At 42.1% G+C, this 65,459-nt stretch overlaps 2 protein-coding genes across 4 annotated transcripts; one reads left to right on the top strand and one right to left on the bottom strand.

Annotated features, from left to right (window-relative positions):
- Positions 1–6,313: 6,313 nt before the first annotated feature.
- LOC138198138 (ral guanine nucleotide dissociation stimulator-like 1) lies at positions 6,314–21,827 on the top strand. The gene is made up of 17 exons (XM_069149351.1): positions 6,314–6,664; positions 9,329–9,618; positions 10,867–10,911; positions 11,015–11,214; positions 11,335–11,492; positions 11,576–11,818; positions 11,927–12,030; positions 12,412–12,496; positions 14,391–14,462; positions 15,056–15,142; positions 15,663–15,695; positions 16,090–16,211; positions 17,241–17,330; positions 17,618–17,747; positions 18,196–18,516; positions 19,812–19,926; positions 20,022–21,827. Exons 1-17 carry the CDS (start codon positions 6,641–6,643, stop codon positions 20,159–20,161), a joined length of 2,259 nt encoding a protein of 752 aa, XP_069005452.1. The 5' UTR covers positions 6,314–6,640; the 3' UTR covers positions 20,162–21,827.
- Positions 21,828–45,014: 23,187 nt separating this feature from the next.
- On the bottom strand, positions 45,015–56,495 carry nfil3-2 (nuclear factor, interleukin 3 regulated, member 2). 3 transcript variants are annotated; one of them, XM_069149350.1, is made up of 3 exons: positions 56,112–56,494; positions 49,351–49,520; positions 45,015–48,904 (listed from the first exon to the last, which is right to left on the bottom strand). In XM_069149350.1, exon 3 carries the CDS (start codon positions 48,858–48,860, stop codon positions 47,124–47,126), a length of 1,737 nt encoding a protein of 578 aa, XP_069005451.1. In that variant the 5' UTR covers positions 48,861–48,904; positions 49,351–49,520; positions 56,112–56,494; the 3' UTR covers positions 45,015–47,123. The 3 variants fall into 3 exon arrangements, with proteins under 3 accessions (XP_069005451.1, XP_069005449.1, XP_069005450.1); XM_069149348.1 differs by having other exon boundaries at positions 45,015–49,520; positions 56,112–56,495; XM_069149349.1 differs by lacking the exon at positions 56,112–56,494 and adding an exon at positions 54,977–55,169 and having other exon boundaries at positions 45,015–49,520.
- Positions 56,496–65,459: the final 8,964 nt, after the last annotated feature.

The following is a 65,459-nucleotide window of genomic DNA, read 5'->3' as shown; positions in this document are numbered from 1 at the left end:
GTCCTCTCACGACTGCAGTAAAGCTGTCCTAGTTAGATTCCAATCGATTTTCTCATATCAGCAGCTCATCAACAAGCTGCGCATCATTTGTGATGGTCCGTGGTGGAAATATTTTTGAGGTAGTACTTCACCGCAGTTCAGAACGTTTTACTACAGTACAAGTATTTGATGCTGTAGTTACCCTACAAACACAAAATATTTGCATATAAAACAGAAACAAATTGTGGATTAATCAGCCAGTTGACAGGAAAAAGTTGATTTTCTTGATTATGCATAACTTTGACTTACTTTGAGTATCATTTTCAGTGCAGGACTTTTACCTACACAAAGTATTTCTATGGTGTCATGTACTTTTACCTACATAACAACCACATAAGTAAGGTGTTGTTTCCTTCTCTATTCAGTAAGATTATTTAGTACGTTTCACTTGTCTGTGACTTTAACTACACCTGAAATTCCTGCAATCAAACGTCTCATTTTAAAGAGGTCTTACAATTTTAATAGAAACTAGCAACAGTGTCACATATCTTTATAAATGGAATCACAAAGAACCGTGTTGGTAATCTACATATTTTAGAGCAGTTTAAAAAAAAAAAAGTGTCTTAATTATAGTTATTTATTAAAAGCTGTTTCAACTCAGAAACACACCAATTAATACGAGGTGTTTAAAGATGTGTAAATGTGGCCTGAGGGGTTGAATCCTTATGACATTAGGTGACAGCATTACACAGTATCTGCCTGGGAAAAGTGGCACCTAATTGGTGTGCTGTTCTACTCTGGTGCACGGCACCAGCAGTGGTTTCTGCCAGTAAGGATTGTTATATGTGTGGAGAGTTATCTGTGCCAAATAGCAGACCCTAAAGAGAACAACTGATGATTGACACTAAAAACAGGAGTGGCGTGCCGACAGTTAATGCCGGGGGACAGCGGTGTGTCCCTTGAAAGGGGAATGACGAGCCGTTTGTTCGTCGCACAAAGAGCAGTGGATCATATTTGGCAGAGGCAAATGTCAGTAAGAGTATGTGCTGCTGTGAAGTGAAACACGAGTACCGTTTGTTCCAGATGTAAACCCACCAAAAAAAACAGCTGTGTCACACCGCTCAGAACTGACATATGCCACAAGATCAAAACTGGAATACCATCTGCCACCTCGCCATCAGCTCTCCCGGTCAAATCACAGAGATGACACGACATGGTTTTTACCACATTTCGAAGTGCAACTCTCCCGAGAGCTTATGGTTGACCGAGCGCTCACTTGTGTAACATTACCCACAGTGCCTGTGGCCTGGATTCAATCTCTTTGTGGGTTAGGCAGCTTCAAAAGGAGCAAGTTGATTTTTGCTTTTTATCACAGTATGCCACACCTCTCTCAAAGGGTGTGTTCATTCATGCACAATTTACTCAATAAACTCCTTGAATGCAGGAATATTCACAACAGGCTTGCAATGTCACTCATCAGCATCTCCAGTGAATATGACCTCTTTTCATTATGTTTGCGGTCAAACACTGAGTAGTAATTCAGGCCCACAATCACAAAGGATGCTGTTTTCTTAGCAGTTTTACGTCAGATGTCCTGAGTGGTCAACAAGGCTTGTTGGCCTGTGAGGTTTTCTGTCATTCCAGTCTCCGTGGAGAACACCTGAACAGCCTGAGAGCTTGAGTCATTCGCAGGAGTGGTGGAGTCCTTGAGACTCATGGTATGCACACAGTACGCGCCAATGTGACTCCAACCCTAAACAATGTAAAATGACTATTTGGTAATAGCTCAGTATTTTTTTAATTTCAGGCGTTGTTCTTTATGAGGATGTTTCTGATATTTTGACCTCTTTCTGGGACTGCATGTGGGATGCAAATTTATACACTGCAGGATATACAGTAGATATGTGTACTAAATGTGGAATTAGTTTATGACTGTGTAAAATCATTTTAAAGCAACGATGTAATAACCAGACTGGTTTAGAAATGAGGATTTTTCATTAAATTCACATGGACTTTGGATCATGATGCGTTTTCTCACCCAAGACATACTGTGTATTGACCATTAAAAGAAAACAACAACTTCCATGTCGGGTTTATTTATGTGTGTGTTGGATAACCGACACACACACTGACACAGTTGTTATATTCTCCATTTCTGGACTCCGACGTGCGACCAAAAGTGTCTTTTCTCTGGATTGGTTGTGTTCCTCCACTTGAAGGCTGTACGTTAAACTGAAATCACAAATTTGATGTATTATCACCTCGTTACGTCAATAAGGGGAAGGAGTTAGGTAACATGCAAGCACCATTAGCATTATTCTTAGAGCTTTTTTTTTTTACTGAGAACCGCTGCACTCAATGAGAAAAGAGTTGTGCTCTAAAACCAAAACAACAAGCAAAAAGAAACTAAAATACCCCATACCGCTAAAGGGGCACTGCAGTTGGTTGATCATTTTCTGTGGCTTCATCACTGTGACAAACACCTTTTACATTAGATCAGCTTAAAAAATAATGATCTTGTGTGTTTTGCCAACTGTTAAATATTTGAAACACGACAGCAGATTTAGAGAAAATGTGCTTAAGTGATGAACATACTGTCATATCGTCAACGTACTATCAATTCACACTAGCACCAGTCATGAGGCTCACGAATGTCAAGACTTTAAAAGGTGTTTGTCTCTTGCGTTATGTTGATAAAGAACCGTCGGTCTGCATTCCTACCTCGGCACCCTTTGTGCGTCAAACCGCCTCTGAAGTCTTCGAATTCCTGAATCCAGAGACCAAATGCCTAAACTCTAAAAGCTGCCTTTGAATGTTAGTTTATGTTTTTTTACTGACCATAGGAGGGACTCACAGCACCATTGTTGTTCTGTAATGTGGTATCTTTAGTCAAGTAATAACTGCTCCCTCTTGGGAGTATCACTGCGAGCATCAGAAGAAGAGATTGTAATCTCTGACAGGTGGATGCGTGACAGACGTCACACAGTTTGAAGAGCTCTCGGTAGACGCTGCTGAGAGCGTTCAACAGTGAAACACCTGAAGATTGTGTTGTACTTTTGACATGGGTCCAAGAAATCACTCAGTCGGACAATTTGGTCCAGGGTGAAATATCTCAGTGACTAATGGATGACATTTTCACACCCATTGTCCCCAAAGGTTGAATCCTACTTACATGACATTGGTGATTTCCCGATTTTCAAAAAGCACCACCATTCATTTGTAGGAGTTGGGTTGAATAATCAAATATTCATAGAGAAAATGTTTGATGTAATCTTTTTTTAGTTGCAGGATGATTTTGCAATACAACCTCTGTCTAATTTGTTGTCTTTAAATCACTTACTTATATGTAATGCTACAAAAAAACTGCAATATAAATAAGCTTTCAGTAATTCTACGTCAACACTGAATGTGCTTTAGCTGGGATCCAGATATAAATCCTGACTCTGCAGGTGTTCAAGCAGAAAGGCAAACATAGCAAAATTAAAGGAGCTGTTTGAAAAGCTAAAAGCTAAAAAGAAGAAGTAATCCTGGAACAGTTTTGAGGGGCCATGTTAGTACTTTTATTAGGAACCCACTAAAAAAAATATTTGGTCGGAGTTTAACAAAGAAGTCGTTCAGGGAAACCAACGATTAGTGAGGAACGAGTAAAAAGGTGTCCGAAACCTGCGAGAGGCGAATTTATATTATCACGTTTTCTTTTGACGGTTCGTCTTATATGTTTTTCTCAAATGTCTTTAACATCACGAGAATATCTTGCATATTAAAAAAAAGTTGACCAATGTTGATTGCAGCTGTAAATATATGAACAGTTATTGGTTGAACTGCCACAACGTTTGGTGCAAACACTCATGTCCAACAAACCACAAATTGTAAGAACTTTAGTGAGCTGTTAACATTTTCTCTCACACCAGATCGTGTTTTTGTTGCAAAACTAATGACACTCCCGTCAGCCTCAGCTGTGCTTCGTGTTAAGTGCTGATTAGCAAATGTTAGCATGCTAGCACACTACACTAAGTTGGTGAACAGCCTGTTGGCGTGCTCGTATCAACAGTAGCCTCAAAGCAACACTGTGCAACGGCACAGAGCCGCAGGCTCTTCGTCTTGATCGTACGATGTTACGTTTTTGACCGCTCAGCAGAAAAACGTTCAAACTCGCATTTGAAATTCTTGAAATACAAAAGGCTTCATATAAATTACAATCAAAATAGGTTATGTCCGCTCAAACCTTCACAAACATCCTTTATTGAACTTACGTAAGATCCTAAAAGAGATGACATGTTTATAGCAGGTGTAGGTGGGTTTTACTGTCTGCCATCACATTTGTGTTTACAGCCTGGGTTTAACGTGTGACGCCATGACTAACAACAATAAAACGGATTTGGTGGACGAACCACACCCAAAGGCGTCAGACGGTTCAAGTGGTGGCGTAACAGCTCTGTCTGGAAAATAGAAACGAGATTTTAGAAAAAAGAGTTCACTTGTGTCAGTTGTTTCACTCATTCTTTAACCAAAAAAAGGTTTCAATATGACCAGTGTAAGATGTTACTCACGAGTGCGTGTAATCTAAAATATTTGGTGTTAGTTAGACTTGCAAACATTATGTGGCTGAGTATTGTTCACTGGGCGAGACAAGCATGTCTTGACTAGGTAAAGAGCACATGATGTTTTGGTTGTCTGGTCTGTTAAGAAGGGAGGATGATGCTGAGCAAGATACCAAACACAGTAAAGCGAAGAGATCTTTCAAAGAAAAGTGAAGCTAGTTTTCACTTTCTTGGAAAAGCCAGCAGTGTGTAGGTCACATCAGGAGGTTGTTGAAACATAAACACTGATTCACTTGTGCTGTAGGCGACCTGGGTCAGGGCCTTATTACTTTAGGATTTTTATAGTTTTGGAGAGCAAATCAAAATCCAAACAAGGACGACCAGTCATCTTAAACTGAGAAACAGCTCTGTAGTGGGACAGACTGAGTTGACAGGCAGAGGAGGAACTTCTGAGCACCAACTCATCTGTGGAATCTATGAGTGAGAGATAGAAATCTGCAGTTACCATGATCTCACTAATTACACCGTAGGGCACGATCAGATTATCCTGCAACGCTGTCCTACGTTGAACCTTCGGTAACTTGTTTTCTTGTGTTTTAAGAAGCGCCTCTGGGCCGAATAGGTGCAAGTCCCACATTGTTGGAGCTTCACAGTCGAAGACTGCGTTCACCCGTGGTGGAAAGTTAAGTGTATTTACTCAAGTACTGTTTTCAAGTAGAATTTTGAGGTACTTTTACGGATTTGATTTGATTAATTTTATTATTGTGTCAAGTGTAAAAAATATGCCCAGCCTATACTGGCTTACAAAACACCATTAACATTTTTTACCTATAATTAAAAACAAAAATTTCCAAACATTCAAGTGATACCAAACAAATAGACCCTCGTTATTTAATTTTCAAGTTTTAACACCACAGGTACCCGACTTATAAATGTTGAATCTAAATAACCATTCAATTCTGTCATCATCAGTGCACCAGCACATTTCTGGATTTTGAATATACGTTTCATTTAACACAGATATTCTCAGCTCATCGTAAGAAATCACATAATTTACATAGCCTGTCGTCTGTCGTGTACTTTACTTAAATAATTTCATTTGATGGTACTATATACTTCCACTCCACTACATTTCAGAGGGAAATATTATACTCCACTAAAATTATTGGACAGCTTTAGTATCTTTTCAGATGAAAATTTGACACAATAGATTATAGAACAAGCTTCTAAAATACAACACCAGTGGTTTTCAACCTGTTTGTCATCTGAGGTCTTTCAAAAACCAGTGTGTAGTCACGGTCACATTTCAGATACATAAAAGTTGTTAACAGCTCCAACAAATACAGATTTTTCCCTCTAAACTTCTCACGAGTTCAAAAACTGAAAACAGATTTGTGGATCAGAATTTATATATAAAGTTGTTCAAAGTGGCTCCACCTGCAGCAGCTACACCAGTTACATCAAAAAATAATCCATTCCAAGTAAAAGTCCTGCATGGAAACTCCTACTTGTGTGAAGGTAAGTAGAGCTGTGGAAGAGGCCTCACTGACATGAACAGACTCAAATCTATCTGATGGACATGAATTGACCCTAACCTGTGCAGGTCCTTCAACTTACCAACAAACTGTTTTGTTTCGCCTTTTTCGCAAAGGGTTAAAAAGAAGACACACACACACACACACACACACACACACACACACACACACTAAGGCACACCTCCTCTCTCGACACGCCTCACAAAGTCACCTCCCACTATATATCCCAGCGAGTTTCACTCAGCGGGTGTCGTTGGATCCACATCACCTCTCTGAACTGACAGAAAACAAGCCGGAACACCTTCACATCTCCTCGGCGTTGATTCCGATTCACTCCGCCGCATGGGAGCAGATCAACGCCTTTCTATGCAGGCTTAAAATGTAGTGAAGACTCTGCGCTCAAAGTCATCTTTGTCATTGTAATACAGGCGGATAAATGTAGCTCCAGACAAGAAACTGAAACTTTTTTTTTTTTTAAAGTTAAATCAAGATGCAGCCCTAAACTTTCTACTGGGAGAAGTTGGAAGTTTATTTTCATTCCGGTTCCTGTCAAGATGAAAAGCGACGCTCCTTAGACGAGACGAGATGGGAAAATGGGAGTTAACTATGGTAAGTTTGACACACTGATTGATAGATAAAGTCACAGCAAATATGTCGGTCTGTGTTGAAGTTTTTCTGACAAATATTCTGTTTTAAAAGCCTTTTTGAAACCACTTCATGCGCAGCCCTCAACTATCTGGATGAATATTTCTCCAGATATTTATGACATTCTTTAGGTGCCTCTAACAAAACTACTCACCTGCTATTTTATAGCTCGGAAGTGAGGCCAGTATAATAGCAAAAATTGTATTTTAGGATCATGCCCAATTTAAGCAAGGACTAACAGGATGTTAGCTGCCATCTTTGGTTTGGGAGAAAGAGGTGCAACGTGAGGATTGCTAAATAATCTTTATGTTTCAGACCGTTGCATGCTTATGTGACTCAAAAACAATGTTGATTTATTAGAGACACAAGCTCAGGCTGCAGAAGGTCAGTGTGTTTGCTTCCCTGTGTTTAAGTTGCTTCGAACAGATGATGCCCCGTGGTTTTTGACTCCTGTAGAGGGTTCTGATCACCTTACACAATCAAATCATCCATGAATGAAATGTTCTTACTGTGATTTACATTTGGCTGTTTGCAGTGCTTAGTACCACCAGCACATCACCGACACTGAGGGCAACACAATGCCCACTTTTCTGTTTGACTCCATGACTGTTGCTTCTATATGGAGGACAATGGGGTTTGTGTGATACTGGTGAACTTGAGCAGACACAGAGGCTGAACTTTTTGCCTAAACACATTGAAATATGAATAATTGTTTACGTAGGAGCATGAGAGTCCTCCCACTCTGGGTAGCTGATTTGAATTGATTGCTGTGGGGCTGTTTAACAGGCTGTTTCTGTTATGATCCTTGCAGCATTTAGACAGTAATATTGCCCATATTGTCCGGACATGACTTTAACTATAGAACTATATGTCCATAGACACTGTTTTATCAGAAGGTGTGTATTGTTATGGACTCATTCAGATCTGAAAGCTCAGACAGCTCAGAAAAAAAACAACATATTGAATGTTCTTGCTTTTGTTGGAGGGCAGCTGTATAGATCTGTGAGCTATAACCAGGATGGATTAGACAGAAGAGATGTTATTGACGCCTGAGGCTGTTATGTAATTGCACGATGTATTTAAAGGTCCAGTCCACAGAGTTTACACGTCAAGTTTAGTTTACTCAGAACCTGAAAACAAACATCTTCTCTTACTCTGCAAGAGGTTTATCAAGTTGGAAAACATTACCCCGTTGATGTCATGGTGATGTCATGGTGACGTCATCGGGGTTGTTTTGGATTGTGCTTGTGGAGTTTAAAAAGAAAAATGTAACGGAAAGTCTGCATTTTAAAATGGGACACGGTGTTTGAATGTAATGCACAGGAAAATTACATGAAAGAAATGGGAAATGTAGGATCCAAGCTAAAAGTCAGAATACCTCAGCCTGCAGCTGCATCGGTTTTGACCAATTATTTTTGAAATGCATTGAGAAGCTTTGTGGGAGTGTGATATGAAATCACTTGAGTAGCCCCTTAATGGAGTATAATGGGAGCAGCTACGGCTGTCTTTATGCATTTATTCTGTGGATAAAACGACTAATTATGAGATTGAATCTTTTGCATTCACATTGGATTAACTGCACAGGTAGATCCGCACTTAAATTTGATTTTGATCGTAAAAACGAAAACTAGAAAAACTAAAATGGACAAGAAACTGATAGATTTTTGTCACTTGTGATGTATCCTCATATTGCACACACTATAGTCTTAATTGAAACAGAATTAGCATATTATTTACTAGCTCCCTTCGACCAGCCTTTTGAAATTATGCGACACAGCTGCTGTCTTGTTATAGTACAGATAATCTGAAAGCCTGAACAAGGCTCTCCGTATTACCATTCGATAAACCCGGTTCCGCTGTGGACGATGCCTTAAGTGCTCTTGAACTCTCTGGAGGAGCTGTTGCTAACGCTGTGATCAAACAAGGTCTGACCTCTTGTCTGAATCTGTAACAAACCAGGATGTTTCAGTAAAATCATGACTCCCGCTGCTGAACCAATCACCCACGCTCCTCCGCCGCGCTTCTTTTTCATTGGTCACTGGAGCTCGTTGACATTTTGCATTTGTCTTGGTTTGCTGTTGCTTTGATGTAAAATTGGATGTACTAACCTTTTTGAAATCCTATAATTGTCTGTAAACATTCACGTGTGCCGACAAAATTCTGGGAAATTGTAGGTTGCTGTGTTGCAGTTGTATAAATAGAAAAATCAAACATAACAATTTCCGTGGGGATCAATAAAATATATCTATCTGAATATCTAGATATGTATAGCTTCAGCATATTAAGTGGTAGGGCATCTGACAATGATAGAGATGAACCTGTATGTAACTGTGGACTTATGGAATTATGATTATACGCTTAATCAAATATTACGTAGTTGTTGTGGTTGGTATGAGGTCAGCTGAATCTCTGTGGGGTGTTGTGTCACTTGTTTTTTTTTGTAGTAGCTTCACCTGGCTGTTTTGCCACGATTGCTGCTATTTTTACCTCTTCAGTGGCTAATGGTGTGACCAGTGACACTGATTGAATTACATTTGTGTATGCCACCTTTACCTGCATATATTTGAGATACATGCAGGACATTTGTCTTCACCTCAAACCTTTGTTTCCCGCCTCCTCCATTCCCAGAACCCAGTGCAGGAGTGGGGTGAGGAGATCGAGGACGGTGCGGTCTATGGGGTCACTCTTCGTCGCGAGCCCGTCCTCTCCTCCCCCAACCCCGGTGAGACGAGTCCGTGCTCGGCTTTCGTCCAGTACCGAACCTGCAAGATGCGTCGCTTGAAGGCCGCCACCCTGGACCTGCTCGTGAGTCACCTCCTGGTCGGACGCTGCCAGGAGCAGGACTACAGCAGGATCCTCCTCTCCACGTACAGAACCTTCACCAGCACCACACAGCTCATCGAGCTGCTCTTCCAGAGGTACAGTCTCTTAATGGAAGGCATGCTGGGAAAATCATTTACATTGCAGAGTGAAATGAGGAGATTGATACCACTTTCATGTCTTTAAAGTAAATATGAAGCTACTGCCAGCAGCCAGTAGGCTTAGTTTAGCATAAAAACTGAAAACAGGGGGAAACAGTTAGCTTAGTGCTGTCTGAAGGTAACAAAATCTTCTTGTCAGCAACTTTAAAACTCAGTAATTAACACGTCTATGGTCTTTTTTTTTTAATTTTTTTTAATTTTTTTTAATCTTTAGCAAGTACTGAAGACGATAAGGGGGAGGGTAGTATGTTACCTGGGTCCTTCACAAGGTCTCATGTTCCCCATTTTAACCATAAACCTAGTCTGACTCCATCTTGGCTCCTTTTCTGCTATCTGTGTGCTAACGTTTTCAAAATCCCCTTTGCAACAAGAAACCACAACAACAGTTTCCAAGCAGCGACTTGTATGCTGAAATTGGCAAGTTTTGACAAAGATTTGGCTCCTGCAATAAAGCGGGCCCGCTTGGTTCTTTTCAGTCTTTTGCAGGGAATTAGCCATTTGAATGCCAGGGCTCATCTCCCGTGTGAATGGTCCACCAAAAACTAGTCAACCCGCCGACGCTACTTGACTCGGGCACTGTCTGTGCATCCAGGGCTCAGAACCACACAAGACGATCGTGATTGGTTCAAAGAAGCCAGAGCATTTTTTTTTTTTTTTTTCACTTTCTGCAGAATGACATATGGATGCGCTATGTGAGACCTCCCGAATCCTAAACCATAACAGCCCATGTCATCTTAAGCAAATACAGAACTGGGTTCATGTTTCCACTAGTTGCTCGATAGATATATCATTTACCTTATTTCTCTGCTTATTTTTTGCCTGATAAGAAAGTCCATGAAGCAGAGCCACAGGTGATGAGTCATCTCTTTTCTGCTCGATCCTTGGAAAACAACTTTGTTGGTTGCACATGGCAAGTCACCATGTTGTGTAAGGAGTTTTTCATACAATGTTTCCCTGACAAAGCAACAATCTCCTGCCAGCTTCAATGTAATAATAAGTACCTGGTAGGTGCTCATTATCTGCAGCCTTTCAACAACAGCAATTATGCCCAAGGAGGTTTTGGACTGTGGTTAGGAGGATTTGCGGTCAGGGATGGGATAGCTGCTGGGCAGGGGCAAATGACTCTTTAAAATATACATACAAAAAAAACACGTGTGATTTTTATTCTTATTTTTATGTGTACAGAGACAGTGCCTCCTATGATCTGGACAACAGTGAATGCTGCAGGAGGTAGGTGGATATATTTACATTTTTGGATCCTTTTTGGTGTCACTCTGGTTTAAAGTCTCACTTAATTTGTTAAAATGTAATGACTCCTCCTCTGACTCCCCAGCTCTTTGTTGGCCTTTGTCCAGACATGGTTGGATGAGTACAGTGAGGACTTCAGGGACCCTCCCCCGCATCCGGCGCTCAGGCTGCTGCTGGATCACCTGAGTATCAGCTCCGCGGTGCACGACAACATGCGCAGCCAACCCAACTTCTCCTCTCTGGCTGGGCAAGCTGAGGCGCTGCTCAAGAGGTTCCAGAAAGAAGGTGACGCTCCACCACATAACACCGTCCCACAGCAATAAGGCCTTCAACCACATGCCATGTTAAAATCCTGTGTTTCTTTCAAGCTCACGTTTTCATGATTGCTGCTGTGTGTTTCTTCAGAAGTGACATCAAATGCCGGTTGTGCCGTGGCCGATGTTGAGCAAGATGAGGAGGGATGTGTTGATGAGGATTCAGGATGTGAAAACTCTCTGGATCAAGGAGGCGTCATGGATTTCTCTGCTGCAACCATTGCTCAACAGCTCACTCGAATGGACTCTGTATGTTACAGGATACATTTAGTATCACGCTATTTCATTTTCATACTGTATTACACTGATGATTTGTTCTCTTGACATTTCAGGCTCTGTTTGTCAAAGTGGTACCTTACCAGTGTCTGGGTTGCGTGTGGTCGCAAAGGGACAAGAAGGAAAACATGTCTCCCACCATCCGAGCCACCATCGGGCAATTCAATGCCGTCACCAACCAGGTCATCATGTCGCTGCTCTGTCAGCCTTCAGACTCTAGTCCCACTTCCTCCCGCCTGCCTCCCACCTCGCCAGCGCAAAGGGCTCGCATCATAGAGAAGTGGATCAAAGTAGCACAGGTCGGTCAGGAGGTTTTTAATGTCTGATACTGTTGAAGTGAAACATGTCTGTTTTGGTTGCATTTTTGAAGACTTGAATCCACTGAGTGGAAGTCGTTTCTTCTGCAGGATTGTCGTCGGTTGAAGAACTTCTCCTCTCTCAGGGCGATCCTGTCAGCCCTTCAGTCGAATGCAGTTTACAGGCTAAGGAAGACCTGGGCTGCAGTCAGCAGGTACGATTTGGATTACGACCGTTTCAAGGACCACATTTTATCTGTTCGTCTCTATGGTCGTGCTTTAATGAGGCCATTGAACCCTCATCAAGTGCAATTCAGTGACAGTGACGGAGCAAGTCAGCGAATGTCTCCCTTTTAGGTTAACCTTTATTCTGAGCTAGGTTTTGAACATTGCAGTGAGTTATCATAAGTTCAAGGATAAGTGAAGCATAACTTCACCTTGTTCTCTTTCTGTTGTGAACATCCTGCAAGCAGTTCAAGGAAGCAGCGATATGTCAAATTTTAACACCAGTCACTGTGTGTAATCATTAATTATTAAGATATCTGGTACTGGATTAAATATTCATATTGTCTTTGTTTTCTTTGTTCTCTTTGTAGGGATAGCATGACCACGTTTGATAACCTCTGGGAGACCTTCCCTGATGAGAACTGTGTTCTAACCAACAGAGAGCTGCTGGTGGAGGTGAGGAAGAAGCTGCCTACGTTTACTTCAGTGTTTTACAGCCTGAACCCTCACATGCACCAGTAATTTGAACATAAGTTTTCTCCAAGTCGTGGAGTTCGACCTGAAAAGTTGTATGTGGGTTTGTTTTGAGTGCATGCGTAAAACAAAAACAAATTTTGAGAAACTGTTTCCCATGGTGCAGCGTGCATTTGGTAGCTGTTTGCTGCCAGCGTTGTCATGACATTAACGACCGAAACATTGAAATGTTGTCATATTAATAGTTTCCTCTGGTTGGAGTTTTTGTAAACAGGTTTAGGATTAGACAAGTCGAGATAAGTCTGCTTTTTTTTTTTCTTATTTCATAAAGTTTAATTTGGATTCTAGAAACTCGATGAGCATCGCTAGTTTAAACTTGTTTGAAAAGCATATATACCTGTAGAGCAAGTCTGACTTTTTATGTCATATGGGTTTTAGCCTTGGTTCCACTTGTGTTGCACTTTCATTTGTTGATGTTAAATGATAAATGGTCTGCACTTTAGCATTTTATCACCTTAGCAATCTCAAAGCACTTTTTTCTGGCTGAAATCAGGGACAAACCTGCTTCACAACTGCAATGAATCTTGACATGTACATTATTGAGAGAAGATAAAGTCAGCCTCGCATACATTTAGAATGACAAATGACAGGAGCAGTTTTTAGCACAGCAGCTGAATATGGAAATTACAACATGAAGTTTTGATTAGGGACTTAGTACAAAGATTGTTTCACACACTGCAAATGTTTTGTAAATGATTGTCTTCACGTGCATGCATTTTTCTCTTTTAATTATTAAAAAAATTCATTTTTGAGTGAATATTTACAGAAATATTTAACACTGTTAATGGGAAACGAGAGGCCTCAAGCACATTGTGTTCCCATTTTTTTTTCTTTCTTTCTTCCCATGTAATAATAACTTCATTTACATAGCACCTTTAAAAACATAGTTTACAAAGTGCTCTACAGAGAAGCAAAGCATAGTCATACATAACGTCAATACCGGTAAACATTTAAGAAAACAGGAGGCAAAAAAGACCATACCATAAAGGTAATGAATACAACAAAACCAAACAAATAACCAAAATGAGCAAATGCAATAGAAAACAAACAAATACATTAATTAATAAAGTAAACAAACAAAAACGGGGGAACAAAAGAACTGCATAAAAGGACATAAAAGGACGACATCACTTAAAAGCAATTCCATAAAAATGTGTTTTAGGAAGTGATTTAAAAGAAGTCAATGATTCTGCAAGCCTTATCTCCTCAGGGAGGTCGTTCCAAAGTCGATGGGCCCTAATGGAAAAAGCCCGGTCACCCTTTGATTTAACGTAGTCTCCTTCAGTCAGCTGCGTTGGAGGCGTCTTGTGTTCTCTGAAGTCAAGAGATCACCAGCATTTTTTCTGTACACGGCAACCAAGCAGTTGACATGAGAAGCTTCAATGAGACTCTTCCCTCCTTTACACTTTTCAGTGTTTTGTGTTCAGGTGTTTTGATGAAGGATTGTATCTGTGTAAACACAATCGGTCATACATGTATAGTACCCGAGCCTGTTTGCCAATATTTTACACAAATATTTAATACTAACACTTAAGAGGGTGGCCTCCCTTCCTTTGAAAAGATTAAACAGGAAATCCAAGTTAATGTGTACTAAAAGTTCCAGAAAAGAGTGGAGTTTGTATTTTGTGTCATAAGCCAGTTTACAGTATGCACATGCTCATTCAAAGCCACCTTGTACAAGCTGGTGTGCAGACATATGCTGCACATAAATGAGCATACAGATGAGATAATTATGCTAGTTTTATTTATATAATGACCCAGTGTATGTGCTTATAGCCGTCAACTGAATATAACTCCGTCTGCCTGCCTTTGACAGGATGGAGGCCAAGCGACTGTGGATAACATTTCTCCAAAGATATCCAAGCGGTGTCCTCTCCCCAGACAGATGGTAAGCCATACCTCAGGTTGAGCAGAGGGTGAGACGTTTTGAGGACATAAGTTGAAGCCCATGCCTTATATCACAGAGTTCAACCTAAGCACATCATGTGATAGTGCCTCGGAGTCATTTTCATCAGAGACCTGACAGGTTGAGTTTCAGCTTTTCGAAAAAAAAAAAAGACGGTTGCGAAATCCGTCTCATATTATACAACTTAAAAAAACCCACAAGAGAGCTGATTTCCCTCAGTGTGTGTGTGTGTGGGGGGGGGGGGGGGGGGGGGAGTATCTCTGGCATGGTAGAGACCCAAACCTATCTTTAGCCTCGCTCAGTGCTGGACAAGTTTCAAATGGCCTCAGATCACCAGGATTATAGGACAGTAATAATAGACCAGACCCAGGTCTTTTATGAGTCCTATGCACATTCTCCTGGGCTGTAATATGAACCCACAGTGCTGCTAACTGGGTTCTGCCTTGTGTTTTCAATCTCCGCAGTATAAAAAAAGAAGGTAATGACTGGATTCAAAGAAGATGAATAGATACAGTTGCACGGGAAAGTTGCTGTAACTCTTAACAGGTGTGTATTTACCTGTTGTCTGTTTGCAGAGTACGTCCAGTGGAGTGGTTCCATACCTGGGCACCTACCTGACCGTTCTCACCATGCTGGACACTGCTCTGCCAGACACCGTGGAGGTCAATATTTCACAGTGTTGACTTTTAGGGGTTAAGATACAACAGAAATATCTTCTATCGTGTATTATTGTATTTTACTACAGTATAATTTAACTCTTATTATTATTCACAAGCTGTGTATTTTATGAACTTTTAGGACTTATTATTTTACAGAAAAACCCAAAACAAAACAAAAAAACACACAAAACATAAAAAGTAAAGTCCAGATACGGCACTCTGCCTTTGTCTGTAGTCTTTATAGAATGCAAAGGGAAAACATTGTTTGCAAAAATGTCTTTGAATGTTCTTGTTCAATAACATAATATCCAGTAATATTGATATTAAAACCAATATAATAATTTATTTAACATCCATATATCACTCCACTGGCGCAAAAAAGCAGTGAAGGAGGGTACACATTAAAATTTCATCACCTTTGCAACAATTACATTTGAGTTTTTTTGTCACTTGTTTATTTCTATTATTTTATCCACTTAATCATTGGTATAGTAAATTAAAGTACAGTCTTCTGTTTTGACAGGGTGGACTAATAAACTTTGAGAAGAGGAGGAGGGTAAGTGGTTCCTCTACTGTCATCTTTTATGCATTTCCCTTTATTTGTCCTTCTTTCACAGCAGTCAAAAACAGCAGTGAAAAGTGTCCACATAACACTGTCAGCACTACACTGTTTGGGTGTGGCGAATATATATGCATTGTCAAAGTAAACAGAGGGTAGGACATTTTCTGGCATATTCCGTCATACATGTTGTACTGTAAGTGAGCTCATACATATATTTTTTTTTAAACATATATTCACGGAGCTGTACAACTTTGAAATAAGTGTCTTTGTGTTGTTCCACCTTGTTAGAAAATTATGCAACCACACAAATGACAGGACTCGGGACATCTTAGAGTGTCTGTCACTCTGGTTTACTCGTTTATACATCAGCATTTCTCTGTCTCTACAGGAATTTGATGTTCTGTCACAGATCCGTGTGCTGCAGGTGTCCTGCTCCCAGTACAACCTCCCCCATCACCCCGGAATCGTCGCCTGGCTGCGGGGACACAAGCTGCTCACTGATCAGGAGAGGTAAGCTGAACAAAGTGTTGGTTTATTTCCCCCACTACCTTTAACGTACCATGGGACAAGATCACAACTAGAGCAGGGCCTGCCGAGAGCATAATAAAAGTTTAGAAGTAGTTACATAATTGGAAATCTGCATTGTAAAAACTTTTCTTCCATCATAGACGAGTTAAGACTCCATGGGAACGAATAAAAATGTGTTGCTTTAACATGGCTGAAGTATGAACTGTAATTCATGTCAGTATGCACTTCAACTGAGAATTGGCCTCTGATCAGTTAATCATTTCTTGCATATAATCCTGTCACAGTCAAACTCGTCATAAAGGATTTGTGTTTTTTATATTTACAGTACAATAATTTGTGACATATTCATACGAACAAACTCTGGTTATAATGCAGAATATTTTCTGCATAGTTCTAAATATTTTACAGTTTAATCTATTTATGTTTTAAACAGTGAATGATTTAAAGATGGAAAATAAGTAATTTGTTAATGATAAAGTAAATTTAAAAAAAGTAAAATGTTAACGTAATCTAATAATTTAGGAATTAATTTATGTAAAATGCAAGAAATGATTAAAACCCGGTTTATAATTATGCAATGTGTTTTTATCGTATATAATAATATATATATAATATATATATATATAAAACCATTATTTTATACTCTCGGTTGTCTTAACAGTTGTGACCATCTGACTTTTCAGCCAATCACATGCCTCCTGCTTCCACATGTGGCCAGTCAGCTCCCGTTAGCCTGAACAGAGCTTCCCAAAATTTTCAGACCATGTACCCCTATTTAGCAAATCAACCTGCAGATACCAACAACCTTTTTCATAAAATAAAATTCCCAGATTTAACCACGCCATTGTTTCAGGCTAAATAACAACATGGAAGTTTTAAAAATATAACAAACATGTGCATTAACTCCTTTAGCGCCTCTATTCTGACAAATCAATAACAGGAACAAAGACTTTCTCGGTACTTGAGAAGCTGTCCTCGAGGTTTGCAGCACTAATGTGTGCTTTGTTCCAGCTATGAGCTGTCGAGACTGCTGGAGCCTCCGATGGATCTGTGTTCCCCTTCAGCCTGGAGCCACCGCACTCTCACAAAGAAACTCTCCTTGTGAGTATCATCCTCTCGTCCAGTTCGCTTCTTCAATACACACATTTTACTATGCAAACAGATGATTTACACACGGAAGTCCCAGCTGGAACAAACTTCTTATTTCCCTATTTTTATGCCTCAGTGTGAAAGGAATCAGATGTCTAACACATGGCTGGCTTTGTGCAGTGATATGAAATACATTCTAGAATCGTGTATGATTCTATATAAAACTTTCTTATTCCTATAATGAAATGAAGTTGGTGTAATGTCTTTGAAACAAGCTCAAGTCAAACCTCTTTCCTCAGTCTCATGACAGTGAGCGATGGATCTAAGAAGCTCCCCGCTGACCAGATCAGCGTTTCCTCTTCCGGATCCAGTGGATCCGAGATGGACGATCTCTCCTCTCTAAACTCAGTCTGCTCCATCAGACTGCAGGTAAACGTCACATATCTGCTTCCTGGCCGTCCTTTGTCGTCAGCTCTACTAACAGTGGTGTTTTTGTTTCAAATGTTTTGTCATGCTGTGCTTTCGTCAAAATGAGTTCTGAATGACGTTCGCTGTTTCCAGCGGCCAAGCAATCCCCTAAAGCATTTCTAATGAGAAGTAAAATACACAACTTGCAAATTCTCCCTTCACGAAAGATCCTCTTTAAAGGGCTATCCAAACTAGCGTCAGCTCTCCACAAGTGGAATTTCAACAGAGGAGCTCAGCTGGAGGAGGGTTTAATGGTACATAGTTCTCACTGCTTCACAATAACTCATCAGCCTCTTGGTTTCCTGCAGACCAGTCAGTTCTGAAACACTCATTATGACCTTACTCCCAGTGGCACTCAGCTGTATTTTTTTTTTCTCTTGTTTCCGTTTCCCTCTCATCTCCACTGCAGTCCTTCCACAGCTCTTGCAACAACGTGTCCGAAGCCTTCTCGTCCTCCTTGTCCTCATCGTCTCCCTGCTCCTCAGCATCATCCTCTCCGGACTCCCCGACTCTGTCCAACTCCTCCTCCTCTGACTGCCGGACGGACGTGTGCTCTGCGGCGCCACCCTGCTGCGGTGCGCGGCCGAAGCTTTCTCTGGCCTCCCACCACAAGCGCTCCGTGTCCATGACCTCGCTGCCCGTGTACAACCGGCAGGTGGCCGACTCGTGCATCGTCAGGGTGAGCGTGGATCTGGGCCAGAACAACGGCAACATGTACAAAAGCATCCTGGTGAGTTTATCCTCACGCAGTTATTTAAGATTTTGTGTTGTCGTTCATAGTTAAAGATTTTTCATACGTACCGGCTGTTTATATAAATATTAGGTAAAAGGGTTATTGAGTGAATTATTTGTTTGTTGTAAATACATCATTGGTGACAAATGTTATAATATAGGAACTACATTTACTCAACTGCAGTATTTTTTGACTTTTTATTCATGTTACTGTATTTCAGTGTTTCCATTTCATGCCTCTTTTTTTTTTTACTGCACTAAAAATCGGAGGGAAATTCTTTTCTTTTTACTCGACTTCATTTGTTTGACTGTTTTAGTTACCAGTTCCATGCAAAAAATGACCTCCACCTCAACCAACTATAAAAGTTAAAATGTAGTTAAATATAAATGCATAAGGTATGCTGCATTCTGCATAGAATACCTTTACTTTTAACACTTTTTGTACTTTCTTTGTTTTTTGTTTTTTTTTGGCTACATTTTGATAATAATATGGGGATCAAAAAGTTGCGAGACTGTTCCTGCTGCGTGCAAACAGTGCAGAGCACTGTGATGAGCATGGAGCAGGAGGAAGCAAACATTTCAAAGTTTCGTATCTTAAACAACATCAGCAGCTCCTGAGTTACAACGTTTTTGTGTGCACATTTGCAGCACCGTAGTGTGCTCCGTGTGCCCTTAATGCACAACTGGAGCACTCTCAGAACTTATTGATCCAACTGTGTACAAATGTACATTTTCAATATAGAATTTATACTTGAAAAGGGAGTTATTTTTAAAGTGCAGAGCTGCTGCTATCATTCAAAGATCACCTGCAGAAATTTTAAGACATAAAATACTCTGCTTTGAATAGTACATTTATGCCAGATGTTGTTCTTTTTTCCACCGACAAACTCAACAAGCTAGTTTTAAACTTTTTAAAACATCCACTCCTCTCCAAAAATCTAAAATGCATGTTTGTGCAAATACTTTACTTATTTTAGGGACACAAGAGAAACTTTACTTCATCAGTGGTTGCATGTAGGAACAAGCTTCTAGTTTCAAACCGTGCACGCATCACTGTGTAGTACAGGTCATTACCAAAGAAGGACATTTTTTTTTTTTTTTTTTTTTTAAAGGGATAGGACTTTCAGATAAGGATCTCAATACTTCCTTCACCCTTAAGCCACACTTTAAATGTGTAAAATGGACCAAACGGTTAATCCACCTTTGGTAAATATAATGTTCCAACTGTCTTTCTGAAGCAAAAATGTAATTAAGGTGTGTTTAACAGCACTTATAATTCTTTGTCTTTCAAAGCTGACCAGCCAGGACAAAACTGCTCGGGTGATTCAGAGGGCATTGGAGAAGCATCACCTTGAGCACATGAACTGGCAGGACTTCACCCTGACGCAGGTCATCTCCCAGGAAAGAGGTGAGATCAGAACAACTCCAAAGAATTGATCAAATAGTGCCAAAAGAAAAAAGAACCCCCCTCTTCGACAATTCATCCTGTTTTTCTGTTTTCAGAGCTGCTCATACCAGACAAAGCAAACGTCTTCTATGCCATGTCCACGATGGCCAACTTTGACTTTGTTCTGCGTCAGTACCAAAAAGGCCAGAAGAAACCACTGAGAGCAACTTCTAGTCTGGGACGATTCTCCAAGTAGCTCCACAAATCTGTAAATTCTGTGCCTTCATGATGAACTGAGCTCAGGGGACGCTCCTGGAAAATGGCATTTATTTGTAAAAGTTGTTTTCTAACAAAATGAGTTTTTCTGAAATGGTCCGTCCTTTTTTTGGATACCAAAATGGGATGTTATGGAAACTGACAAGATGCTGCAAACGCACTTTATGAAGACGAATGCTCATCTCAACAGAAACTAATGGAGCTTAAAAAAACACCTGGATCGGCTATATTTCCCGTTGGAATAAACCATCAACGCTTGACTGTTCACCACAGGTGTGTTGGTAAATATTGATTGACGAGAGTACTGTCAGTTGCCACTTCCAATGAATCTGTGGGCATGAAGACACGCATAGAATCACTCTCTTTCTTCCCTGAAGCAACACGTGCTGACATCGGTGACCTATTTAAACACGAACATTGAAAAATGACTGGCCATTTCCCAACGCAGCCGGGTGCCGTCAATAACCCGTGTTTAAAAAGGGAATCGGTGCGAGCTGCTGTGTGAAGGACGTACAGTCGGCAATGAACTCCTGGGGCCCCGCAGCAGGCTGTCCGCCATTTGAGATGGGTGTTTATGTGCTGCTGCGCCTGGTGCCATCTGAGAAATGGGCGGGGACGTTCTCACCAGGGACCGCTGCTTACCCAGCGAGATTCAGAGCTGCCCCTCTGGCGTTGCAGTGATACTCGCCGTGCGCGGCTGGCAGGCGCGACTGGAAGGATGGCATTCCTGAGGCTGCGTAACCACGGCAGCAGCAGCAGCAGTTCAGACTTTGATGTACTGGGGGGGATGTACATGTGGCTGCTGTATGTCAAAAGAGACGATAAATAACTTTTGTTAGGGCTCTGCGTTTGACTTTTAGAGTCCAGGTTTTGTAATGTTTTGTATTTATTTTCACTCTATTGTGATTCACTGTGACGGCACCTACATTTGATAAACACAGTTTAATGATGTTATTTCTTGACTAGTAGTGAATATTTTTAAAAAGTCAAATTACACTGTAGTTGGAGGACATCTACCGTTGGCGTGGCTGTAAATATTTTAGGAACGTCTTATTTTCTAATCGAAATGAGAATATTTAAAATGTTAACAGTGAATTTTTTTTTCTTTTTTTAAATTGTATTAGAAATTTAGTTCAGACTCGTGAAGCCTGAATGTAATTGGTACTTAAATGGCTTGATTTGAAGGCCAATGAGGAGTTGGTGTAGGTTTAATCATTTCAATGACGTCAGCTAACACAAAGACTCTAGTGAGTGAGTTGATCATGATCGTACTTTCTCAACAGTTCAAGCTCCAGGGAAGTATTTGCAAAGAAGAAATGTCACACGATGTTACACTCGGTAAATCGTAAGTTTTATTCCCTGGAAGTCCCCGATGAGAGTCTATTTCTCGAGGGTACAGATGGCTGTTGAGGAATTCTACCTCCACTGTCCCTCTGAACTCCTCCGAGAGAGCTTACTCCCCCTGACACTGCAATATTCCCTCCTTTTAAGAAATGACTAAATAGTATTTCCTGGCTTTGTTCACTCTTGTAATTACAGAAAATAATGTCAGTTGCAAAACAAAAAGGAATAAACTGTGTTTTAATCTGGGATTTGATGTGCGTTACCACATTGTATCAACATCTTAATAAACACTTTTTCCATCCTGTTTGTCTGATAGTTTTCTACGAGCCTAAGGGGGAGGTGTTGCTTACTTTTCAGTTTAAAAAAATATAACTTTATAGTCAAATCAACACTGAGTTTAGCTTTAGTATTTTTTTTGAGCAAATTTTTTTTTCTCCTCATCCCCTTTTATGTGCAGTCCTAATCAAATAAATTCAGTATTTTATTAGGAACACAAGAACTAAAGATACTTTATCTTCCAAATGGATAACATAAATTGCAGCAGGCCTGAAAATGGCCTTACAAAAAACAATTCATTCTTTTATAATGCAACAGAAAATGCACAGTGCACTAATTTAGTAAATGTAGTCTGTCTTACTCAATTTATTGCACTTATTTAATACAGTATAAGTAATACAAATCCTAGGATGAATTAGTAAGAATAAAAATAAAAATGTAGAGAGTGTACAGAGTTGAATTTTTATATACAGATGCAATTATCAAAGTATTAAAAATGAATACTTCTGACTCAATTGCATTGTAATCTAAGGTTCACTTTCCAACTTTGGACCATCCCACTGCCTTCCTGCGCCTCGTTGTTTTTGAAGGATTTATCGCTCAACGTCTATTTTATGAATGAACGACAGTAAAAGTGTTTTTGCTTATGAATTTAAACAGGCTAATACTATGGAAATATTAACGGACATCTTTCTGAAGTAATGTTTCACAAAAGCCCTCATCTCTATTCCAGTAACTTTAAAACAACAACAACAACAACAACAAAATGTATTAACTGAGCAAACACTTCATGCTGCGGCCAGAATGACCATTTGCTGCATGTAACCCCCCTGCTCTCTTTCCGCATTTTCCTGTTTGTACCTTATTGTGTCTATCCAATAAAGGCAAAAAAACAAAACAAAAAAAACAACATAAAATCTTAACAAAACAACAACTGACCAGTTCCACCAGTAGATGTTTCAACCAAAGCCAGAGCATTTTTGGGAAAGCAGCTTTGTTTAAAACAATTTTCTTTAACAAACATATAACATTTAAAGACAGAGGTAAACAACGAGACAAGGGGGAGAAACAAGGCATACCTTTCAAATTAAAAGAGGCTAAAAAGCTAAATACAAATAAATACCAATAAAATAACAACAGGGCTTTCGCACCTTCGGTGCTCGGGCCCTAATATAAATTGTGTGACGTCACTGAAACCTCTACGTCAGCGTGTACGTCAGACGCTTGTTTGTGCGTGCACATTTTTTTTTCTTTTTCTTTTACGAGTTTAAACACGACAGAAAAGTGTATTTAATGCAGGTTAATGAACGTTACCGCAGAGTGAATGTTTCTACAACGTGTTGTCCCTCCAAGCAGCGACCTAATGGCAGGCCTCGAGCCGCACGTGGAGGAGAAAGCTGCTCACGTCAGGTAAGAGGAAGTACAGCCATTTCCAACAAGCAAACTTAAAGTTAAAAGAAAGGCGCAACGGTTGGGATAATTCACCTACAAAATCCTCAACAGTCAAAAGTTGATTTAAAAAAAAAAATTAAAAATAATAAAAAAAAAAATAAAAAAAAAATAATAAAATAAAATTAAAAAAAAAATGTGGCCACTAGATGGCGCCAGATAGCTACTTCGCCGCCGCTGAGCTAATTGAGCAGTAAGCTGCAGTGACACGGAGACGCCACGCGGCTGCGGTCGCGTCTTTGGTGGCCTCCGTTGAACCCGTGCGCATTTGGTTTCTTAACATATTAACATCACGTTTAACCACCACAGAGGTAAAAAAAAACAAAAAAACAAAAACAAAAACATCTGTACGTGCATATTTTGATAGCGGACGACGTCGCGTGGTTGGTGCACACTTTCAACCCCATCGGGGCATCATTTCAGTCCCCCCCCCTCCTAAACGTGGAAAAATGCTTTTATCGTCTCATAAATAGCTCACCTGATCAGCGTGCAAAGAGCGTGTCTGTCCTCTGGCCCTATCTACCCACTCAAAGCACTTGGCTGCAGTGGCTGCACACTCAGCAAAGGGATATGGGCTTGGACTCATTAGATGGGGACTTACCTCACTATGAGTGGAGGAGGGTGGAGGGTGGAGGGGGGGCGGAGAGGGGGGGGGGGGGTTGATGCACAGGTCAGCAGTTCTGGAGGAGAAACAGGACACTGCCCCTCATCTCATACTTCCCTTATGTATTATGTATGCCCGTGATGTCCGAGCTGTTGTGCCCTCCGGTACAGAGAGAGATCAGAAACGGTCTTCATCTGCCTTCGGTGTCGCGCTCCGCAGGCCAGACGACACATTCAAGGTCTTATCTGGGTTTGTCCAGGAAATCGGTAAAGCGGGTCTCTCTCATGAGGATTGATGAGACAATGGAGTTTAGTTGTCAATACAAATCGATGACCTCACCTCCTATTGACCCAAGAGCGTTTGCGGAAGTTGGAGGCGTTTCAGTTCACGTCTGCTCGCGCTCCTAAAGGTGAACTAGTAATATTAGAGGTCATTTTCACAGTTTGGCCATTTTCTATTTAGATCCACATAATGTCGGGGAAATGTTGACATCAGTCCTTTTTTTTATATATATATATAGCTTTTAAACTCCTCTTTAACATTCAGAGCTTCTGTATTGTTAACACAAGGTTTGATGACATCACATCCTGTGTACGGTGTTAGAAGGAAGTGTGTCATATTTTGTTACAGGTGTTAAAACAAAGCTACAAGAGGACTCGTGACTTGCAGCAGTAGTCTTATTAAACGTTTTTGATCCTTAATTTTGACCGGCATCAGGATGAAGTTGAGCATGTGCGAGCTTTAGACTGGCCCATTACCTTTTTTTTTTGAAAACGCGCCGTTGTTTTGTCTTGGTTGTATCAAAACCCCCCTGACTGCAGGAGCATGTTAGGATGTGAAAGCTATGACTATGTTGGGCAACATTTTCCTCTGATGACAGACAAGCTGCACCCCACCTCCACCTGGGTGGTTCTCCCACGGTGGAGGGGAAAGGTATTTAGCTAGTTTTTACTGCTCAGAAACAGAAGGAAAAAGGAGGCATGTGCTGGCAGCTTTTTTATTTTTGTAAAAAAAAAATAATAAAAAAAAAAAAATGCAACGTGTGATGTCGCAAGTCTGTCCGAGAGTTACTGCCATGTTGTTGGTACCGACACAGAGTTGTTGTTCCACACGTTCCAGAGGCTGTAAATCTGTAACAAAGCCAGTCTGATGCTCTGTTTCCATGTGCTGGCTCTGCACACTTGATATGAACACGAGCTTCTTCCCCATTCTCAGAAGAGGAAGCAAGGGTGTGTGTGTGTGTGGGTGTGTGTGTGTGCGCGTGTGCGTGTGTGTGTGTTGAAAAGAGCCTACATGCTGACCTCAAATACATAGCCTCTCGCTATCTCTCCACTTACCTAACGGTATTTATAGATGGACGGAGAAAAGTATTCACACCAACGCATCGTGTGTACAAACATTGTGTCACTGAGTGACAGTCGTGCCTGTGTGTCGCAGCCGTCGGTATTCTTGGCGGGGCGCAGCTTGGTTGTGCCATATGTGCACATGCCCCATGCATATGCATGACCAGCTGAATATGACTCCCCACCTCAATGCAGACGTGCGTGCGATTGCACGCGTGCATGCTTCAACTCGGATGCAGATGTTTCGCCCGCCCGCATGAGGTCTTCACGGTTTTCCTCCCTCACCTCTGGGATGTTGTGGCATTGTTAGTCGTGCAGATGTCAGGTTGAGGCCTTGTGATGTTTACTTTTTACCTTCCTTTTTGCGCATGACGAATTACAATCTTCAGAGTATGTTAAATATTTGTCGTGTATTTTTTTTTTTTTTTTGCGTAGTAACTGGCAGCTGATGATGAATAAAGAGAACTCGGCTTGTTGTTGTTTTGGAAATTATTAACGCCCGAAGGTAAATTTGTGTTTCGTGTTGGTACGGTTCTCTTTTAATGTCCCTGTCATTTATAGGTATTTAGTTTAGTTTGAGTTTATTTGACCGTAGTACATCTCACACGGGGATAATCCTGTCAGACTCTGCTGGTAGGGCTCCGAGGGATGTTCTACTTTAGCCTTTGTAAAGATCTTGGTTTCAAGACTTCCACCCAACTTTTTAAATGTTGTGTCTGTCCTGTTTTGGATTGCGCTGCAGGGATGTGGTGGGGTTTTGCAGACACACAAAAAGCGATCGAGTGTCTTCGTGGTGAAAGCTATTTTAAGTTTCTCCTTTTTGGAAATTATGAAGAAAGGAGTCAGGAAAAAAAAAGACAAATTAAACTGAAACTGAGGATCTGTTGTATTATCAGGCACACTCACCACCACAAATTATGTCACGTTTGATAAAAGACCAGAGGTCTGTTTGTTCTGGGTTCAGATGGAAGCATTTTATACTCTGCTATCCCTTTTGACATGATCTGCATGTTAAAGGTCCCATATTTTACACTTTTGTAGTGTTTTATCTGCAGTCTTAATGTTCATAAGAAGATATTTTAGTCATTTAAAGTACCAAAAAACATCTTTATATAGTTTTAGCTTCTGTCTGGAGTTCTATCAAAAACAGGCTTTGTGTCTGTGTCTTTAAGGAGCATGTCAACGGCCCTTTCCTCTGGTTGGATGACTCTTTTCTGAGTGGCGTGCCCCCAGGCCAACCACGTTTTTCTATTCTTTTTTTGTAGCTTGCTCGCTCAGCGACAGACTAACCGCTCAGTGTTGTCTTCCATGTAAAAGGTTGGGCGCTGGGCTGCGCTATTGGAGAAGCGTGAATTTGTGATGTCACAAACTCACCCTCATGTGAAATGTCCAATGCACAACGGCTCAATACGGGCTGTGTGCATTTGTCTGTGAACTGAGCATTTTGAAACTTTCAAAGTATTTATTTAGCACTCAGTCCTGCTTTATAATTTAAAAAAAAAACGAAAGAAAAGGAAATCTGAACGTACGCAATATGGGACCTTTAAAATGTTCCTAAAAATTCTCTTCTGAAAGATAGATGGAGGGAGATTACACTTGTTAGAAAACCTTCAACATAGCTGATTATTTGCCCAATGCTTACTGTAAACACACAAGCGCGTTGTGTGTTTAATTAGCTGAATTCATATCTTGTATAGTACAATGTGTTTGTCACATATGTATGCAGTGGAGTGTATTGGCTTGCTTTCATTCACTTTTCTCTCACCTCTCTAGGTAATGAATGCTATAAATGTGAAACTATGCAGCTCTTAGGAAAACCCCACACTGGAAATTTTTCAGCCCATGATTCAGTGGAAACGTGAGTCAGTGTAATAACATTTGGGCAAAAGGACCTGGAGTGAATAAGACATTTTATGCCAAAAGTCTGTTTACAATATTTGTTGCAGGAGAACATTTGTGCCGGTAGACAAGCTGTTTTCCAGAAGTGTTCAGCTCGAGAAGGCTCTGCAGTGACCTATTTGACACGGCTTCGAGGTGCGTCTTCCTTATTTTGGCCTCGACTTCAACGCGCTCCCTATCATATTTTTTTTTTTTCTTTTTTTTGTCCTCATCGACTCGGAGGGGACATCAGAACCGTCTTTCCCACGCGCTCCCGGTTCGTGGTACTGAGCGCGTTGGCAAGTGTCGCTTCAGTGTGCGTTTGTGCCCGTTTGTGCGCCGGTCTATTTCTAGCCGGTGGGCGCACTTCTGCACATATAGCTTTTATAGATGGATTTACGCGTTGTCTGCCGGTGTGTATGTGAATGGAGCTGTGTGGAGCACTGGCCTCCTCCAGTGTGAGTCATACGGTGACATGAGCAGCTTCAGTCCAGTCGCTCGCAAGCACATGGCTCTCCGACAACACACTCCCAGCCTTCACTCCCAGTGCTGTGCTCCCCCTTTCTCCTCCTTCTCTCCCACTCTTTCTTCGAGCCTGGCTTTTTTTCTGTTTTACCAAGAACGCACCCATTTCCTCAGCTCTGCCTGTTGCTTCGCGGACAATGGCAGCCATTTTTTATTCTCTGATTTAAGTATATGTGGATAACCTAGTTTCTCCTGAAAAGCAACACACAATAGGGTCTTTTTTTCTCCTTTTTCGTTTCACATCAGTCCCCTTTTACCGTAGTTTTTAATCTCTTGATTTTATATTTATTTTTTGCTGTTTTATGTCCAGATGAACTCAGAGTTTCTTTTGTTGCTTACGATTTAGCACTGCCTCTGTTGCAACTCGTGGCAGACTCTTGCTTGAGCTAAATGTAAACACGTCATAACTGCTCACGTGGGAGCAGCTATTAATAAAGATCTGTCTGTGTCTGTGTCAGTTGCCTAAGAGGTTGGAAAAAAAAAAAGAAAAAAAAAAGAAAGAAGGTTTGCTATGAATTTTGGAAGCGAGAGGACTTCTTGGAAAAGTGGGCGCGTGAGGACAGGATAGCAGGTCAAATGAAATTTGGGAGGCCTCTCACCCAGCTCAGTTTTCTCAGGGTGAAACACCAAAAAAGGTTTCATGTTCTCCGGCTCTGACGAAGACTCGTCTGGTTTTGCTGTTCTAACTTTTACTTGCTCATGACTGAGGCAGAAGGTGAATCTACAATGGAGTGTTTAAACAAACGCAGCTGTACTGTGATTTGTCACAACCAACATCATGAGAGGGTCTAAAAAAAACCCAACCCTGGCGTTACAGGTTCAGTGACCCACATACTCCGGCTGAAATCCCAGCTTAACCTGTCTTTCTCACTTTGCAGCAGCCTTATGGAAATGCAGTTTGTCTGTGTGGGTGTGTTTAACTACGGGGCCTCTTCTCTGTTTGTCTGCCTGTCTGAACTCCGCAACTCCAGACATGTCAGTCAAAGCCAGACACCTCAGACTACAACATACCAATCTATTTCTCAGAAATATGTCCAAACTCTGTTAAAATCTTTTTAATCTCGTAAATGAGATTTGTCACGTCCTCTGCACGCGTCACACTTCCGATAGACCTGTTGAATGTAAACTACTCGCGCCTTATGTTTCTTTGGCAGCCAACTTGGCGTGTTAACAATAGCGGAGCTGATGGTGGCACACTTTAACAAGTGAAACGGCAAACTCAAACAACAGTTGAGGTTTTGAATCCTCTCCATCCAATTGGCTCCCTACCCATCTGCTAACCCGACCAACCCATCTGATCCCATGCCCTTGGCACAACGGCTCTGTATTTATATATATATATATATATACATATATATATGTATATATATATACACACACGTGTGTGTGTGTGTGTGTGTGTGCGTGCGTGCACGCGTGCGCGTGAGGCTGCTTTACGTAACCGCCCGCCTTGGCCCCGCTTTACGTAACCGCCCGCCTTGGCCCCAGTAAAGGTGTTACTGTAACACGTTGAGTCCTGGCTGCATGTGAGCAACCACTCACATGGGGCCTGCTGCTCGCCCTCCTCCCCCCCCCCCCTCCAGGTGTTTGGATTAGAGGAGGAAGGATTGAGTGGCGGGGAGGAGCAGGGAGGCCCTGACTGTAAACTGACTCCGCTGCTGTTAGTGTGTACACGTATGACCCACTTCTGCTGCTTTACTTCCTTTCTTTTTTCTTTTTTCTTTTTTCTTCCCTTCAGTGTATCAGTCTTCAGGATCTCTGACTTTAATGTGCATTCTTTTTTTTTTTTTCCTTCTGTGATCTGTTGCTCTTTTCTTTCAGCGAGCCCTCGAGCTTTTTGCTTCACAACCAGTGTGACCCGGTGCTGCTAAATGCAACATTGCCCAGGCAGTTTATTTCAAACATGTGGTAAACATCTGCTCATTTAAAACCCTGAATACTTATTCAGTCTCGGGGGCTGGTTATGTGATGGTAATTGATGTGTTTCTGTTAGCTAGGCAATGTATATAGTGTTTTAATTAATGGCTTTGTTATAGTATTGAATATTGTCCTGATCAGTTATAAAAAAATATATCAAGAATAACAGCATTTGAAAAATTCCATTGACCAGTATTTATCCTTTTGTGTTTGATAGTACTGCAGGTCTACATGTCGGGAAGCTGCGAATAAATGCTGAATACGTTGTTATAAGTGTTTAATAACTGGATTTTGCTCCAGATCCTTTTTCCCACCTGTTAAATGTTCATATTAAGGCTGCTCCGATCAAGACTTGGGGTCAATCACTTGTTGATGGAAGCGTTTTCGGTTGATAGGATTACTTGAAGCCTTTTATGTATCTTGTAGCATTATTTATTTGTTGAACTCTTGTTAAAACCACTATAACTGAGAAAGTATGAGGATTAGACAACTGTTTATTTATTGGCAGGCAACATGTGCAACATATTTCTCTCTCTCGCTCTCAGAGACACACCATAAACAATAGCGGCCTGCTTGATTATTGGAAGCAGATTGCTGCGAGAAAGAGAGTTTACTTTTTGAGCATCAATGGCAGAATTTTCTATCACTGCATTTTAGCAGACGGCTTGTTCTTCCTCTCATCCATAGTGTGTCCCAGTAGTCCCTGCTGTGCTGAAAAGTCACTCGCTATCTACTCCTGTCCTCGGTACACGGAGGTAGGCTGGTGCTGCAGGAGCAGGAAAGTGACTTTTATTGCCTTGCCAAAACACAAGTGTCTGTCTCTGACTGGCTCTGATAGGGAGAGAAGTTCATCTGCAATGATGCTGGGCTGCCGATGTTGCTGCCGCTGTGTTCTATGTCTTCATTGAACAATTAAGCATACATCGGACATCAGCCCTCGTACTTTGGGCGTTGGGAAAATCTGTCCTTGTGCCTTTTTATTAACAAGGAAAACGGAAAGAAAACCTTTTTCAAAATGCTGCAACAACTGCCAGACTGATTATGCTATCAGTGCGTCGTGAGAATTTGTACATCATCTGATCAGCCTTTATAGAAACCACCGATCAAACTTTTTAGAACGAGTATTGGCCCATAAAGGTTGGTGGCCGATTGATCAGAGCAACCCTCAGTTTTAATACCAATGAACAACTACTGGTTTGTTCAAGGGGTCACTCATAGCGACAAACAAACAGAAAATGATGGCCTGATTCCACTAAATCTTTTTGTTCATTGTTTTGGTTTTATGGCACACAACTTTATTGTTGTATTTCACTCTACAGTACATTAATGTGCACATTGGAATCCCGGTTTTGTGTCCTATCTGATCCTGATCATGTTCAGATTACCGCTTTTATAAGGACCCTGAGAAATCTGATTATTCATATTGTTGTTTCATAACAGTATTCAGGTTTCCTTTCTCACATTTCAGCCACGAAATGTTCATTAGGAGCAGAGGATGATCAGAAACCTGGATAAAGTGTTAACGTGTTTCTGTCAGAGTACTCCAGGTAGTACATCCAGGTTTCTTCAAACCGTGATAAAATGTTTACATGTGCCACACAACCAAGATACTAATGCACATCCAAACATGATGAGTGTTTCTGGCCTCCTCCTGCTGCTTTTTACTCAGAAAAGATTCTAAAAAAAGGCATCAGATATTGTTAGTGAGTACTTTAGAGCATTCGGGAGATAAAACACGTTTTTAAAAGACGTTGGTTGAGACCCAAATGGAGGTAAAAGGATGTGTCTGATATAAAAGATCTATAAATAGGCATACTAAGAGGTTCAGGTGTTGAATAGTAGTGGAGTTTAGCTATCTAATCTATAAGTTGTGAAAATACTAATGAAACATTTAAACCAAATAACCTCCTCATTGCAGTGTTTCTGCATGATTAAAAGCATGTTTCTTCTTTTGCTCACTTTACCCGAGAAGCTGCAATTGGACACTTCCTGTATATGTTTTTGTCAGCAGTCGAAACACTCCTGAAAGCTTGTTTATGAGGTTATTGCTCCAGGAAGCCCCCCCTCCCTCTCTTTTGTTGTTCAGTTCTTCCTTTGACACACTATACAAGAAACAGGAAGTGCTCCTTTTGTCTGCTGCCTGCTCGCACTAATTCAGCATAGAGGGCTACAGGTGTAACTTTATTGGCCTGACTCAGTGTGCTGTCGACCACCAGGTGTGTGTGTGTGTGTGTGTGTGTGTGTGTGTGTGTGTGTGTGTGTGTGTGTGTGTGTGTGTGTGTGTGTGTGTGTGTGTGTGTGTGTGTGTGTGTGTTACCTCGTAGGTACATACACACACTTGGAGATTTGTGTGCATTGCTTACCGATTTATATGTGTGATTGTGTGATTTTTTTTTTTTTCAGGCCCAAACAAGAGGACAGCAACAAGAGTCCCCACTGCTCTGCTTACGGTCACTTGAACCAGGATGGTTCGAGACAGATGGATGGGCTTGTTGACACTAATCCACTGTATGAGGTAATGGAGTTAGCCTGGGTTTGTGCACTCCTTCCCTGCCACTCCTGACTTACTGACTGACCTACTTAACCAGCAATTCACGTGGCACCAAACAAGCACACACATATTTAGCGTTTCTTTCCCAGAAGCGCAGGGAGCCATAAGATACTGTGTGTGTGTGTGTGTGTGTGTGTGTGTGTGTGTGTGTGTGTGTGTGTGTGTGTGTGTGTGAAGGTTGTGCAATGATTCATTTGTTCATAATTAACCAAACTCGGAGAGCAAGTCTAAAATCTCCAATAAAAATGAGGACACGCGGTACTATAATTGAAAACCATATTATTATCATAAAACACTTCTATGTTATAAATTTTGTCCCATATTGACATGAAGATAGCGCAGTTATAATTATTCTGGTATAATTTTGTCCATGTTACTCGCCCTCGGCTTGCGGTAACAAGAGACTGCCGAGTCAGAAATGCATCATAAACTGTGTTGTCTGCTTTAATTTAAGACAGAGTGATTATGACCAATTATTGCAATTACAGGTAACTCATAGGAAAGAGTGGTAAACTGTCTCGGTTATATTGCGTCAGAGTCACACACAGACTGTGAATGAGTTTGTGCTCCTCGGCTCTTGGCTGCGTGTCTGCTGAGTATATAAACAATTTGACCTCGATGGTTATGCAACAGCCGTTTCTCGCATCCTGATATATTTGCAGATCATTGATAATGGTAAAGGAAAAGGAGTCTCCAGTGTAAATACAATTCAAAATAATGACTAAAAGAAAATTTCTTCAAGTTCTTAAACAAAAAAAGATTCTGGCACATGGCCTTTGTTGTATGCGTGCGTATGTGAACGTATCAATATCATTATACGATTATATAACATGTAATAATTATTTTGCAAAAAAAAATCATGAAAAGCGTTTTCGTTCAACTGTATAAAAACAGCTGAATGAAACCAACAGAAATGCCATATTTCCATCACTGTTTTCAGGTTGCTTTGCACCTTTTGAGGTTTGACTGGTGCTTTCTTTGCTTCGGCTCTGTTATAACGTCACATTAATGGAGAATTAGAGCCACCATGGTTAATATTGTTTATCATGCATCTTCGCCAGCCATAGGCATTATGTTTTTGGGTTGTTTGGCCGTCTGTCCATCCCTTTTGGGAATATCTTCAAACTTGGCACAATTGTTCACTTAGTCCAAAGGATGAACTAAACGGATGAACGGAAGTAGTCCGACTCATAGCAACGACCCTAGCAACAGAAATGAGTGTCATGTGTTGAACATATCAGGTCAAGCTAGCCGCTGATGGGAATGTGCGGCTATCTGTAGTGATACGGTACGGGTGCTCGGAGCAACAAATAAGGACCAAAGCAGACCAGATTTCACCAAATGGGTCACAATTAGTCGGCCTATAACCTGTAGAAACAACATAATTTTACATATTATTTGAAATTCAATTCCAATTATATATTCCCATTGAGAAGGCGATGTGATATTTCTCCAAATTTACAGTTGGCCAATCGGATCTCTGGGTCGGAGCTACTTGTTGTATAATATACCATATGAATCCCATTTAATTTAGTTGAGTTTCCTCCATGGGTCTGTCATTCATCCTCCCAAATGCACGTGCTGCTGCTTTCTTCAATGTGTTGCAGTCGGTGAGGGAAGATGTGGAGATATGCTGGTGGGGTACGATGTGAGAGAAAACGATGGTGACCTACAGAGACTTCGTCTAAGACACAAGGCCTGCTATTGTCTGAGAGCAAGTGACTGGCTGGCACAATAAAGCAGATCCACATGGAGACTTATGAGGAATTCAGGCTCATGGTCAAGTTCTTTGTCTGTGGCAGGAAGCCATCGTCATTAAGAGGAGGGGGGTTATAACACATCCTGCAACATGTCAGGCAAAAGGATAGTCGCTCTGCACCTGCATCCAGGGTTTGCATGAATCTCACAGGAGTTGGACATCCCTGCTAGATTCCTACTTATTTCTTAAACAAGAGTCTTGAGCTGCATATTACATTTTTATTTCTGAGCATGTTAGCATGCTGATGTCAGCATGTAGCTCAAGACACCATCGTACCTAAAAGCAGCCTTACAGAGAGGTTTCAAAGCATTTGAATTCTTATGCCTCAACCCAGTAGTTTCCTGGGTCGGCACCGCAGGCTGTATCGACTGGGGTTTATTTCTTTCAAATTCGTATCAAACGTTTGTGTTTTTTTCTTGTGAATGACTGAATAGTTTGAACCATTCAGGCTTCTGTGCGTGCGCTGTAATCAAACTATTTAGGTGCGAAAAAGCACTTTCTGCTGAAGTGCACATACGAACAGAAATGAGGATTAAAGGTCACAAGAAGATATTTTTACATTTAAGTTCATATTTTTTCAAGTTTATCTCATTACAACACTCAATTTCGTGATGGGAAGACAAATTATTTATTTTCAATGAAACGTGCAGTTTTTGAACATTTGAATAGACTCTTAAGGATACATACAAGGACTATAACTAAAAACCATAGGTGCACAAGGTGGGAAGGCGGTATCTATACTTATCACAGGCGACATTAATGTTGTGGTAACTATAGAACATTAGCTAGGCAACTGGATTCGTCAGAGCTTCAAAGAATACACCCAGAAGTCCGTAATGACCACCTAGCAACCGCTTGGCTCAGGTGACGCTGTTCTGTGGATAATTACACCATTATTGCCAACAAGCTCCAAAGAGTTGCAGAAAGAGCGAGAGAGAGAATGAGAGAAGTAACGGGTTGTGACTATATCGATATAAATGACATCGTCTTATTCTACAGCTCTGTTGATAATATTTTGACATACTTAAAAAGTCAATTAAAATCCCAGCTCTTCTTAGAACAGAGCCAGACTCCCTGTTTCCTCCTTTTTAAGGGCAGGGTTAAAACAACAACAAAAAGTAACTGCATTTCCCAAATTTCCATTCAAAAACTAGCCTGAAACCCATTTTTCCAATATGGGCGACCTGCGTCTCCATCCCGTCTGTTTTGGCCGTGAATTTTGGGCCGTTTCCCCTCGCAGTGCCGATCTAGCGATGTGTAGCCTTGACCTCTCTGAACCTGAACCTTTTTTCTTTTTTTTTCTTTTTTTTGGACACCTGAACCCAGAAATAATCTTACACGAGGCTCTCTGGAATGTCTGCTCACGATCTTCTCGGGTCTCGCTCACTTGAGGCCTGTTGCTCGCTGCTTTGTGACAAACTAGATTGAACTGGATAAGAAACTTGGTTCAGTGGCTTTCTGTGTGGGAAGAAGAATCAGTTACATCGTGACATACTCTGGAGCTGTGGGAGTGTATGTGTATGTGTGATTGACAACAACGGGAGAGAAGAAAAACAGACAGCGTGAGCAAAAGATGTGTGTCAAAAGGGCTGCGACGTTATGCATGCGTTTGTGTGAGTTACTGGATGGAGGTCAGGGTGCATCTATGCATGAGAATTGAATAAGGTGCCACAGAAAAACATGTACTGCTTCAGCACTTTGCCTGTTTGTCAAGAAATATAACCGCTGTCCAACCAGTTGTTCTCCGTGTGAACAACCTCTTTGAATTCTTGCATCTGTTTTTGTGTGTGTGTGTGTGTGATCTCTGCAAAGGCCACAGTTAATTTGATTGCATTATTCTGTGCAGTCAGTCTAATACAAAAGGTCCTTTTTGTAGCGGGTTACGTAACTGACCACAGAATACAGTTTATCTTCTCCACTTTAAGATCCTATTTTAGTGATCTCACTGGAAGACCCTTCTCCGAGGTTTATTTCCTCTTCCCTCCCACCGTATCTCCTTTCCTCTGTAAACTGCAGTGATGCCGACGCCCTGCTGCTGTAGTCGACTCTTATGTAACGGCTCACAATATGCGATTGATGCCTTCTACTACTGTGGAGGTCACGCTGAAATTGGAGGATGCATACTTTTAATCAAGCTGGAACAGTGTACTGGCCTTTTATTAACTTGACTTTGTGGTGCATGAATGTAAGGGAGAATACACGAGGTCTTAAAATCCTGTATATTTGAAATCATCATGAAAAAGTGAGCTACTTTATCGGCATCAAAATTCACATACACTTCATTTTTTCCTCTCATTTCATGAGGTTTCAAAGCATGGCACTATCTTAAAGACAATGACTCATCAGCGCAACCTCAAAAACATTTTCCTTCCTCTTAGTATTTTTTTTTTATCACTCTGTCATAACCTATGATTTAACTTCTCCGTCATGTTGAATCTTCCTCTCAGTCGTGAGGCTTTTAATGGCTCCGGCACACCCACCGGAGAGAGCGAGTGGGCTTTTCTCAGTGTGTGACACACTGTCCTGAGCAGCAGACTCATAAGGGAAGGCTGTAGTCACCCATCCACAGCCGTGCGGTCAGCTGCTGCTGGGGGGCCCCAAAGTGAGTCTATGCTCACATTCCTGTCTCAGGAGAACATAAAAATCACCCTGCCCTTCTCTCCGTTTTCTCAGGCTCAAGCCCACCCCTGTAGATCAAATAGCAACTTTGTTTCTTCCCTAAAAGGTGGCTTTGTTTCTGTCCCAAATGCAAACACTCACAGCGCTGCATTAACACTGTGGAAAACGAACGAAACCTGCTGGTGGATAACGGTCAGTCACAAGAGGGGTCGCCGCATGGACATGACATTCCTGCAGTCGGCCACCGAGGCGGAATCAAAGCCAGCTGTGACACGTGACTGCAGTTTAGTCTGCTGGTTTGCGATCCCACCGGCTGCTGTATATGGTCAGGATTCTTGGAGCTAGTGAGATATTTCCTCAGAAGTCCAGGAGGAAAAAAAGGGAGGGGGGTGGGGGAGGGGGAGTCAGAAAGGGGGGGGGGGGCACCAAAAGAGAGAGCCATGTTAGGAGGGCCAAATCAGAATTTTTAGCGTGCCCTTCCTTGCTGGAGTTTCTCTCTTTGCTCTTAATCAAATGCCCCACCCACCCTCATCGCCCACTCTGTGTTACCCCACGGCTTCAGTTGTTCTGCCTTGGGTTCATTTGAGGCTCCGCTGCTCGCCAACCTTTTTGGTGGAAGGGTGAAAGCAAGGTGGGGTGGTGTTGAAGAGAGTGGGTGGAGCTGACCTACATTTTGATGCTGCTTTCAGCGTGCAGACTGGTACCCACAAAGGACTGATTGACTAATATCTATTTCTGGTTGAAACTCTGGCTGTCAGGCGTCAAAAGACACAAGATTACACCAGATGGTAACTTGTGAAAACGTTTTAGCACGTAACAGGTTTTAGTGGAGACTTCCATATAAAGATAATAATAATTAGAAGGATGGAAGCGTTTAATTTGTCACTTTTCAAAGGCTTTTTTTCAGCCAGGATTTGACAGAGGCAGAATTCACTAATATGTTGCTTTTTTTCAGTTTGCTGATTTGAAGTTTTTCAATGCAGTGGAACATCATGATACAACCCTTGATTCAAATAATGGTGCCACTAAATAAGGGTATTTATGTTTTCTATTGCAGTTGTGATGAAAACGGTGCATGCTGTTCCCACACTAAAGGCCTTGGAGATGCAATGCACCATAACAGACCTCTACATAGATGCCCGCCGAGATATCAGTACCGACAGAGGAATGACAACAAATGCGAAGAAGATAACTGTAGCAAGCCAACAAAAATATCTTACTAAATATGCATTGTTTTTGATCAGTGTGAAAAATGTGAAGATACCTGCTTTAATAATAATAACTGCCCCAGCTTGAAACCCGACAGATATGTAACTTCTGATTTAGTTAGGGCAAAGCAACATAAACACAAAGTCAAGCTGCGTGAAGAGAAACAAATGAGCCGGTATGATTATCAACCTCGCAGTTGTTGTTGTAGGGAAGGTTGACCTTACTGGGGGATTATGTGAGCTCATATGCATGTTACAGCCTTTGGTGAATGAGATTAAGAAATGTGAATAAACATTATAAAAAAATCAGATTAGTGTTATTTTGTTGGTCACTTTCCACATCTTGTTGTGCCGTGCCTGGTCTTTTTGTTTTAGTGAGGGACGAGGTCAGAGACTAGATGCCAAATATTGAGGCTGTACATATGCAATACTATATTTACATGATAACCTATTACATGCGAGTTGACTCAATGAAATTAAGAAACGTGAATGAAACTGTAATTGTTTTTAATAGTTCAAGCAAGGCTGATATGATAATCAGCTTGTGTCCCCCAATTTCAAATGTTGTTGTTGTTGTTTTTAAATCCAGACTGACTGACAGCATTAACTGTAAACACTGTAAATTATCCCGAACATTTGAACAAAACTCATATTCATATTGTTATTACATATAACCTTTGTATTCCACACAGTTTATAAGTTACAGGTGCTGTTTCACTTTGTAAGCAAAGATTTCGAAATGTCCCTTCAATAATATGTTATTTGAGATGACATCACGTGAAAATGTGACATGTTTTTCCTGGATCAACAGAAAATTGTTGAGATCAGATAATTCATTTTATAATATCTTTTGGTTTTTTTTGTATAGTTTTTCTGCTGGATGTTTTGCCAACCTCATCCAGGCTCCACAGCAAATACAATTTTTAATTGAACATTTGTGAACGAACATACAAATAACAGCAAATGTTTGTTGTTGGTATGCAAATGCTGGAAATGCATGTGATGTGATATGTTTCTGTTCCCGTGTCCTCTTTTCAGGGAAGACGTCCCGTCACGCTGATCTCAAGTACGCATCAGAAATCAACAGCAAGGACTTCATGTTCCGATTCGAACTAAAAATGTGAGTCGAGCATAAACAGTCTTTATTCTAAGGCTGTCAGCAGGACACTTTATCTCCGTGGCACTTCATTTTGCTTTTTGCTTCCTCGTTCCTGCCACTCCCCGTAAACACTCGTATCAGATGGTTGAGCCTGCGCGCGCACACACACACACACACACACACACACACACACACACACGCACACACTCCTGCACCTGTGACTGTGACTTTCTGCAAGGTCACCGTGGCTGGAGCCCTTCCAAAGTCAACAATAAGCATAACGCACGGCCAACTGCCACTTCCATGTGGCTCGGTGAAAAGACAAAACCCATGTAGGTTTCTTGTTGACGCAGGTATGGCCTCAAAAAAAAGTGTAGCTTGAAGCATTTAAATTTAAAGCTCAGAGAGATATCTGTTAAAAAGGTTCAGAGTGTCTCTGTTTTAGAAATTTTTTTTACAAAAAATCATCTCTTGTTGCTCCTTTGGCTGGAACACATCACATGTGACTGTTGACCTAATTTTTCACCATGGAAGGGGAATTGAAAGCAAAAACAGGGGCAAAGCAAGTGAGGGTAATTTGCCGGGAGTTACCCCTCCCTTTATTTACATGCGCACACACGTAGACATAGCCCCCCCCCTCCCCCCTCCTCACACACACACACACACACACACATGCACACACACACGCACGCCCCGTTGCACCGTCGTCCCGGGCCCCCGACTGAGCCGTCTGAAATCAAAACAAACATTCCACACTCCCTCTGCCCGGACCCCACAGTAACACAGGCAGCTGTATGTTACTCAACTAGAACTACAGGCAGCAGATTGCCTAGTATTGTGTAATACCTTCTCCAGTGCTTTCTAACCTCCATGATGCAGTGTGCTGCCAAAGTGAAAAAAGAAACAGTATGTTCACTGTGTGACACAAGAACTCAAAATACCACAACAGAAGTTTCAAGATGTTATCATAACCAGAGTAGATTTCAAAACAGCATGTGTTAAAGGAAAGGCTTCGGCGCTGGCCTTTTTTTCTTTTCCACATGATAACGGACAAAACGTATCATTGTTTGCACCGCCGCTGTATTTTGATAGTCATCACATGTTACCGGCAAAAGGCTCATTCTGTGTGTGAGTGTGTCATAAAAACTCCGATTGCCATCCAGTCAATATTTAGATGAGATTAGCAGTTTCATTACGACGTGTAGGTTTGTCAGGCTGCCCTTCATACAGCAGCACGCTGAACTTTGGCCTCATGGCAACAATAGTTATTTGTACCTCGTAGCACATCATTAAACTATGACATTGTAAACATTATAAATGTCCCGCACGTCCTTTCAGATTTAGGTGTAATGAGGCTTCAGTCTTGCGTGTCCACTGGCAATTAATGACCCAAGTCACTGTATAGTAAATCCAATGTTAAACTTATTTTTGTCTTTTATTGTCACCAGATACCACTGATTCTTACTGTGCGCATGCTGAATGTTTGATATTGGACAGCAGCAGTGCAGTTGTGTAATCGTGGTGAAACAATGTTGCTCCTCTACTGGCAGCCAACATGTTTTTCATGGTCTGATTTATTGTCTTCGTGTTTTAAAATGACAGGTTGTGGTAGCGTCTTGAGAGATGTAATGGGATTATAGGTGTTTTTTTTGTTTTTACAAATAGAGCTCTTCCAGCTCTTGATCAACAGAGAAATTTCCGACTCCGTGCATGCATGACTCCATCCCGTGTTTCCCTGCTGTACGAGCTCGGCAACCTCCACCTGAGAAAGTGTCTCAGCCGGCGGTGGCATCTGACAGAGAACTGCACTGCATAAGTGGAGTCCATTTAACATTCAGCTGTTCAGTCCTTTGTGCATCAAAATTATTCACGTGACCATTGTACAATTCCCTCCTACAGTATTCTGTGTACTAAAACTATTCTGACTTTACCTTGAATCGGTAGCACTTTAGTAGCACTTAACATGGCACTTACTGATGGCACTTTGAAGTTTGGCTATCTTGAAGAAAATTGTACCTTCTTGATTGTTGTGCTGAATTTGTACCCTCATTGTTGAAATGCACTGATTGTAAGTCGCTTTGGATAAAAGCGTCGGCTAAATGAAATGAAATGTAATGTAATCTGGTGTGGGGAGGGCTCGGGTGGAGCTCTGTGTGCCTGGAGCTGCGATGAATGCACAAACAACCGAATTTGTGTTATTTGTATCGCCCTCACCTCCGTCATCATTTCTATTTCACTGGTTTTGCGAAGAGGTGCAGGTGTGGCTGCTGCGTTTGTGTGTGTGTGTGTGTGTGTGTGTGTGTGTGTGTGTGTGTGTGTGTGTGTGTGTTTGGGTGGGGCTGCAGTGGGGTGGCCCACTGCGCAGACTTTTCTGTTTTTTTTCCCGCCTCGACTGCAGTTAGTCGCCAGCCTTGAGGCCCTGCAGGAAGGAAGCCCATGGGGCAAATGACACAGCCAGCTCTTTGTTTTTACTCCTTGCAATGTTTTCCCACTCCCTCTCTGCAGCCTCCAGGCCTCCATCATCATTCATTCTCTGAATCGCCGACACTATTTCACTTGTGCGCACACCAGCCTTTTTTCTCTCTCTCTCTCTTGTCTCTCCCTCCGCTCGGTTTTCTCCTACGTTTCTAATATGAGCTGGCAGAACCTGGCGTTGCAGATAAAGCTCTCACCCAGGTCGGCCGGTGCGTGCCAGTCAGCAGCAGACTCAATGCTGCATTTGCATTTTGCTTTGCTGAGGGGGAGGACTAGTAGCGGGGATCCCTCTGCACTGCAGGTGTAGGTGGTTGAAGTAATTCGTGCACCATTTGTAGGATTGTAGGATGTTTTTTTCCCACCAGATATCAGGACTGGACATGTTGTTGTTAAAATGGGTTGTATGGATATAATGATGAATGGGTAAGTGGTTGAGAATTAACATTCTTAGATGAGTCAGGTTTTGCTCTTTGTTTAGGCTGCTCCCATTCCTCATCAGATGGTGGTACAGACACACACCTTTGGAAATATTTTTAGCTTGTTGGTTTATCAAAATAACCCACAGACCTGTTAAAAAGAAATTAATAGATAAAACGGACACGGTAGTAATTTTTTTATGACAGCGAGGCCAAAGCTAAATCAGGGTCAGGCCACTCCCTGTCCCGACACAATTCACTCCACTCGCTGCCTCAAACCAGTTTAAATGTGGGTGAGCAACTGCACAGAAGCATGACATGTTTGATCTGCCTCGTTTCTCAATGTTAAAATGCTGATGTGACACTAAAAAGTATTTCAGTTTTATCAAAAGATGTTGCCCCCAAACCTAAACTGCAAACTTAAAACACAGATTTTAAGCTCCCTACAATTCGTCTTCTTCTTCCTCTTGTACGTATTCATCCACATTTACCTTTACTCCTCGTCGCTCTCTCTTCAATCCTTATTTCTTTATGTTTGCCACCTCTGATCAGACAACATCCCCTCTGTGTCTGTTTAACCGGGGATGAGGTTTGCGCTGAGCCTCGAGCTATAAGCTAGTTATGCAAGATGAAAATGGTTTTGATCCTTATTTGCTCTCATGACTTACTTTTCCAGGAATAAACACCGTTTTATTTCTTTTTGATGGCGCAGTTGTGTTGTTCTGTTTGTTTGTGTGATGATCCTGTTTGATGCGGCACGCCGTAAACAGACCGTGATGAGAACTTTCTGTGTCGGATATAATGGACTGATGGGAATTGTGTCTTCAGGGTTACAATTGTGTGATGTGTGAATCATAAGCAGTATGTGAAGCTGTTGATTATTGTGTCTCAGTCAGTTCATTCCTTCCTTAACCACCGTATACCTGCCCTGATGGAGTTTTGTGGTTTCGCAGTCAGGGGAATTTTGGCAGTCGTCTCACCTGAGTCTGACCTGGTTTCGCAGCCATCCTGAAACCTGCCACAGAAATGTATTAGAAGCATCGCGTCATGTGTCATGTTGAAAATGAACCAGATCTCCGCAGTCCCACCCCCTCCACCCTCCCCTGCTCTGTTCTGTTCTGCTTTCTCATCCCCCCCCCCCCCCCCCCCCTTTTCCTGCTCCACTAACCCTTTCCCCCTGGCTGTGAAGGGGAACCAGGTAACACGAGAGCCCTGTTTCTGCTCTGTTTGCCAAGAGCATCTCGGCTGCCAGAGACAAACAAGAGTGACACGGATGGAGCCATAACCTTCATCGATCTGTACATCAGCACGCTCCTTCTCTCTCCCTCTCTTCACTTCTTCTTTTCCTCTCTTCTCCCCTCTCGCGCACTGACCTACTTTCCTCCTGACCTGTTTATGCAAGCTCAGGTGCTGCCTGAGCTGTGCTGTTTTTGCAGAGTGTCACCTTGGTATGATCCCATCATAGGTGTGAGGCAGGAAGAGGGTGCCATTTTAACTGAACAACTCCTCAAAAGCCAAAATATGATATGACAGACAACGTGCTTCTTTTATTCTTTTTTTTGTTTTTCCAAATGTGGGAATGTGCATTGGTATGTGTCCGTCTGTGTGTGTGTGTATGCATGTTTTTGCTTGTGTGTGTGTGTGTGTGTGTGTGTGTGTGACTGAGAGCATTGTGAAGGGTACTGATGTGTCAGCCTCAAAGAGGTGCTTTGTTTGCAGGCTTAGATCAAGTTAGCGCACGGAGTTAACTTCCCTCCCCTCCCGTATCCTTCCCCTTTCCCTCCTTCCCCCCTCCGCACTGCTCCTCCCTTTGCCCTTTATGCTGTTATGAAAATGACCCCGTTTTGGTTCATAAGAGGGTGAAAATAACAGGAAAAATTGATTATTTAATGTCACTGTACGTGCTTACTTGCGTCAGTGACAAATTGTGTAATAACACGATTATCTCATCACATTATATTGCATTGAACTGTACGTATTCTGTAATTAACATTTACTATTTGCAATTAAAGGTCATCGCATTACCCCTTAGCAAGCAGGTAATATACTAGCAGATCACAGACTATTGACTTCAAGTATCTATTTATTCACATAGAAGCGAGAAGCTCCTCCTAAGGCTTGTTTTATATTTAAACGGGGTTACATATAGCCCATGAGTCTGAACTTGGATTTAAACTGGATTACACAGCAGCCTTTTCTGTGTTAATACAAAGAATGCAGTGGGACTTGGTCAGGAGGTTGGCAGGACAGTTGAGCTGGCAGCAGCAGTCAGAAGCTCAGACTGGCTCTGCCCTGGCTTTGTCCTGCGCATCACATAGAGCTGACTCCCTCAGTTCAGATATATGCTGTTTAGTCCGGTCTGCGTCGCTCCTCTGCTATAAATAGTGTGGATTTTAGCGGGGCACACCTGTTCCAGTTGACACAATAAAAGCGATCCTTTCGCTTTTTGGTCAAACATCTAACTGGAAAAGTCATGTTTGATCAGAGGTTTACTTTAGATTATTTATTAATTTGCAGGTTTATGTGCCTTTTTCTTTTCAAGGTCATGTGTTCAAAAGTAAAGAGAAATCAAAGAGGTGTAAACATGAGTCTCATGAGCAGAAGGTGTAATCAGAAGAGTGTGTACCTATATTTGAGTCTTCCTGCCTAACGGGAATGTTCGATGGTAGTTATCATGCAATAAACTCGTGTCTGGGAGGAAAAGTAGGCCAGTGTTACGTCAGAAAACCTTGCCAGGGAGTTTTCTGGCCCTACCGGGTAAAGTGTGTCAGTGTGTCACTGCGAAGCTCCTCTCATTGCAGATTAGCTTCTGATGCCAAAAACAGTGAGGTGCCCATGGGGAACGGTGGCTATCTGCACAATGGAAACGGGGTGTGCCAGTAAAGCCTCGCATTTATCTAAAAGTGAAGTTTTTGAGCCAGAAAGGTTCACAGGAAACAGTAGCATGCCCCCATATATTATGACATATAATATCAGGAAACTTTTTAACTGTCTTACAGGAATACAGGAGAAAAGCTTCAACCCAGTATGGTTATAATGCTGTACTTCACAGATTTATTCTGTTTGGTTGCTAATGGTGATTCATTCTGAGAGTAGGCTAATGTATTACCTAACTGGTGATTATGGCATAAGGTCTATAGATCATCATCTCAGTTGATCAGTTTATGTGCTGCCTACAGACTGTGACTGATATGACAGTAACTGCAGCTTAAAAGCAAACAGTTTCAGACAGATCAAAATGGCTGCTCAGTTCAGTGTCAGTCGTGCATTGTTGGCTGTAAAAGTAATAAATGTGTGTCTAATATCCAAATAGTTTTAATGGCTCTAAACCCCAGAAAACATCAGTGAAGGAACACAGAAAAACAGGTCCTTTTCTTGATATGTTGAGAGGTCAACATTATTTTTATTTCATTTTTCTTGAAATGCTCCCATCTTCCACAATGAACATTAGTGTCTTTACATACATATTCATGTCAAAAGGAAGCGATGGTAATGACCAACCAGACCAACCACCACCCATCTCTAAACACCACACTATCTTTGCCTGTTTATTTTTTTGTCCTTGTCTTTTTCATAAAACCATCAGCAAAACCACAAACATTACTGATTAATACACACTGAAAATAAGGAGGGGGGGGGGTAGGAGGAATGAGGCAAATACATGTCATCACAGTCAGTAGGAGAGAAGACACAGTATAGAGGAAAAACAGAACTTCACCTTGACTAAAAAGAGGATATAAAACCAATGAAACAAACGTTACAGTGTTGTTCGAGGGTGGGAGGAATTTTACATTTATACACAAGCACCAAAAAGCCAAACATGGTACATAGACTTTTGTTCCAGTGAAGGCAATTCACCACTGCCCAGTAGCAGAACTATCATGAGAAAGGGATGGATAACCCCTGAAATGGATAATGGAGGCACATGGGAAACAAGGGAAGGCCCTCTCTTCATTCACTCTGGCTCCAATTGGAGGGTTGGATAAATTTGATATTGAGTTTACTCCACAGTAACTCAATTATCTAGCATCTAATATAAGCCCCAAAGGCCATGTTTGGTCACACTACAAAACCTCATTTCATGACAATTACAATAAACGGTAGCAAAGGAGGGCTCTCGCCTTAGGTCTTTACACAGGAGGAACTGTTTCAGAACTCAGTGCACTGTAGTGTGTTTATGAATGTGACTTAATTCCTCCTGCTCGTGTCCCACAGCATCCCATGCCTACATTAAAGTTCAATCTCCAGGTTTGCTGTATGTATCTAAAAAGGTCTGTACACATTCGTCGTCTATGTTCCTGTGGGCTTTTCTACAGTGAAGGGGATGTGGAGAGGAGGGAAATAAATACATCGGGCCAGTGAATGGTAACAACAACAAAATATGGTTACTAAAGCTCAAATAAACTAAAGGCTCATAGCCTGCAGCTGGTGAAGTCCACCGAATATTTAAAGGCTGGTTAAAGGTTAATAAATCCAAACATTACAATGAGGTCCTCGCCTCAGGAAACAACTTGTTCTCCATTCAGTGCTGTTGGCGCTCCAAACCGGACGGCCATTTCTGTGTAAACAGGGCATTAACTAATGATTAATGCTAAAGCTTAACAATCAAGAGAGAGGTGTTGTTGTTTTTTTTTTTTATTTAAATGGGTCCTGTAGCAACAGTAGACAATGTGGCTCTACAGTAATCATGATTTGTAATAGGATAGTCACTTTCAGAGTGTACTTATACCATTGCAAGTTGTTTCACTTTAGTTTTTTTGTTGAATTTGTATTCAAATTTCTTTCTAAAATATATGTTTATAATAGATACATATATCACAGTAATATACAAACCAAGTGCTTAAAAAATAAAGGTGATGGCGATCTTTCGTGACATAATGGAGATGGTTGGGGAGAGTATGGGTTGGTAGAGGTAGGGTCTGGGAAGAGGTATGGAACTTCATATTTGTAGTGTTGGTGGTGTTGCTGCTTCTTTGGTCGAGGGAATGTCCCCAGTGTACGTTTGCATTTGATTTTTAGTTAAGGCAGTTAGCCATACATGTGTATGCTCGTCTACAGTCAGATATGTAACAAATTTATAGCACTGCTAAAGCTTGAAATTTGTGTTTTTTTTCTACATTCCTTTTTGCAAGTTATCAAAATGTGCTTTCAGTGATGTACTCTGCTGTATATTGTTGGATGACAAAAGTAGAAAAGCCGGCAGTTCCATTCCTCCTCTCATCACATAAACAAAAGTGCTTCTGTAAGTATGGAGAGGATGTAAGAAATAACAAATCTGTACAATATATACAAATATGATACAGCCCTACAAGATGTCCAGCCTTTTTGGTGACACTGGGGATAAGGGGAGTAGAAAAGCCCAGTTTCCTGTCCCAAGGGCTTGAGGAGGGGATTTGATTATAGGGCAAAGGCATGATGGCAGGGTACTTCTTAGAAGAGAAATTGTCTTTCATTTAAGCTGTGACAAAGTGAACTTCACCTAGTCTCGCCTCTTGTTCCGTCGTCCTCCTGTCGTCTCCTTTTTCCCGCTCTCCTTCCGGGCCCCCTCCCCTGAGGCCACATGTTTGCTCACTGCATTCGAGTTCTCTCGCTGAATGTTCTGCGGTGGCATGAGGGACAAGTAGGGATGCTGGGGGAGGGGAGGGGACGTGGCAGAGGGAGGAGTAGTTGGGGACTCCTGGCCCGAGCAGTTGCCGCCACTGCTGCCGCTGCTCATGGCCCGGTGTTTGAGTCTCAGTTTGTGGGGCAGCGCGGTTCCCCTCACCTCCCCTTGGGGATCCCAGCCCTGGGCCTGAGAGTAGCCCTGTGAGGAGGGCGGAGGCGAGGCAGGTTGGTGGAAGCCGGTGAGATGTTGGTTGTGGAAGCTGCCTGTGTCTGAGCTGGACGAAGAGGGGGACTCTTCATCATCTGTGGAGGCCTCTTTTTCGGGGCTGCAGGGATCTCCATCACTAGATGTGATGTCCTTGCTAGAGGAGGTTGATTTGGCGTGGTAATAAGCCGCACTCATGGGACCGCCCTCGTAGGTAAGTACAGGTGGCTCCTCGTCTTGTGCACTAAGGTATGGATGATGAGGCTGCTGGAGATGATGGTACAGGTGAGAGTGGTTGACCCCCTCCGCTTGTTTGTGGAGTAGCTCGGCAGATGAATCGCTCTCCTGCTGGTGCTGCTGCTCTTGCTGCAGTTGCTGCTGAGGAAGTTGGCAAACTCTGTACACCTGTCTCTCTCTAGCCTCATTACGGCTGTCTGAGAGCTCATATGAAGGGGAGTCTAACGTCTTCCTCTCCAGCTGCTTTGTCACCTCAGCCAGTGTCTCTGTGGAGCTCTCTGTGATGGTTTGGGCCAGCTGGCTGACACACATCTGACTGCTGCTGCTCTGCTTCTGGGCTGCCTGCAGGTCGACGTCCTGGGTTCTGGACAGGGAGTCCACAGGAAAGGAGGCACTGCTGGCGCCGTACAGAATGACGCTCCTCTGGGCAGCCGGTGGGTGAGGGGCAGCCTGGCTGACAGTGTTGACAGAGGTAACGGGCTCCTGATGGGGCTGCGCTTGTTGGTGAAGGTGCTGGTGCTGCTGCTGCTGTTGGCTGTGATATGCAGCCTCCAGCTCCTGAGAATGCTGCTGGATCTGGTGGTGTGTGGGTACAGAGGCCAGACCACGATGGATGTTAAACATAATCTGCGTGGTGGTGCCACTGCCAATGTCCATCTCCAGCCTGTCGCCTTCCTGCTTGATCTCAAAGGGCATAGGCTCTGGGCTGTCCCTGGAGGAGCCATCGGACATGTCAGAGAGGGAGCCACGTGGGGAGTATTTCACCAGCTGCCTGTGGCCCTCACTGCGTCCGGACTGCTCTGTTTCAGAGGAATCAGAGGTCATCATCACCTGAGAACTACTAGAGTACCCACTGGAGTAGTACTGGGTAGAGGAGGATGAAGAGGAGCCTCCATTTCCTGTGTTGTTTGCCCCACCAATCTGTTGACTCTTTTCAATGTAGGAGGCAGTGCTTATAAGGCCAAAGCGCAGCTTCAGCTGGAGCAGCTCCGTCTTGAGCCTCACGTTCTCATCATTCAGTGCAATGACGCGGTTCTCCAAAACCATGTCATTGAGACGTCGCTTCTCCCGGGAGCGCTTGGCCGCCTCGTTGTTCTTACGACGTTTCTCCCAGTAGCAGGCGTCCTTCTTCTCATCAGAAATGAACTCCCGCTTTCGCCTGCAGGTCATGTTGGGTTTGGGTTTGCTGAGACGCCCCAGGCGAGATGGAGTACCTTGGATAGAAGGATGAGACTCTTCATAATCATCGAAAGTCTCAAGGCAGTTGAGGTTATTCCCTGAGTTTTTGTTTAATGTTTTGAGAGCTGATGTCAGATTTTCCATTCTTGTCTAGTGGCAGCCAGTTTGAAATGTTGCTTGGGCTACCGAGTAAAGAACTAGGTGAGCGGTCAAGGCGAGATAGAGGTGGTTACAGAAACACCTTGTCTCCCAAAGTTCTTAGTCTGTTTATTGAAGGTTCTGTGTATTAATGCCAAGAATGAACTCAAGTGTCCAAATTAGCCAAAAAGATAAAGGAGAGCTGTAGCTCAGCATTAGCAACCCACATTTATCCACTTGAATGGTTGTCAGTTTAAAGTCCGAACTCTTCCAAGTATCAGAACACTCCTCCAGTTTCCTTATTTTACTCTTGCTTTTGTTGGTTGTTAAAGGTTCAGCATACCACGCTAAGCTGGCAGAGAAGCGTCCTAGATCTCCAGGCAAACAGCAGGATGTAGGTCGACCGTCTACCTCAGCATGTCAGTCTCTTGGGGAGCCCGGTGCTCTCTCTCTCTCTCTCTCCCTCCTTCTGTCTGTCTCGGTTCTCTCTGTGGTTGAATGGAAGATGAAAGGCTGCAGAGATAGAAACAGGGAGAAAAAAAAAAAGACACGTTAATCCACACGGACTACTGGTGTTCCATTGTGCACTCTCAGATCAGATTTACAATTGTTTCCTTTAAAGCATTTCTTGTCATTCGTCCTAGTCCTAATGTTTTCTTATTTTAGCGTGCATAGTGATCAAAGATGCATGTCTACATCCAAACAGCTTTCCTCTGCCATTTTGGCATGTGTGGCCTTTCCTGCCTTTCCTAACTGATGAATGGTGTTAGACCTCCCTGTCTGACCTTTTGGCCCTGCTATTGATCTGATCCGTCTGCAGCCTCTGACCCCCTGACCACTTGCCTGGTATGTTGATGTTGACCTTTGTAATGTAATGTAATCTAGGCAAGGAGTTCATCTCAAGGCTGATGATCCCGATGATGATCTAGTCACCCATGACTTGAACAGGCGTCTGCACGTTAAATATTAAACATAATAAAAGATCTTAGCTCGCATTTTTTTCAGGCGTCTGGATGCAAAACCGAAGACTTGTAATTAGATATGGCAACTGAGGCGAGTGCATACATGAAATGAAAACTGTAACACCATAGAAATGACATCAGACCGAGATGTGCTGAGAGCATGAAAACTAGACTGCATAGGGATTAAATTTGGGCCAGACAGAGCGAAGGGTGAGTCATTTGCAGAGCTGGTGGGGTTCCCTGGATCCATTTTAGAACATCTTACCAAAAGAAACGACAACAAAAAAAACCTCCATGACAGACTTGTTTTCCGCTGAGAAAAGCCATCCACAAACACCGCTGAAACACCACTACCCCCCATGCATTCATCCGCAGAGGAATGTGGCAGCATTCTTCGCCAAAACAACTCAATGCCAAATCAATGATGCAGAGTGAGCAGATAAGGCAGACAAAGGCATCCGCTGATGCAGGTCAAGGATAAAGAGGCTGAGACTCTGAGAGATTTGGAGGTGTGGGTACGGGTGGGAGGTGGGGCATTGATAAATATAGGTCAAGGGCCCCTGGAAAGAAGGGAGGCGGGAGGTGGGTCGCAGGCTGGAATAATGCAGAGGGTTACATTCTGGTGAACCAGACAGCCCCAAAACAATAGAGATGGGTGCCTCAGAGTGCAAGGGCAGCAGGGAGCCCTCTGTAATGAGCTAATTTAGTGTGCAGTTATACAAAAATAGTACAATATTGCTGATTTTAGGGTTACAACAACAAATTAAACAGATATGTAATCCTTCAAAAGGCTTTCTTCTATGGCTCTATGAATGGCAATGCTGGTTGGTCCCCCACTTAGGTGTACAATAAAGTATCTCGACAATTAGGCTACAGAATGAATATGATTTTGGTACAGATGTTTAGAAATGGCGCCCTGAGGATGAATTCCTTGACTTTTCGACAAGCATCTCCAGCAGGTCAAAGTTTTCAGTTATTTAATGAAATAACTCAACATTGACTTAATAGATTGGTACAAAATCTTGTAATGACATTCATGGTCCCCGGAGGATAAACACTTTAATTATCCTCTGACTTTTCCTCAAGTGCTACCATGAACTTCTTTTGTGGTTCCCTCTCAGGATGAATTGTAATAATTGAAGTGATTGCCTTAACTCTTCATGTAGTGTCTTTATCATTTGTCCAATATTTGACATGACTGAATATCTTCAAAACTAATTTCCATCTGCCTCAGCTTTATCTCTTGTTTAGTGCTAATTAGCAAATGCTTGCATACTAATGTAGGAATCAGCATCAATCTAAAATGAGTTATTTCAAACTATAAAGACTAGATCTTTTTTTTTTTTACATATATTATTATACGCAGACTTTCTGAAAAAGTTCCATTGACCTGCTTCTCGTATGATCTTCATGGAAATATGAGGTCATGCATGCAGTTAAACAAATCACGCTCTCTGCACTTAGATTTCTATGAACCCATATGGTCTGATTGGCAAAGGGACTTGACTAATGAAGGTCAAACATTTTAAGTGGTGTTGAGTATCCCCTTGCATAAGTATCAATGTTCTATATTTAAATGTCCCCATGAAAATGCAGCAACAGTATTCTCATACATATAAGCAGCTGCTGTAATTGTGTTACTCAACAGCTGAACTCCCGGGTTAAACTGCATAAGCATTGTCTGAATGTGTAATCTCATAATCTGGAAAGGTGTTTGCACCGATTATACTCCACTCTTCCCATGGACCTGACACCATTACGTAACTCCTCACAACGAACACAGATTTCAGCCCGGGTTTTGTGAAAAGAAAGACTCTTCTTGGCTCTCGTGTACTGAAAAAAAGCAGACTCAATACTAGTCAGGACCACGAAGTTTTACTTTTCTAAAAATTTCTCTCCAAAGAATCAAATGTAATCTTGAGAATCTACATTTGTTTGAAAGTAAAGGCACTACTGCCGCGTTGTTTTCCCTTTGCTTGGATCAAATGGTTTAAGGTTTTCCTCGCAAGTCTTTGACATTTTGGGCACGAGTGGGGAAGAAGGAGGGAAGAGACTTTTTCTCGGCGTGTCCCATTGACCCAGAAACTGGGGACCGACCGCACTCTGTAAACACACGCCTATGCTGCCTCCACTGTACGGCTCGCCGGTTTACTGGTCAGCCGAGCGATGGAAAGGTGAAGCAGCAGGGGAGATGTCGGGAAAAAAGACCAAAAAAAAAAAAAAAAAAAGAAAAAACAAAGGAGAAGGGAGAACAAAAAAAAAAAAAAAGGCGTGGAGTATTATTGTGTAAATATAGACAGGTGTGAGCAAGTGGAGCGGAGACAAAGAAATATAGGGAATCAATGAAGGAGAGTTCAAACAAAGAAAGGGAAGGAAATAATATTATGTTGTAACTGGGTACCAGAGGCAATTGCGACAGTGTTAGTATTGCATCAATAGCAGGAATATGTCACCCATAGCAACAACAAAAAAAGGGGGGAAACAGAAGGGGCAGCCAATCATATCAGACTTTCTCTCCCTTCTTCTGAACCAGCGACTTCACATGCCCAAAAGCAGATGGTGAGAAAACAACATTCTGTAACAAAAGGAGGGTTGATTGACGTCACCGTGCGTATATTCCATATCTCTCCACTCAGGATGAGCGAGATACATGAATGAACTCTCCTGTTTAATTGACTCAGTGATGCCTCTTGCCTTTTTTTTTTTTTTTGCATCTCTTGGTCTCTCCTTCAATATTCAACCGTGTGAATGAATCATACAATAAGGTATTGTGACTCTCCTTCACAGCTCAGCCTGTAATGCCTTCAAATCACCCTCTCTGCCATCCAAAAATTAAAATAGATGTATATTTCCGAAGAAGCCTAAAGCCACAACGACTGGAAAACTACTGCCAAAAGCAAATAAAGGAAACCATTTCATTTGCTCACGTTTACAAATACCTCTCACGGAAGCGAGCAAATTTGCAGCATGTCGCGGCCACATTTTCCTTGACCTAGATTACTCTTTTCCATTTATCATATATTCTTTCACATGTCATCGCCAGGTCTCTGTGGCACTTGTGGAATGATAGCACAGTAAAAGAATCCAAGTTGCACTCGCTCACACAACCACAGGGCCCACACCGCAAGAGTCTAAATGTGGCAATGAGCTATGGAAACAGTGGACTGAGTTCAAAACCCCTGCACGTGTTTCTGTGGAGAATTTCAGGAAATGGGAGCAGGTCTAACATAAAAGGAGAGGGGGGGGGCACACTTTTCAGAGAAAAGGAGAATGATGAAAGCGTTGCCCACCCACCCCACCCCCCTCCTAGTTTCCCAGGAAGAATGCAATGTACAGCATGTGGGGCAGGGTTGGGGGTCATGGGCGGGGTGTGTTTGAATTCTAAGTCTGGGGACTGACTTTATCTTCCGTAAAGATTTAGGCAGCATGCCAGCAAGGCAAGGCGGAGTCCCATCCAGACCTAGATCCTTGTTCCATGAACACAGGCCATATCACCCCTCTCTCCTCAACAAAAAGGAAAAAAAAAAAAAGCAGACTGACTCAGTCCATGTGTTGCACCAGTCACATGTGCTCCTGTGGCCTACTAAATGCTGTAATTCGCCTCTGCGCTCGCTCCAAACCGCAGCAAAATAACAAAGCAAGGCCCTCATCTTTTATCATCTTTGATGTGCCAGGAAACCCCGAGAAAGTCAAGAGGCCTCAAAGTAGGACCGAATGGAAACCGCTCCTGACCATGAACTCCCCTCCCACGGTTTTATTTAGTAAGGCTGGTCACACACAGGAGTTTAATCAAACCTAAACCGGAGCAGTTGTCTCAGTAGGTCAGTCTCATAAGATCTGTAATGAAGTACTTTTTTCTCATAATTGTATACATTTTGAAATGAAGTGAAATTGACTTATTTAGGTTGCTGTGCCACTTTTCTATTTCTGCATGACCGCCCCGTTTCTTTGTTATGGCGCGGCGAGGATTTATTTTGGTGGGGTTACTGATTCTGCCTTTCTAGTCAGCGGGCGGTTGCATGCCTCCCCCCCCCTCACCCCTCCCACAGGACTGATGTGACCTACATTCATAGCTGGCATAGAGACCCAGTGTGCACGCCAACCAATTGGCAGCGGCCGCTCCGCAGGAAGCAAAGCGCAGCGCTGCATAGCCGCAGACTATGGGTTTCCGCGGATTGCATAATCTGTCCCGTTCTTTAATCCATTTTAATTATTCAATTCACATATTATGCAACCTGCAATTTATATTTTCTACATGGTGGACTGTATACACATGCGGTACAGCCAAAACTTGTCATAGATGTGTCATGCGTCACTCCACCGAGAGGGAAGCTGTCCTGACACTTACACAAAAATATCTAATAATAATGTATTTAAAAAAAAAATAATCTATGAATCACTTCTTTATACTATATCATTTGTAAATTATACCCCTATAATCCTGCAAGCCATTGCTGGATAGGTAAGCAAAAGTGAATAAGGACTATGATGCCCACGTGCAGTTTTAAACCACAAAGCTGAGTGGAAAATGAAGCCAAAATGTAAAACATCCTACAATTCAAAAAGTTTACCTTGAGCCTGCAAGTACACAACTGAGCTCAAGTGCTGCCGAGCCGAGTTGTTCTACAGCTGTTGAAGTTCATTTGAATTGCCATAATGTTTTGTTTATATCGGACTTGATAGGGAGCGAAATAAATGCATAAATGTCATCAGGCAAGCAAAACACTGTGAGGAATATGTTAACCCCGCACGCGTCCTTTGTTGCACCGTCTGACAAATCGTGTTCATGCATATTTAATCGGATCCTCAGTCATGCGAGGCGACTATACGTGCATCCAACTGTGCCATGAAATTCACCCGCCGCTTCAGAAATAACGCGCGTCCCCACAAACCGTCCACCCACTTTCATCTGCCATCAAAATACGCGCGTCTGTTTCCCGGGCCGCTCGGGAACACAAGGACCCATCTGACCCACATTTGATCCAGATGTTCTGATCCGCACCTCACCTCGCGGCGGCCGCACTCATCGGAGCCCGTGAACTTCACCACTTCTCACCCGCTGCGTTTGCGGCGGCTTCCATCAGTCCGAGCCGAGGCGGTGCACGAAAGAGAAAGACGCGCAAAACTGACCGTCCACATGTATCCAGATGATCATGCCTGGAACATGCGTGTCGCTGCTCTCCGGGTTTGTGTTGTGCTCCTTCAGACTTGCACGCCCTCTAAAGGGTTAACCCCGGAGGGCTGCACAGCCGCGTTAACCTTTACAAGAGCTGCTACACGTGACAGAGAGAAGCGTGTCCTCAGATCCTGCATGGGATTTTTCCAGTTGTCTGCATGGGCTAGCCTACTAACCCAAAAGTAACCGAGTTTAAATAAGTCGCTGCAACATATAAACTTAGAGTATTCTGTTTAGACAATAATAATATTATTATTATTATTATTATTATATTATTATTGGGATAATAATACAGTTAATAATAACAATAGCAATAATATGAATAACACTAATAATAATAATACCCCTAATAATAATAATAATAATACGATGATGGTAATAACACACAGTGGCAGGCTATATATCTGCACTAATTGGGGTTAAATAACATTTACGTCACCCACGTGCGTTACAAAGGCGAGTGTATGGGATGAACAGACCGGACTGGTACTTAAACACACCTCAACAAACCGTGAACACGCAGTAAAGCCGAACCATAACAACACGCCCGCGATGCGATGGATGCGATCCAGCATCATTAGATACAACTAGGCTACGGAACACTGCTCCACAACACACCATCCACCTCCGTCACCTCCAACCGCACCTTTTTCCTGAAGGAATCCCATAACCTCTAGCACCCCGCGCCCCACTCCACACACACACGCACACGCACACACACACGCACGCACACGCACGCACACACACATATTGCTCCGTCGACCAGAGATGGGGAAACAGCCTCGCCTTGACATTGAGACAAACGCACTCAAGCACCAAAACAAACACTCTTTTTACACAGTAGCGACGAGCTCCGCACAAAAAATAAATAAATAAATACACAACAACAGTGTATTAAGAAGAGCGTGTGTATTATATTCAGTGTCGTATATTAATGTAACGCTGCAATTATTACTAATAACTTACCCGTCCGGAATGCCAGTTCTCCTCAGAGGTTACTACACACACACACACAGTCCTGCTCCTGTCCAACAATCCGCTTTGCCGTCGGTCTGCTGCGTCTCTGTCTCACACACACACACACACACACATACACACACGCTCACACACCGTCCGTCACTTTCAAAACACCAGCTCTCCGATAAGTGCAGGTTGATGCGAGAGTGTGAACACAGTGGCCGGTTTCAGTGCGCTCCTCATGTCATGTTTGCTCCAATTCCTCCCTCCCTCCCTTCTGTTTCGCTCCCTCTCTATTTTTCCTCGCTCTCTCTATTTCCTTCTCTCGGCTCTCTCTTTCTCTCTCAAGAGTCTCTAAATGTATGTTAGTAGGTCAGTTGTTGCATAACAGGACGCTTTGGGTGCCTAGTCACGTTTTTTGTTTCTCTCTCGGCTCTGCCCCCTCCCTCTCTCCTCGCCTTCAAATCCCGTTGCAGGAGAGGAGATGCAGCGGAGCGCAAGGGGAGGAGTCAGACCTGTAGGGGGGCGGGGCTAGGCTCAAAGCCAAAGCTCGGTCAGATGAAGGCCTATGATACCCATAATAAGGTTACTAGACTTTAAAAAAATAAATACAATAATGCAGCACACAGTGGGGACACACAGAAACAAAGCCACGAGCAGAGAAGTCGATAAAGATCGTGTTTTAGCCGCCACAGCTGGTGTTTCGGGAAGATCAGATTTTCATCTTCTGCGCAGACATTCAACTTTTTTTCTTCTATCAGGTCCCTGGTGACTTTCCGAGTAAAATATTGGTTTCCTGGAGTTAAAGGAAAAGATTGAGATTCTGGGATTTATATTTGATGCATTACAGCTAGCAGCCAGGGAGCTTAACTGAGCATAAAGACTGGAAACGGGGGGGAAATAACACCAATGCCAAGAAGTAATCCAGTGCAAGACCTCCTTTAAACCGGCACGTGCTGTTTTTACACTTCATTTTTGTACAAATGAAACAGGCAAAACACGTGAGATTAAGTAGGTAGCCTAGATATTGTTATTGTTTTTGTACTGCAGAGTTCGGCTGTTTCAATTTTTTGCACCGCTAACTATAGCTGCAACCTTTTATTCAGATATCATCCTACTCTCAATTAGATGGCAAATTAACAAATTTCCTAAAAAGCTGAACTAATCCTTTAAGTGCCTCAAATGGCCTCTAATTGCTCCACATTTTAAAAGCTGCGATGATGATGCCAGATGAGTTCTGGCAGGTACAAATTTGGGGTATAATTTTGAGATATTTGTACTTCACTTGAGTTTTTATAATATGTGCCACTTTATATTAGTACTACATTTCCAAAGAGAAAGCTGCATTTTTTTTTTCTACAGGTACACAGTAGTTACTTTGCAGTTAGAGACTTTGCACACATTTGATGATTTAGCTTTTTAAAATAGGAGGCTGTATAAAATATGATTTGTTCTTATAAATAAATCTAATCTGAAAAAAAATATGAAACAGATAAATTAGCTCCACCTCAAGAAGTCATAACATTTAAATTCTATTTATAACTTGGCATCAGTAATCATAATAAAATAACAACATAACACCCAAAGGAGGACCATGTTTCTGTAAAATGAGTACTTTTTTGATACCAAGTACATTTCTCAAAATACTTGTATACTTTTAACTAAGTGTAAATTTATATACACTGATTTTTTTTTCTTTTAATCAAATCAACTTAAAATCTTTAAACGAGTTAATTTACATTGAGAAAGGTTGAAATATGACTACGCCAGTGGTATTTTGTGAGAAAACACATTTATCAACTAAATTCCAGAATAAAATGGCTTGCTAAAAGGGAAGTAATTTACACTGAGCAATGAATCACATTTTTAAAGCTGATTTTGAAAAACTGCCTGCAAAATATGCAAAATAATCTCAGACAATTGTAGTTGGAGCAGAATATGCAAAATAACTAAAAACTGTACCTCTATAGTATTAATGCGTTAATTTCCACCAGTGGATTCATGTTCTACCTGGTTGAAATATTTTTAAACAGAAAATAAATATCGGCTGAAGAAGCTTCAACCCCAAAAGATACAACAATGAACAAACTTAGATTTCATTATCGGCTCCACATCACGCCCCCCTTGTGTTTCTGTATAATCTCTCAGGAAATGACCTATTGGGCAAAGTGGGTGTGCTATTAACTGACACTGTCATTCTGAAAGGAAACCGCAGACCCTTTTTTTCTTTGTTGTAAGTGCATGAATACAAGTGGAAAATTGTTGGTTCCTTTTGATTGAAGTGAGTCTAGCATTCAGAGTCTTTGTGCTGTTGTAATAAGCAAAAGTATTTGCGCTCTGAATAAGCTAGTTAAACCAGCTCCTCTGGACTGAATGCAACTGTATTGTGTAATCGAGGCGTATGTTTTGATTCATCTTGATCACAAGCAGGAATGTGTGCCATGCTGGCAGGAATGAAGCTTGGAAGAGACTCACACAAAGAGACGGGGAGTTAAGCAATGTTCTTAATCTTACGCCGCTGATTTAAACTCTGTCCTCTGGGTAGGCTTTTGAATCAAACAGTTGACTGGTTATCTATCACGGTGGCTTGCAGAGGACTGCATCAGCGAGAGAGAGAGAGAGAGAGAGAGAGAGAGAGACTCACTCCAGGAGGGATAACACATGTATTGGATGAGACCAATCTGCACAGTGATTGTTTAAAAATGTTTTTAAAGCAGCTTCCATTCCGTTGCATGCAGGGAAGCGGCAGATAAATTGCCCTGGCAAATTATGATTTACAATGCAATGCAGTTTGGATGTAGTTTGAGATCTCATTGAAGCAAACTCTGTGTCAGATAGCCATCTCCCTGCATCCTGCTCCGGGCACAGCGATGCTTAATATCTGCTCAGTGTCTCAGTAAATGTACGGTACAGTAGATCATCCACAGAAGGATTTAAATTGGCAAAGAAGACTGACTTCTGTTGTGGATGTGTTCATTATCTCCTTTTATCTTCAACGGCACACTCTTTTCTTCTTTTTACATGGCAGCATATAAAAGGGTGTGTGTGTGTGTGTGTGTGTGTGTGTGTGTGTGTGTGTGTGTGTGTGTGTGTGTGTGTGCGCGTGTGTGTGAATATTGAGAAAACCTTCCTGTGGTTTTTCACAATTATCCTCTCCCACCAAGCATGTTCTACATTTCACTGTTACAGTAACAGTTGTGGGTTCAACAATCGAGAGTAATTACTCTGCATAATTGGATTGTTTTGTCCTTGAGGGTTTTTAGGACGTTTCCGCTTTGATACAGTAATGATTTCTTCTCGAGTTTCTTGAATACGCTGTCTCAGTTATGTGACTTTATTTATTTGATCCTCTGTGTATTGTTCTTTTAGATACATTTATTTCAGATCTGTGAAGTTGCCATGCCTTTTATCCGTATCTTTGTTGCACCATATATCAGAGGGTGAACCCTGGATGCAGAGCCTCAATTTTAAAGCTCTATAGATCACCATTCCTTTGCACCTCTTTGTTTCCCTCTTTAGCTGGAGGAGACAGACAGCATAGAAGGAGCAGAGGCATTGGCCGTGAACTTGGATCCCCCTCCCCCCATTAAAAACACACACTCTCTCTCTCTCTCTCTCTCTCTCTCCCTGTCTCTGCATCACTCCCTCTTTTTTTGCACCCCATCCATTTTACCCACCCTAACCTAACATTTTCCCCCCTTCCAGCTATGTCTGCAAGCGTTCCCATGGCAACTGTCGCACTGCCTGCCTAGCAACAGGCTTTATCCTTTCACTGGGAAAAAAAAAAAAAAAATGGGGGGAACAGAGTAAGGGAAAAGAGGGGGTTGCGTTTTTTTTAAGAATTTTTTTTTTTTTTATCATGGGTGCATGGATATGGGTGAGGTGTTGCAGTGCATTCATTAAATCACACTCTCTTCTTTCCTCCACTCCACACCTGCAGCGTCTGCCACTCCTCTACGTTATTACTTTTCATTTACACCACAGGCATTTTCAGTTTACACTTCAGTCTATGAAAACTATCCTTTTTAAAAAAAAATCTTTTATAGGGAATAATTGTAGTCAAAACCAGTGTTTATATTTTTACATTTCAAAGGGATACAGAGATGTCCTCATATTTCAGGATATATTTCTGTTACAGCTGCCTCTAATGTATTCAAAACCTTTTGTAAGTACTTGTTATGCGTAATCGGAGGATCGTCTCTATAGTAATAAAATTATGATGATATTCCAAGTTGAAGAAATTATTAGAGGATTCCTCATAAAATGATAACATGAACCTCATATAATGACGCTTTGAATGTATATTTTCTCTTATTTTTATGGGTGTTCACACACAAGCATTAGTTCCTCCTGGATACATATGCACAGTCAACCTTCACTCATCACCAGGTGAACTAACTTACAACATACAGGAACAATAAATATTGTAGTTCCCCATAGTATGATTAAAATATTGATGGTGAACCACAGACTCTGGGGCACCATGACTGTGCTGAAAGTGTTGTCTTTGTTGCCCCCTTCTGCCCACAAGACAACATGATTTGTTTTTAATCCCAGCTATAGCAAAGAGAAAAAAAGTGGTAACAGTTCTTTCTGTGATACCAAACTTATTACACTTGTGTTGAAATTCTAGCACGGTGCAATGACAAACAGACACACTGCGAATTATCCACAGTGATTTCCTCCAGCTGTTATAGTTAAAGCTCTCGTGGTTTAAATGGTTTCTAATAGAACTGTTGATTAATAGCAGGCACACCCACTGTCTGTCTCGTCTCTCTGTGTCTGTCTTGTTACTGCAGGGGCTGTGGGAGGGAAAGCTGCCAGGTGCACAACTCCCCTCCTTGCCTCCTGCATTCGTCTGCACTTGTCAATCAAATCTTACCCTTCTCTTGTTAACGTTCACGTTCATTCTCATTTTCCAACACATCTGTTACTTGGGACATTACTTCCGGGCTCAAATTGTCTTTGATGTTTTTTTGGTATTAATGCATGTTCTGTACATCATTAGTTAGCTGTCAGGCTTTGTTTTGTTGATGTTAAATATGGTACTCCAGAGATTTATTATGAGGCCAGGTTATCCTGATTTATAGTCAAGGGTCAAGCTACTACATCTCCTGTAATGTAAGACTTCATGTGTACTTTGGGTGGAGTGCGCTATTCATCCATCAGTCCGACCAGCTGTCTGAGTCCCAGGCCTGTGAATGCAATATCCCAAAAATGTCTTGAGGGAAGTTCCTCAGATTTGACGAAAAACTTTCACCTGGTCGCAAGGATGAACTGATCAGAATTGGGTGGTTAAAGGTGAAGGTCACTATGACCTTGCATCTGTCCCATTATTGTGAATTTAATATCTCTGGAATATCTTGAGGGATTTGTGCCACATATATTCACTTGGACTCAAGGAGGTATTAATTTGATTTTGGTGGTCAAAGGTAAAGATCACTGTTTCCTCACTTCAATTCTATTCTTGTGATGCCATAACTCAGGAAAGAGGGTGAGATAATGACCATAGTTCACATTTGGTTGGATACTGAGCAGGTCTTGCTAATCTTGGGTGTCCATATTTCTTCAAAGTCTTTATTACATATATTATATGAGTCAGTACAGACATGGACAAAAAGTATAATGTGACTGGTTGGTCGAGGCTGTGAGGAGGCGGTAATGGTAGGTTTTTTAATCACTCCATGCCAGAAACAACTATGATTGGAGGGATTATGTTTTTGAGTTGTCCATCAGTCCATCAGTCCCACACTTGTGAACCTGTTATCCCAGGATTGCTTATGAATTTCTTCAAACTTGGCACAAACATTTACTTGGATTCAAGAATGAACTGACTCAATTTTAGTTGTCCAAGATCAAGGTCACTGTGTCCTTGCATCCGTCCCATTATTGTGAACTTGTCATCTCAAAAATGTCTTCAGAGAATTTCTTCAAATGTAGTACAAATGTTGACTTGGATTCAATGATACACTAATATGATTTTGATGGTCAAAGGTCAAGGTCACGGTCACTGTATCGTTAACACGATGCCATAGCTCAGGTACAAAAGGGGAGATGGTTACCGTATCACACATTTGGTCGGATACTGAATTGTTGACACTAATCTTGGGTGTTCACCTCGAAGCTGTGGTCATAGGTCTTCTTTACTTTTGAGCTAAATTTCTAGGTTCTCTTAGAGTAAAGCGCTGCCTTTAAAAGTCCAGACACTGGTAAACAGTGACTCACTCAGTGTTGGTCCTCAGTTGATTTTGGCCATGAGCTGCTCTGTGAAAAGCTCCTTCAGCTGAGTCAACTCAGACAGTTGAGTTGAGACTTCAGGTGAGTGTTCTCGTGTTGATACTGGGCCTCGCTCTGTCCTTGTGTGGGAGCAGACTGGAGGCTGTAGCCGGCAGTTGGAGCATTGTACTGAGGGGACTGTCTACCTCTTCCGGCAGTGCCAGTACACGGCTCTCCAGGACGATGTCATTCACACGCCGCTTCTCTCTTCTCCACCAGAAGTCACTACTGCAGGTGACTCCATGGCATGGAGCACAGGCCCATACTGCTGCCCCCTCATCTCTTGGGACTCCCCCTCAAACATCACAATGGCTTTCCTTGCAGCTGAGAGTGGAGAGTGGAGAGTGGAGAGTGGAGAGTACCGCTGTGTGGTGCTGAGTGCTCACTTAACTCTCAGGATCTCTGGAAGGGGAGAATGGACAAACAGTGCCACCTAGTGATCAAATTACAGGAGGCGAGGAGAAGAGGGATTTAGTGGTTACGCAAGAGGTATTATGACACAATATTACGTAACACCATTATATGTCTACAATAAAACGGGAGCAACTTGTGCCATAACTTTACAGCCTCATTATACGTTCAATATGAGACAATGCATGTTGTAAACATAAAGTCGATTGACTATACATGTGGTACACAGCATCCCTTTTAAATACAATAAGAAGTAAATACGTGTCATAGGGTGACATTAACCTGTTCAGTTTGACCTATATTTTTTCTTATTTAATTTGAGAGTTAAATATTTATGAGCTCATCTCCTGGTGTGTTTCTTGTTCCTCATTATATTCTATCGGTCATCTTTATTGAACCTGACTCAAGTAATTCTGGATCGGTTTCCGGTCTGTTTGCTTTGCTTGCTTCATCAGCACTGACCCACATGTCTGACAGGGACAGTGATCTGCTGTCGGTTTCCTGAAACAACCAGCGCTGACCTGACTGCTCTACTTCTCTCAGCATCGTCATAGTCATTTTAAACTTAAATTGAGACTTACAATTAATTGAATTATTATTATTATTTTTTTTAAATTTGCTGCTGTATGTTCTTTTATTAATGAGAATAAAAGATCATCTTTTCAAGAGCAGCTGTTCATAAAATGCAGTATAATCAATATAATTCAGAAGTTTTAAAAACACAACTTTTGACAAATTATTTTACCTCCAGTAGAATGATCAGTTTTCTCCTCTCGACTATTATTTCCCAAGAAGGGTTTTTCTCTGTGTCTCCTTCCGGTGTAATACTGCAGGTCCACTCAGCGCTGTTACTCAATATTATCGCTGGCGTGACGCACCGTCACTCTGCTCCACTTGGAATGTCTCAGCTTCTATTTGTAACGTCGAGTTCAGTTCGGGTCGGTCCCTATCCACACTTGAGCCAGATGCCCTTTGTGTGTGTGTGTGTGTGTGTGTGTGTGTGTGTGTGTGTGTGTGTGTCTAAGACTTACGCAGACACTGCTTGTCGTTCTTAAAACTTTAAACACACAACAAACACTTAAAAGTTGTTGAAAAATCATGTACAATATAATATGGAGACAAGCAAACATCTTACAGACGTCTCTGTAAAGTAAGGCACAGAGCACATCTGGCTTTTATAGCAAAGCACAGCACCTCACCACGTGTACACAAGTGTTACATAAGTGACTATAAGTTAACCTAAACAGTCCTTATGTTACATAACTTCTTATGCAGATATTATATAAGATATCTAGTTAGATATTATGTAACATCAGGTTTGAAATGAAAATGTTGAGTCATTATTTGAGGCTGAATGAATGTATAGACAAATGATTATGAATATATAATTACAATATTAATGACCTATAAGCTTGCAGTTGATATTACTTCCACATTCTGTTACCATTATGTCAAATAATATTGCAAATTATATAATTCATCATTATCATTTTCACCCCTTTGGAAATGGGTAAAAGACCAGGTGTGATTAAATGATCAATAACAGATGCACTGAGCAAAACCTCAGAACACATGAATGTGGAAAAATCACAAGCGCCTGATATATTTAATCTAAAAAGTATATGGTGACCCAAATTAATATCATATTACCAAAGCCAATCAAAAAGCTTAACCTTCAGCAATGTCATAAACATCCTTAATAATAAAGTAATAATAGCATCTTCTGTTTTTTACCTCGAGTGAACATTATTGTGGCTCAACCACAGGCTAAATAAGCGGCTCCCATGGTGGTAAACGATAACAAAAGTTACTGGCCCATTGCTGTTACCTACAATGAAGAATTCATTGGATCACCTTGATAAAGTTGGCGGAAGCCCCGTGGCTGAAGAGCAGGTGAAGCGGAGACCTTGGTCGGATGGTCGGATTGGCCGGCCGGCTGCGTGGACAGGTTGGTTGGACAAGTGGGGCTGTTTAGGAGGACAGCATAGAGGTAGGGGAGACAAGCAAACCGGTTTCGAGCACGGCTTGCAGCGAGGACAGACATGTAGGAAAAGGCAAGACCATCAGAGACCGCGTGACACCGGTGGGATGGGGGGTGGGCAGAAGCCCTCTGAGGTTCCGATGTAGAATCCAGCGCAAAGGCTAAACATGTCGAAAGGTTCTGTTGTAAGATCGCCCTGTGTTAAGTGCCCTGAGATGACTTGTGTTTTGATTTGGCGCTTCATAAATAAAAGTGAATTGAATCTCAGGAGGGCTTGCTGAACACTGGAGTTACAGATGGGCAGAGGACTGGTAACTGGAACACCTGGTGGGCCCTTGCAGACGGAGTAGACAGATACTCTTCTGGCTGACGGTCAGCGGTGACCGCCGACTCTGGATCTAGCTGGTGGTCGGCTGGGAGGGCTGACTCTGCAGCAGGCTCCGGGTCCGCCGACTTGGGAGCAGCCTGGATGTTGGCCGGAGCATCAGGTAACCCAGGAGCTTGCTCAGGAAACTGATGAGGTGTCGGCAGGCGGCAGAGCAGATGTTGCATTCGCTGCCTCTGGATCTGGCTTGGCTGCGCGGAGCAGGCCGGGGAGCAGGTGTGGCTGCAGCAGAGTCTGGAGGACGAATGACGTTGTTGATTAAACTGAGGGCAGGGGAAGAGTCGTCGACTGACCCAGGGGCAAG

Source organism: Embiotoca jacksoni, unplaced genomic scaffold, assembly GCF_022577435.1.
Source record: "Embiotoca jacksoni isolate LCO1_2020_lvr unplaced genomic scaffold, fEmbJac1.0.p SCAF_15, whole genome shotgun sequence".
Taxonomy (NCBI): domain Eukaryota; kingdom Metazoa; phylum Chordata; class Actinopteri; family Embiotocidae; genus Embiotoca; species Embiotoca jacksoni.
This window is presented reverse-complemented; position numbering and strand designations above follow the sequence as displayed.

What these genes read in the sequence shown, in the direction of transcription:
- LOC138198138 (XM_069149351.1), top strand. Translation starts at nt 6,641, where the DNA reads ATGGGAAAATGGGAGTTAACTATG. An exon ending in ACAGAGAGCTGCTGGTGGAG is followed by an intron (nt 12,497 to 14,390) that starts GTGAGGAAGAAG and finishes TGCCTTTGACAG; the next exon opens with GATGGAGGCCAAGCGACTGT. An exon ending in ACATGTACAAAAGCATCCTG is followed by an intron (nt 18,517 to 19,811) that starts GTGAGTTTATCC and finishes TGTCTTTCAAAG; the next exon opens with CTGACCAGCCAGGACAAAAC.
- nfil3-2 (XM_069149348.1), bottom strand. Translation starts at nt 49,013, where the DNA reads ATGGAAAATCTGACATCAGCTCTCAAAACATTAAACAAAAACTCAGGG.